Source organism: Lupinus angustifolius, chromosome LG05 (genome assembly GCF_001865875.1).
Source record: "Lupinus angustifolius cultivar Tanjil chromosome LG05, LupAngTanjil_v1.0, whole genome shotgun sequence".
Classification (NCBI taxonomy): Eukaryota; Viridiplantae; Streptophyta; class Magnoliopsida; order Fabales; family Fabaceae; genus Lupinus; species Lupinus angustifolius.
The window spans coordinates 11,313,940-11,386,028 of record NC_032013.1 but is presented as its reverse complement, the minus strand read 5'-3'; the positions used below and the strand labels follow the sequence as shown (position 1 = coordinate 11,386,028).

The 72,089-nt window shown below is 30.3% G+C and overlaps 5 protein-coding genes and 1 non-coding gene across 11 annotated transcripts; 3 read left to right on the top strand and 3 right to left on the bottom strand.

Moving 5' to 3' along the window:
- LOC109347798 (aspartic proteinase-like protein 2) lies at nucleotides 2,416-8,895 on the bottom strand. 3 transcript variants are annotated; one of them, XM_019587870.1, is made up of 10 exons: nucleotides 8,647-8,895; nucleotides 7,290-7,419; nucleotides 4,754-4,977; nucleotides 4,404-4,631; nucleotides 3,912-4,074; nucleotides 3,676-3,749; nucleotides 3,457-3,559; nucleotides 3,188-3,248; nucleotides 2,881-2,952; nucleotides 2,416-2,750 (listed from the first exon to the last, which is right to left on the bottom strand). In XM_019587870.1, the coding sequence occupies exons 1-10, from the start codon at nucleotides 8,862-8,864 to the stop codon at nucleotides 2,608-2,610; spliced, it is 1,416 nt and encodes a 471-aa protein (XP_019443415.1). In that variant the 5' UTR covers nucleotides 8,865-8,895; the 3' UTR covers nucleotides 2,416-2,607. The 3 variants fall into 3 exon arrangements, with proteins under 3 accessions (XP_019443415.1, XP_019443416.1, XP_019443417.1); XM_019587871.1 differs by having other exon boundaries at nucleotides 3,457-3,550; XM_019587872.1 differs by lacking the exon at nucleotides 2,881-2,952.
- On the top strand, nucleotides 20,463-22,027 carry LOC109347175 (transcription repressor OFP14-like). The gene is made up of 2 exons (XM_019586896.1): nucleotides 20,463-20,983; nucleotides 21,509-22,027. The coding sequence occupies exons 1-2, from the start codon at nucleotides 20,542-20,544 to the stop codon at nucleotides 21,901-21,903; spliced, it is 837 nt and encodes a 278-aa protein (XP_019442441.1). The 5' UTR covers nucleotides 20,463-20,541; the 3' UTR covers nucleotides 21,904-22,027.
- LOC109347797 (heat shock 70 kDa protein 15-like) lies at nucleotides 33,181-38,734 on the top strand. Of its 3 annotated transcripts, none has more exons than XM_019587867.1 (10): nucleotides 33,181-33,292; nucleotides 33,936-35,148; nucleotides 35,469-35,696; nucleotides 35,780-35,875; nucleotides 36,011-36,208; nucleotides 36,791-36,985; nucleotides 37,088-37,234; nucleotides 37,404-37,553; nucleotides 37,736-37,866; nucleotides 38,084-38,734. In XM_019587867.1, the coding sequence occupies exons 2-10, from the start codon at nucleotides 33,979-33,981 to the stop codon at nucleotides 38,298-38,300; spliced, it is 2,532 nt and encodes an 843-aa protein (XP_019443412.1). In that variant the 5' UTR covers nucleotides 33,181-33,292; nucleotides 33,936-33,978; the 3' UTR covers nucleotides 38,301-38,734. The 3 variants fall into 3 exon arrangements, with proteins under 3 accessions (XP_019443412.1, XP_019443413.1, XP_019443414.1); XM_019587868.1 differs by having other exon boundaries at nucleotides 33,219-33,300; XM_019587869.1 differs by lacking the exon at nucleotides 33,181-33,292 and adding an exon at nucleotides 33,331-33,349.
- On the bottom strand, nucleotides 40,375-40,448 carry TRNAR-UCG. Its single transcript has one exon. It is a non-coding gene; the product is annotated as a tRNA-Arg (tRNA).
- On the top strand, nucleotides 43,455-46,548 carry LOC109347796 (protein SYS1 homolog). Of its 2 annotated transcripts, none has more exons than XM_019587865.1 (4): nucleotides 43,455-43,640; nucleotides 43,781-44,218; nucleotides 45,736-45,962; nucleotides 46,281-46,548. In XM_019587865.1, the coding sequence occupies exons 2-4, from the start codon at nucleotides 43,995-43,997 to the stop codon at nucleotides 46,286-46,288; spliced, it is 459 nt and encodes a 152-aa protein (XP_019443410.1). In that variant the 5' UTR covers nucleotides 43,455-43,640; nucleotides 43,781-43,994; the 3' UTR covers nucleotides 46,289-46,548. The 2 variants fall into 2 exon arrangements, with proteins under 2 accessions (XP_019443410.1, XP_019443409.1); XM_019587864.1 differs by having other exon boundaries at nucleotides 43,761-44,218.
- Nucleotides 54,970-56,384, bottom strand: LOC109347795 (F-box/kelch-repeat protein At1g80440-like). The gene has a single exon (XM_019587863.1). The coding sequence runs from the start codon at nucleotides 56,135-56,137 to the stop codon at nucleotides 55,058-55,060; it is 1,080 nt and encodes a 359-aa protein (XP_019443408.1). The 5' UTR covers nucleotides 56,138-56,384; the 3' UTR covers nucleotides 54,970-55,057.

The following is a 72,089-nucleotide window of genomic DNA, read 5'->3' as shown; positions in this document are numbered from 1 at the left end:
ACTTCACTACCTCCTCCTAGATCACATGATCATTTTATACCTTTACTAGAAGGTTCTAATCTTGTTAAGGTTGAGTCTTACAAGTATCCCCATAGTCAAAAAGAAGAAATTGAACATTTGGTTGAAGGCATGTTAAAAGAGGGCATTATTCAACCAAGCAAGAGCCTTTTTTTCTTCTCCACTCATCTTAATCAAAAGAAGGATGGGTCATGGAGAGTGTTTACTGATTATAGAGCGCTTAATGCCATTATTGTTAAATATTCATTTCCAATTCCTATGGTGGATGAACTAATTGATGAATTGTTTGGGGCATGTTTTTTCTCCAAGCTTGATCTCATATTTGGTTACCACCAAATTTTAGTGGACCCTGCAGATAGCTACGAAACAACTTTTAGAAGTCACCATGGACATTATGAATGATTAGTTATGTCATTCAGGTTGACTAATGCACCAACAACATTTCAGAGTCTTATGAATGAAATTCCCAAAGGCCTTTTGAGGAAATATGTCCTTGTTTTCTTCGATGATATCTTAGTTTATAGTTCATCGTGGATAAATCATCTTGTGAAATTGGAATCTATTTTGGAAATCTTGCAGAGCCATAAGTTGTTTGCTAGATTATCTAAGTGTTCTTTTGGTGTGCAAATAATTGAATACTTGGGTCATACACTTTCAGGTGAGGGAGTTGTTATGGATAATAGTAAACTGGAAGCTATTCAACAATGGCCTCAACCCAACACATTGCAACAACTTCGAGGTTTCTTGGATTTAACTGTGTATTATAGAAGATTTGTCAAAAATTATGGTAAAATTGTTGCTACTTTTTCTGATTTACTCAAAAGAGATTGCTTCAAGTGGTCTCAAGCTACTACAACATCTTTCTGTCAGTTAAGAAAATCACTCATTACTGTTCCTTTTTTGGATGCTCCGAATTTTAAAATTTCTTTCATTTTGGAGATAGATGCTTCAGGTTCAGGAATTGGGGCTGTTCTTAGTCAAGAAAGTCATCCAATTGCTTTCTTTTCAAGGAAATTATCTCCTATAATGCAACAGCAATCTGCCTATGCAAGGGAATTGTTTTGTAATTACTGAAGCCCTGCTCAAATTCAGGCATTATCTTTTGGGCCATAAGGGATTCCTTCTCTGCTGAGATCTTTTTTTTTCTGCTATTACCTTCTTCTTTTCCTTACTATTGTCTTTTCCTTACTTGAAATGCACATTGTTGCATAGCTGAATTTTATGTACTTTTCCTTCTTCAAACTATATAATATCTCCTTCAAGTTGTTAGTCATTTCAAATTCAGACAAGAAACTTGCCTTTGGTTATGTGTAAAAAGTATAGGGCAAAGTTGTGAAATAGGGCTGCTCCACCAAAGATACGATATGCCACACTCGTAGGAGCAGTTCCAATTTTCTTCAAAAATGAATATTATAAATTTAAAAAAGGTTAATATACTCATGTGATATATTATTTATACAAGATCCACATACATAATATGTCTCCTATTTAATTGTTCATTGGAACATATTTTTTATCATATTTTTTATGTTCATAGCTAATTTTCTAATAAATGAAATAGTTAGTGAAAAAATAATTACTAAGGGGTGGAAGAGATAAAGAGTAGATATAAAAAATAAAATAAAAATTATACAAGCCACAGACAATATAATATTATATCCAAGTACATCAATTTATACAAGGTTGTTTTTCAAATTATAAAATTGTATTTCTCGTGTTATTGCTAGATACCTCAATATATTTTATAAGCAAATTGTAAAATTACATTCATTAGATTTGTTTAGTTACATAAAATAATCAATAATGTTATACATTTCTACTAATGACAATACTTATAATTCAGACCACTGATATTGTAGAGTTTTTTTATTTGCAACCAAATTTTAATTTAACATAATTGTTGGGATAAAAACTGTGACAAAGAAAACATGCATGCCACTTACAATATGATCATCAACATATTCATACAAGACTTCAATGATTTGATGTGAGAGGTGCATTGGGTTCCTTCCATGGAAGTCTACATAGAATAATTTGAAGCCAACTCTAAAAGGATTAAATTAGGTGCATCACATAATAGAATAAACCCAATTAGTATAAAAAGGATAACTAATTTCTAAGAGAAAAAGGAGTATGTTGAGATTAAGAAATTATCGGTATTATTATATGTTATATGCATATTTGGTATCTTAAGAAATCAGTGTCGTTATGTTATCTACACTTTGTTGCAAATAGGTAGATGGTATCTACTTTTATCATCAAGACTTGATGTCATTATAACCTATAGGTTTAAGTGTTAGATATGTTGTGAACTATACTTTGAACGATTTTACTTTACTTTATTGGTTGCTCCTACATTCTACAATACAACAAACAATTGACTAATAGTAACTACCCTTAAGAACAAATAACAAAGCTAATAAAATAGCATTTATTTCTTCATTCATAATCATACAAGAGTCAACATCACACAAATTACAATATTCTAGAAATACAATTATTGAAATACTATTATCTAATCTATAGTATTAACAATTATTTACTTTAATGATTATTGAAATACTTCCTCCAAATTAAAGACCCTGATAACTATATCAATATTAGTATCATGTGTGTTATGAAAGCCAAGATCACCATTGTCAACTTTTCAGGCCTATCACATAAAGAAGCTCCTCCCTTTTCATTTCTACCTTTTCCAGATGATGGAGCAGAGACATTAACCGGCAATGAACCTAAATCAATAATTTAAATTAATATATCAAAACTAAGTTATAGAGAATCAAAGATAGCCCAAATATTTGATTTAGTTATCCTTGATACTCTTAGCTCATATAAATTTATAGTAATGTAGGTGAAACTTACAATTATAATTAGTCCATCCAATCTGTTGACTAGCAAGATCATACACAATAATTTTGTCTTTTAATATAATGTCTGGCAGAAAAAGTGTATTGTCATCAGTGTCTTAATCTTGGAAAAGAGATAACATGACCTCACACAATAAACAAGAATAGTACTTTTAGATTAATTCTAAATAAGTTTTAAGAATTTAAAAAAAAATAGTTGAACTTCAATCATATGCAAAACTTACTTTACATATCCTTTCAATGTATCTCACCAAATAAAATGACATAAATATAGGAGCTAAAAGTTTAGAGTGTCAATATACCTCCTAGAATTGTTATATCTTGGGTTTTGTGAAAGCCAAGGCACCACAATCCTCCATAAAACTGTAATGCACAAGGCATCGTCATACTAGTTAGATAACATGAAAATAAATAGTACATACATAAATTATATATAGTACTTGATGTATATGAGGAGTAAAGACATGTAATTACTCAAAGCATTCAGTCTTGCCCACAATTAATCATGAAAGTCTTTGCAAATAATGAATACAAACTAATTCTATCATAAAGTTGAGGCTTAAATACTTACTGTTGGAGAGTGTATAAGGTAATCTTGTGACCTTAAAACCATAGATGCATGGTTAGCAAAGTTCAGACTTATTGGAGGAAAGATGTCAAAGATGCTTAACACACTAAAAATAAAAAAAATGTTTAGAAAGTGTCAGAAAATCCTCTATTTTTAACATGCAGTCAATTAAAAAATGGCAAGAAAGATTTCACAAAGATATATTTGAATATTCAACTTAACCTGGTGGGTACCAAGTAACAGTGAAATCCATTAGAAACAGTAGTGCCTATAGATCTTGGAATTCTACTATTAATCTACACAAAAAATATATTTGTCATTAATTATTGATAAATCTCGGGAGGGGAGGAGGGGGATGGCATCAAACTATTTTTTAAAAACACATAGACCGCATAAAAAATCAAAGCAATATTTATCGTTACCAATTTGATGATAAAAATAATCTATGCAAAACTCACTGCGTCAATAATAGAATTGTAGGCCTCTTCGATATAGAACACCAAAGTTGATCCAGAATCAATCATGACACCTTTGTTACTTGATGTTATAAAGACTGTCGGATCAATCTGCAATGTGTGTCCGTTGACAGAAATGCTCTCCAGATTTAAATTATAATGAGGTCTGGAATTTTTTCCAAGTTATTAGTGTAAATATTTTCCAAAAAATTTCATTCAAGTAATTTCAATATAAATAGTATTTCTATAGTGACATATTTAATCCAACTTTTGCATATTATTTGACATAATAATGCACACATGTCTTCGGTTAAAAATACCAAAAAAATAACAAGACAAAATGATAATCATAAAACAATTAACTCATAATTTGATATGGTGCATTTTACCAAAGAATAGAGATGACCAACATATATAACACTTAACAAACACCACATGAGATATCACATGTAGGAATTAAAAAATTTCATTTTATTCTAGACAAAACACACTTACTGTTTTGGAATAAGTGGAGTATAACTCATGTTTGGCTCTACAACCTCACCAAGAACAAGAATGCCCCCACCGCTAGTATCTCCTTTTAGACAATGAGAGAATACTCTAGAAGCTTTTCCTTGTGAATAAAGCTGAGAGATGAGAGACGTGTCATCTTTCCCAAATCCAAATATCCCATCAAGCGCACTCTCATACGATGTCAATCTCCCAGTCCGCATGTTACTACAACTATTCCATAATACAACATACAAAGTAATGTTTTCAAAGTTAAACCTTTCGTAGAAGAAAGAGAGAAGCAACTAAAAAAATAGGAATGTTATTTTAATTATTTGAGGTTTATGATAACTCACCCAAAAACTAATGGCACAGATGAATTTGGTGCCACTAGACCCTCTGAAATATCGGCAACATGCATTAAGTCTGAAATAATGTAGCCTGATGTCTCACCACCGTCTTCATACTGAACTTTAAAGCTACAATGGTTGTTGGTGGAACAAATTGCACACTTGTGGTGTGAACAAGGGATGACCGAAGATGTTGATGAACTCTCAGGGTCAAAATAATTGAGCTTAATCTATAACAAAAGTCACTAATGATGACATGATCCAAGTTATACAATTAAAAACTTGTAATTGGAGCTGTCAAAATGGGTCAGATTGGTCGAGCCAGTCCGTCAAAGCCTGAAAAATAATATAGTATGTGTACCTTTTTAGGTACATTTTCTTAAAACTGGACTTTTTCGCCCGAATCGGTCGAATCACTATAAAACTGAGTTCGGTCCGGGTTTATCCTGACAGGCTGGGGCTACCCGTATATTTATTTTTCCTTTTTAGTTTTACTATAAATGATGTTATCTTTTGCAACAAAATATCACTAGCTGCAAATATCACTAATGGTGGCAATTGGATGGATATGGATTTGGATCATAAGGGATTGATGGAAGTCATTCACCAATCCATATAAATCCATAAAATCACATTTCTAAACTATCCAATCCATTCATATGGATTCCAATCCATTCATTTCATCCATATCCATTTTAATGGATTGGATGGATGAATAACTAATCCAATTTTTTTAATTTGAACTAAAGCATTTTTTGAAGGAAAAAGCCTTTTAAAATTATTATTTAATAAAGCAGTCATGCAATCATGTATTTTTTCTTATGCTCAATCATGACACAAAAATGTTATACCAATCTTTATTGAAACATTTTGAAAAAATGTTTTGAATAAAATGATAATAATGTTGAAGGAATCCTTTTGTTAGAAAGAAAGTAGTTTATATCACTTGTATTAACACTGGTGAACCAATCTTAATACTGCTACGATACAACATTTATATTGGTCGTGCAATTATACCGGTAAAAACTGGTCATACCGGTTAGTTTTCAATTGAATTGTACTGGTCATACCAGATGGTTTCATGTAAAATTCTTTTGTAATGAAAATTATTTATTGATGCCAAAATATTAGTATGGATGATCAAACACACAACTACAACATTGTTATACATCTAAAACATGATCTATAATATACATTTTTTAACAAGTGGTATAAATAAAAATTGTTATTGTATTCTTTATTGATTTTTCAACATTAATATTAGTATAAAATATATGTATATCTAACTTCACTGGTATGCGGTTTAATTAGTGAACTACTAGTTGAACCACTATACCACTATATTACTACTCTGATCGGTTTGATGATCATTACAATATTAATAACATTGGTTTATACTTTTCATGTTGGATTGTATAGCAAAGTTGGATCTGCATGTTGCTTTATGGGAAAAAACATTTTTGTTTTTATTTTTTTGGATGGATTGGGTATCAATCCAAATGGATATACCCATGGATATCCATTGGATATAATGGATGGGTTTGAATCCATCCATTATCAACACTATCTATTGAATTATATTCATTCAAAGTCATTAGTTCTAACGGATGAATTTAATTTGGATGGATTATGGATTGTGAATAATTTTACACTCTACACTTCACAACTTAGTTTGACTCTAAATCGCATGCTCTTTTTTGCAACAAAATAATACAATAGCTGGAAATAATATGAGAAACACTACCACTTCTCTCCCTTAAGTGTGTGTCTCTTGTAATCTATTCGAAAGTAAGTAGTTAAACATGAACATATCTTCTATTTTAAGATATATACCACTTTATATATATCCTCTCATTCACATTGATTAGAAAATGTGAAGTTGATATATATTTCATTCATTGTTTCATTTTTCTGACCAATAAAAAACAAAAAGGAGATGAAATTTTCAAAATTTAGAATAGAAGATGTGGCTCGAATGTAAACAACCATTATCATTTTTTCATTCTTTGTTCCATTTTCTTTTAGGTAATTTGTGTTGTCTTCATTCACTCTCTATTATATGTCACACTATCTATCCATTCATTCTACATTTTGATTTTTATTTGTTTTATTGGAATATGAGATAGAGAATGAATGTGTATTTCATGTTCTCCTTTTTATTATCTAATAGGTTAGATAATGAACTCTAGCAAATCAAGGGAAAAAAAGTTTAATTTTTCAAAAATGTTCTCTGCATTCCTGCTCCGTGAGTTAGGGGTTTAAAATTAAAATAAATTTCTTTGATTAAAAATAGGCTTAAAAAACTTATAATCTAAAATAATTGTTTTTTTAAAGAACATTATGTGGGTTAGTTCACCACAGCCCACAACTCGTTTAGGACAGGTTTGGATAATAATCTCATTTACATAAATTCTAATTGAGCTTTTTAGCTCATCCTAATTTAGTTTGAGCTCGATATAGGCTAGCCTGAATCCATTATGATAACCCAATTTAAAAACTCTACATGGAATTGAATTTTCAAATTATAAAAAATTGAATTTACCCGGAGATTGCTTGTTTGAGGACACCCATTACAGGAGACACAATTAACCCACGACATATCACTACCGGTGTCAATTGTCACATGAAATTCCCTTGGAGGAGAACCCAAATGAACAGATGTGTAATAAAGTCTGCAATAAATCATGCATTTCAAATTTAATAAAAGGATTAATGAACATAATTGGTGAACATAAGAGATAAACTTAATCAACAATATAAAAGGAAACATAAATTATGAACACAAAATATCAATGAATGAGGCTAACTATTACTTAGAGTTATTAAATTGTATTCACATATGATCGGTTAATTGCTCATATAGTTAAATTAGCTTGAGGTTCAATTACATAAATGGTGTACATAAGAGAACTATTGACTCATTGATTAAATAAAGTTTAGAAAAAAATTGATTGATCCATGATGATATCAAATCTCTTTCTTTTGCCAACTTCTTATTTTACTCAAGAGAATTAGTGATTTTTCTTTCTTCAAAAAAGGATAGAATACCAAAATATTGTTAGTACAAGATCCTTTATTGATTATGCTCAACAAGGCATGAACTTTATTATGTTGCTCAATGAACATTTTTATAATGTTGGTATTTAGATTCTACTCATGGATTATCTTTCCCTAATTCTTTAAAAAAATGTTTTTTTTAGAAATAGAACCCCAATTTTGACGGAGTAATTTCCTTACCAAATTTTGTTTAAAAAGGAAGCAATTTATTCATCTCTAAATATATTTGGTTATCTTGCTTATATATGAACATTGCCTTCCAAGATAAATAAGTTTTCTCTTAGAGCCACTACCACTATCTTTGTTTACTATCCTATTGGTTACAAAGGATATAGACTATGATTTAACCTCAAAAAGTTTTTGCTTTCAAAAATTTTATTTTATCCTTGTATTAATATATGATTAACTCGGGACAGTGAATGAAATGAGGACACGTGGTCCCCTTCCCTCTTTCTGCCCTCCTATTATACCACACATTGTTATGCTAGTTAGGGTGTGTCGTGGCTTAACCACCATGCATCCATCACTAAGTTATGGTTATGTTAACACAGTAACTCTCAGGATGCTATAATAGCATTGGATGCGTTGAATTTTACTCCAGTGAATAACAAACTTATTAGGGTCATGTATTGTCATAGCTAGGGATCCTAGTAGTATTCACAAGAGTGGTACTGCGAATATTTTTATGAAGAATTTTTCTCAAATGATGAGACCTGTTGCAATTACTCCTTATGTTGCAATTAATGATGATGCAGAAGATGAAACATCTAGATCTGCTTCTAAAAGATGAAGAAAAAAATAAATTTAAAGTAAACTAAAACAACATAAACAGAATTCATTACCCAGCTGCAATAGGATCTGCGGTTCCATAAACGGGGAAGTTGACAACACTGGCTTGTAGGATTCTACCATGCCTTTTCATGTCCATTGCCCTAAGTTGACTCAAGTTCATTCCATGATTAGGGAACGCTCTTTTCAGCGTTAGAGACGTCGGAGCCGCCGAAACCAGCACGACGAACACTAGTGAGGAGAGAACAATAGCCAGCATTGATGGAGACATGAGAAGACTAAATCCTTAAAATCCTTGTGAGTTCTTAGAATAAATGTGTAGTGTGTGGAACATGAAATGTCCACTTATATAACAACATGGGCAACGGAGGGAAAAGCAAAAGTTGAATCGCGAATGCAAAAACAGTACAAAGGTTGGTGTTCATGAACTTGGTGATGTTTTTGTTTCCATGCACTGTCTTAGTAATTCTGATAGAGAGAGATAAAGAGGTGTAACATCCATGCATGGCATTCCCTAAACATAACACAATTATAATATATTTAATGGATGGATGTCTCCAATAGTATCTTATTCTATGTCCTGGATTAATCATATATTGCTACATGAATAAAAGAAAAAAATTTTAAATAAAATGTTACATTTTTATTGGCTCGGAATAAGAGATGAGACACAATTAGGAACATATAATCTCTATCTAGATATAATATGGTGTGCATTTCAGAACCCAAAAAATTGAGATGAATGTAAGTGAGATAACAAGTTTTAATGTGCTGAAAATATAGTTTTAGGAAATATTACTTTCCACCACAACACCATTACTAAAACACTAGACTAAATGATAGGAATCTGTCCTTCATTCATGTAATATAATATAGACCAAAGTGGTTTCTTCTTCTTTTAATAATTTTACTTTACTTTACTGGCTTCCCCTAAATTCTACAATTCAACTAATAATTGGCACATAAGAGACGCATGAAAATATAGTTGCTAAAAATTCCTAACTGCACTTTTTTATTAAAGAAAAATCTGTTAAAAGAGAATGGAAATGTATGGCTGGAAGGCACAAGAGAAAGATAAAGAATTGTAACATGCATGCATGTCTTTTCTCTCCTCTCTAAACCCAATTAATTGTGATCCATGTTAGTTAAAAAGAGAAAATGGTATATACACATAGGCAATATAAGAGTTTTATACATTGTCAATTTATCATTTATGATTCCATTTTAATATTTTTCAAACATAATACAAATAAACGGTGGAAAACATATTATCTATGTATAAATCGTTGCACTATAGTGCATATACTCAAAAAATTAGAAATTATTGCTTTGCTAATTTATTTACAAACTTTTAATACTGATTTTTTTTTATTAACATAAAAAAATATAATTGGTTGGAACTGGGATAGGATAACATTTTGGTACAGTTAATTTCTGTTAATTATAATATAGAGCTAATGATGGATACAGTACATTGTGCATTTCACAACTCATAACATTGACTTGCAAAATCTAAATTCTCATTTTAAATATTAATATTTCTTATATCAACATTTTGACTATTCTTATCAAAATTAAATAGTTTAGTGAATATAGTTTGTTTCACTAAATATATTAATTTGATTATTTATGTATTGTTAGTGTAAACATTTATACATATTCAATACATCATTCATTATTTATTTATATTACTTTTATTTAAGAATCAATGAGGATTGAAAATAAGTAGTGAATAATGGAATAACAGTGTATAAAATTCTTACATTGTCTCGTTTCATATATTTTTTTCTCATCAAATATTAAATATATTTTATAAAATGACATTCATTATTACTATTCCTATATTTACTTTTTCCTAATTAATGTAATTAGAAAGAGAAAATACTCTATATATTTTCTTTTTACACTATAAAGATATCATATAATGTGTTGTGTTAATGTGCCTCTTAAATAAAAAATAATAATATACATGAATGACGAATGATAGATATATTGATTGTGTTAAACAATGTACAATAATATTACATAGATATTAAGCACAATTAAAAAAATTGGAAAGAAATTGTATAAAAAATGTCTAAAATCAATTTTAAAAAAAGTACATATTTAAAAAGCTAGCTAGAGCTAATATTATTTAACCAAAATAAAGGGTTAATCTTAAGTGTTAATTGATTTGACAATACAAAATTGCTTTTAACTTTAGCATTAGATAATGCTTGACAATACGCTATTGTTTATAGCTTATTAGACATATTGTAATTTTTTTGTTGTGGTCCACAAGTTAGTAAAATTAAAGATTATAACTTTTTAAAGTTAAATTAAAAATTAGTTATCCAAAATCCATATAAGGAAATTCAGTAATTATATTTCATCATTACCTTTTAATGTTTTACTAAACAACAATATATATTCATAAAAAACCTTACCTTTTATTTAATTGTTGTATAATTAATTACGTAGTAAGTAAGGAAACAAAAAATAACAATAAATAAACATAATATTAGATGTCATTTTGTTATTTAACAAATTTCATGTAGTTTTGTTAAATTGTTGTATTCAAATAAGCTACTTATGCATATATAATATTTTAGCTACAATCCGAAAGTCTTCAACTAGTTTCTCACCCATAAAGGCATAAATTATCACATATATAAGCTACTTTCGATCTACATATAGTATGGTGTGCATTTCATAACCCAAAAGTTGAGATGTATATGAGTGAGATAACAAGTTTTAATGTATTGAAGATATAAAGTTTTAGGAAATATTACTTTCCACCACAACACCATTACAATAACATTAGACTAGATGATAGGAATATGTCCTTCATTCATGTAACATAGACCATAGTGGATTCTTCTTTTTTTTAACGATTTTACTTTACTTAGTGGCTTCTTCTATATTCTACAATTCAACAAATAATTGGCACATAAGAGACACATGAAAATATAGGTTGCTAAAATTTACTAACTGCACTTTTTTATTAAAGAAAAATCTGTTAAAAGAAAATGGAAATGTATGGCTGGAGAGAGCAAGAGAGATAAAGAATTGTAACATGCATGCATGTCTTTTCTCTCCTCTCTAAACCAATTAATTGTGATCCATGTTAGTAAAAAAAACAAAAAACGATGTATACACAAATAGTGTAAGAGTTTTATATACTATCAATTTATTATTTATGATTTATTTTTAATACTCTTCAAATATAATACAAATGAATGGTGGATAACATACTATCTATGTATAAATTTTTGCACTACAGTGCATACACTCAAAAAATTAAAAATCATTGCTTTGGTAAGTTATTTTATAAACTTTTAATACTGGTTTTTTTTTTAATAACTTGAAAAAATATAATTGGTTGAAACTGAGATAGGATAACATTTTGGTACAGTTAATTTCTATTCATTATCATATAGAGCTAATGGATGGATATAGTACTTTGTGCATTTCACAACTCATAACATTGACTTTTGCAAAATCTTAATTCTCATTTTAAATATTAGTTCTTTCTTATATCAACATTTTGACTATTCTTATCAAGTAGTTTAGTTAATATAGTTTGTTTCATTAAATATATAAAAAATAAGTATAATATTTATGTATTATTAATGTAAATATTTATATATAGTCAATATATCATTTACCATTTATTTGTATTATTTTTTAAGAGTCAATAAGGATTAAAAACAAATGGCGAATGATAGAATGACACTATATAAAACTCTTATATTGTCAGTTCATTATTATTATTCATATTCCGGATATAGAATGAGAAAAAGAAAATATATAGAATGACAATAAATGACGAATGATAAAATGACACTATATTTTTATATATTTACTGGCCTTCATTATTACTATTCATATATTTACTTTTTCCTGATTTAATATAATTAGAAAGAGAAAATACTCTATATATTTTCTTTTTACATTGTAAAGATATCATATCATGTGTTGTGTTAATGTTCCTCTTAAATAAAAGTAGTAATATACATGAATGATGAATGATAAAGATATTGATTGTGTAAAACAATATACACTAATATTATATAGATATTAAGTACAATTAGAAAATTTTGGAAGAAATTTATAAAAAATATCTAAAATCAATTTTAAAAAATACATATTTTAAAAGCTAGAGCTAATATTTTTTAACCAAAATAAAGGGTTAATCTTCAGTGTTAATTGATTTAACAGTACAAAGTTGATTTTAACATTAGTATTATGTTAAAGCATTGTTGAGATTCATTTAATATGATAAATAAAATTTCTATTCTTTCTCTTTATTTTTTTTACTTCAAGTTTTCAATTTCTCATTCATGCATTCTTTCATACTTCTTGATCCATCAAAAAGTCTTTTTCATAGCTCATATCAAAAGTTTAATATGGTACCAGAGCATAATTATTCTTTTTTATAACTTCCGCTTATATTCTTCTTTTCCGCCATGTGATGTGCTACAAAATTCATGCTTTTGGTGGTTATGTTCTTTGTAAGAAGATGTGGTATTATTTGTATTAATTCCAAAGAAGATGTTTTTGGCTTCAATTCATTTTGGTACTCTCACCACCTCTTCTTCATTGTGTGTGTGTTTTTTTATCATTCATGGACAAGTCTTATACCTCGGCAAGAAGTATGCAAGATTGATAAACAACTCAACATCTTCAACATTATCTTCTTCATCAACATCATTATAGTGCATCATTGTCTTCTATGGTGACTGAGAAATCCAAGAGGGACTTGGTCACAAGATCACAAGCCTAGGCTTCTTCAACAATATTAATATCTAAGGTGTATTATTGCCTTAGGTGTAAGGCTCTTACTTTTGGAATTCTAATGTGATATATTATGGGTCCATACTTGTGTTCCAGACTTCGAAATGATAGGGTGAGTCATGCCTAACCATTCACTCACATCTTCCTCACAATGTGTTGCCACTTTAAGCTCTTGCAAAACCTTATCTATCAAAGGTTCACTTTCTAAAATGACATGCATGTTTGCTGCTTCTATAGCTTGGAGTTCTTTTTCAATCTTTCAGAAAATATCATCAAGAATAGCATTATGTTCATCAAGGAGCTTCTAAATCGCAACATTTTATTATTCCTTATCATTTCCCAAAATTATCGTTTTTTTCTTTACTATTCTATTTTCTTTACCTCTCTCATTAAATACACAACATTATTAAAGTATGTAATTCTTCTTCTTTGAAGCAACATATTCAGATCAAGATTAAGGTTCATTTTCTTTTCTCTCTTTCATCAATTATGGTTGGTTAAGCTTCTGTCAAGATAGATGATTAAGCTTTGGAGGAAATTGCTTCTGCCTATGGTGGTTAAGTGTTGTTGTTGATTCACATTTTGATTTTAAGACTGAGAGATGAAGATTCACTCACCAACAAGAGGAGATATTAGAGTATATCATTGTGTTCAACACAATCATTTTCAAGTTTGGAAGACATGTTACATTCTAGCTTGCGGGGATGTTAAAGCATTGTTGAGATTCATTTAATATGAGAAATAAAATTTCTATTCTTTTTCTTTCTTCAAGTTTTTAGTTTCTCATTCATACATTCTTCCGTACTTCTTAATCCATCAAGAAGTCTTTTTGATGTCTCATACCAAAAGTTTAACACATTAGATAATGCTTGACAATATGCTATTGTTTATAGCTTATTAGACATATTGTAATTTGTTGTTGTAGTCCACAAGTTAGTAAAATTAAAGATTATAACTTTTGAAAGTTAAATTCGGAAGCAATAGTTATCCAAAATCCATATAAGGAAATTCAATAATTATATTTCATCATGACCTTTTATGTTTTACTAAATAACAATATATATCCATAAAAAAAACCTTACCTTTTATTTAATTGTTGTATAATTAATTAGGTAGTAAGTAAGTAAACAAAAAATAATAATAAATAAACACAATATTAGATGTCATTTTGTTATTTAACAAATTTCATGTAGTTTTGTTAAATTGTTGTATTCAAATAAGCTACTTATGCATATATAATATTTTAGCTACAATCCTAAAGTCTTCAACTAGTTTCTCACCCATAAAGGCATAAACTATCACATATATAAGCTACTTTTACTCAACAATCACGTCATCATTTTTCATTTTTCAGCAAACTTCTCAATTTTCAGCTAGTTTTCCAACTAATTGTTACAAATAGAGCTTTCATGAACTAGCATAAAACAGGAATGAATACAAGGCGATGACATCTTATCTTCGAAATGATTAGATACTTCATGTGTCACTACTTATAATTGGTCAGAAAAATAATTAATTATATTTCTAATTTAAATACATTTTCAACCAATTACAAACAATATAAATACGGTATATATTTTATAAAATAACCTTCATTAGTACTATTAATATATTTACTTTTTGCATTTTGTATATATTTTATAAGGTGTTGTCTCATGATGACAGAAATTGTATCAATGTGGATTTCAACAAGGTGTAGAAATGCAATGTCCCAACAAAAATCAAATGTTTAATGTAAAAAATTTCATGGATGGAGTACCAACAAAGTTGTGCCTTGTTCAAAGGGGTGTCTTAGGCGCACAAGTAGTACTGTGTTGTGCTCTTTGTGGGGAGGAGGAGGAAGCAATAAACCACCTCTTTTCACATTTTCCAAGTCCTATCATGTTTGGCAAAATATCTACTATTGGTTTGGTCTTTCCTCAATTTTGTCTAATGATGCTATGGTAAACTTCTCTATTCATTTGAACATGTCTTGGTTGGAGAAAAAGAGAAAACAAATGTGGTTGTCCCTTCAGATTATCATTTGGCATGAGAGGAACAATATTGTTTTGGAGAGCTTGAGGTTCAATCTTGATGAGGTGTTAGAACTTATTTTCTTACACTCTTGGAATATTTTCGGGTGCTCGTTGTAAAAACTTTCAACTATACTTATTTGGAATGGGTTGGCACCCCTTGTTTCTAATACATTTGCTTATCAAAAAAAACTCTTATTTGAAATGAGTGTTGAATCTATCTATTTGCCTTTCCGCTTGTTAGTTTTGGTATTTGTGGATAGGAATATATCACTTGTTCTCCTAGTTTATTATTTTATTTATTAATAAATTTAGTTGCTGGTCAAAAAGAGTGTAAGCTAAATCCAAATTGTCAATACTAAAAGTGCTCTACTTGAATTAGTCTTTTGTTCTATTTACGTACAAAATTAAAGATATATACAAAAATAAAATAAAAGTCTATTGTTAAATGCTACTAATTTAAGACAATAATGTTTGGAAACCTTTGTTTTCACTTGAATAGAATTTTTTCTTCAATAAACCTATTTTTGAAACATATTTGAAATGTCTAATAACAATTATTTCATTTTCCCAATGAAAAAACAACTTAGTAATAAGAACTTTTTTTCCAGCATTTCGTTTCTTGAAGACTGCAATTTATCTGGTTTTTAGAAAAAGAAATTTTTTTTGGAGTTTGTATACTTCGGAGGAAGATAGAATTTTTTAGATCTTTATGATTGATTATCTTTAAATAATGTTTTAGGCTTGAATCTTGTGCATTGAAAAAAAAATCTACTAAAAAAGTAACATTATAGCTTGAATATAATTGACTTTTGTAAAGTATACATATGGTATATATCAAAATTAAAAAATTCTTTATGGTCGTAGATGTTGTAAATAAGAGGTTTCTTTTTTCAGGTGAAAAATAAATGTTCAACCAAATACTAAATTTAGTATAATGTTAGGCATATATATGATTTGATCATAAGTAATATTCTTTTGTTAGAAATAATATAATTTCAGAATTAATAACAGAAAATGAGGAGATTTCTACACGTAGAAGTTTAGTAGTAGTTTAAGAATAATAGAAAATGAGGAAATTTTAACCAGTAGAAGTTTGGGTTATTCCAGTCTACTAGTTTGTATATTTTCCTAGCATAGAAAGTTACTTGGAATTTGGAAGCTATAAATAGCACTTAACATTTTAAAGATGTAATGGTTGTTGCAATTGATACTTAATACATTTTCAATACAACTTAATTCATTCTTCTTCATTATTCTTGATAATACACATTTCTCTCAAACATATTTTTCTTTCATTTTTCCTCTGTTTTTTCTGCTACTGCACTTAGTGTGTATATTGTTTCTCTTTTGTTGACTACTTGGTGCATTGTGCATGAAAGAAGAGTAGTCTTGGTTTAATAGTGGTGTCAGAGCAAAGGTTGAAGCAAGATTCTTGGTGGATCTTGGGCTGTGATTCGAAGTGGAAAGAAAAGAATATATAGTGGGACAACAAGGAAAGAAGATTGCAAGATCTTGGAGCTATCATGGCAAATGGTAATGGGTTTACAATGACACTACCAATTCTTGAATCCAAGAATTATGATAGATGGAGAATCTAAATGAAGACAATCTTTGGATTTCAAGAAGTGTCTGAGATTGTTCAGAGTAAATACTAAGAAGTTGGGGAGAATGCAAATGAGGCTTAAAGGATAAGTTACAGAGAGTCCAAGAAGAATGGTTGCAAAGCTTTGTTCTTAATCCATCAATGTGTTGATGGAGCCAACTTTGAGAGAATTGTTGGTGCCAAGACAGCAAAGGAAGCTTTGATAGCTTGGAGAAAAGCTATGAAGGGGTTGCAAAAATGAAGAAAGTGAAACTTCAAACAATAAGGAGAAAGTATGTACTCCTTCAAATGGAGGAGAATGAGACAATAGTAGATTACTTCACCAAGATTCTCACACTCATCAACCAAATGAAATCGTGTAGAGAAGATGTGAAAGGGCAATCTGTTATTGAGAAGATACTTAGGACTCTAACTCCAAAGTATGACCATATTGTTGTTGCAATATAGGAGTCGAAGAATCTTGAAGATTACAATATTGAAGAGTTGCTTAAAGAGAGAGGCCTAGAGAATAATGATGATCATGTAATCCAAGCACAATCTTTCAAGAAGTCTTCTCGATAGTGGAATAAGAATAATAAGAAGGAGAAGTTGAACAAATTTGAGCAAGGTTCATCATCTTAAAGACCAAACAACACAAACAACATTGAGCATGAACAAAGAAGAGACTCAATAAATAGAACGAGGTTTGATAAGAAGAGGGTTCAGTGCTATAATTGCCGAGAATATGAACATTATGCAGCAAAATGAAAGTCAAAAAAGTTGTTGGGTAGCAAAGATGAAGAAGCAAGATTGGCACAAAATGAAGGATCAGATGATGATGATGATGATCAATACTTGCTTAAGGCTATTGGGAGTGATGAAAATGATGACTTCTGGTACCTTGACACTAGATGTTCAAATCATATGACAGGCAAGAAGGATTGGTTCACAACACTTGATAAATCAACAAAGAGCAAGATTAAGATTGTTGACCATAACATAGTCACTACAGAAGGAATTGGCAAGGTGATGATCCAAAGAAGAGATGGGAAGAAAGCCTACATCTCAAATATCTTATATGTACCTAAGATGAAGAGCAATATGTTCAGTCTTGGACAGCTGCTGGAAAAGGGATATACCATGGAGATGAAGGATGGTATAATGAAGGTGTTAGACAAAAACGAACACAAAATCTTGAAGGCTCCACTTTCAGCCAACAGAACCTTCAAGATTAGCATACATATCAGTGAACAAAACTACCTTCAAACAACAATTGTGAAGGACAGTTGGAACCTTAAAAGTTCTAATAAAGGTCAAGAGACTCTATTGCAATTTGAAGAAGTTGATGAAAGTGATATTGGTGAGACTATAGCATCTAATCTAGTTGTTTTGCCTAGTACAATGGTGAATCCTCCAACAACTCAGAGACTCAGACAACCACCTTCAAGACTAAGTGATTATGAGGTGTTCTCTGACTCAACAATCAATGTAGATGGTGATTTTATGCATATGGCATTGCTTCCTGAGATGGAACTAGTAGATGTGGAAGATACTTTGAATCAAACACATTGGGTTGAGGCAATGGAGGAAGAACTGAGGTCTATAAAAAGAAACAATATTTGGAGTCTAACTGAATTGCCAAGAGGAAAGAAAGCTATATTTGTTAAGTGGTATTCAAGACCAAGTTGAATCCTAATGGTGAGGTTTCCAAGCACAAAGTCAGGCTAGTGGTAAAGGGATTCCTACAAAAGCAAGATCTTGATTATGATGAGGTATTTGCTCTAGTGGCTAGACTTGAGACAGTGAGATTGGTGATTGTTATAGCTAGTTTAAAGTGTTGGGAGATCCATCAAATTGATATGAAATCTGCATTTTTGAATGGACCTCTAGACAAAGAGGTGTTTGTGACACAACCACCAAAATTTGAGACTAAGGTAAAGAGGAATTGGTTGATATTTTCATAAAACCTTTGAAAGGTTTGAGAAAGAAGACACGTGTAAGAAATGGGTTATGAATGTTGAATTAAGGAGGATTATTAGAAATAATGTAATTTCAGCATTAATAATAGAAAATGAGGAGACTTCAACCATTAGAAGTTTAGTAGTAGTTTGGGAATAACAGAAAATAAGGAAACTTCCACTAGTAGAAGTTTGGGTTATTTCAGTCTATTAGTTTGTATATTTTCCTAGCATATAAAGTTAGTTAGAGTTAGTTGGAATTTGGAAGTTATAAATAGCATTTAGCATTTCAAAGATGTAATAATTGTTGTAATTGATACTCAATACATTTTCAATACAACTTGATTCATTCTTCTTCATTATTCTTGATAATACACATTTCTCTCAAACATATCTTCATTTCATTTTTCCTCTGTTTTTCTGCTATTGGACTTAGTATGCATATTGTTTCTATTTTGATGGCTGCTTGGTGTATTATGTACGCAGAGGAGAGTGGGGTTGGTTTAACACCTTTATCACTATGGAATATGGGCTTTCAATTAGAGTATCTCCAGAAATATTCACAATAAATATATATTGCATAAAGAAGTAAAAAATTATAGAAGCACGCATATATATAATGGAAAATAAAAAAAATGACTAGTTAAACTGATTTCTTTCTAAATTTACAAATAAAATTTTTGAAAAGGTGAATTTCATTTTATTACAAAATTAATATATCGAATAAATTCAAGATGTATGAGTTGTATTGTTCCAAAATCACTTCAAACTTGTACCTGTTATGTGATAGTAAAAGTCTACCACAAAATCACATAAAATACCACTACAAAATATAGTTAATATATAACGTAAAACAATATTACATCAACTATAAATAAACATTTGTTAGTGCAACAACAGTTGACACATCAAATCCAACTTGTTGCTCAGATCAAATTTTGATAGATGATATTTAAATAACGTAAAATATTCCATTAATTTTAAGTTTTTTTCCTATTGATATATATAAATTCCACAATAAATGTTGAGATTGTAAAGAAGCGTGCTTTCCTCTAATAATATATAAACTTTTAAATAATCCATTAAAGTTACCTTGTAAGTTTTTTTAGTTAACTTGTAAGTTTATTCTCCTTTTTGCGGGTGTTTAATTTTTACGCATCAGTTCCTAAGTAAACACAATTAAATGCATATAAATTTTCTTGCCATTTATCGAAATAAAAATTCCTCTATCTCATTAGTAATGACATAAAGTGAGATATTTGAGACATATTTACTCTCAAATCTCACCAATAGGGAAAACAAAATTTCATATTTACTCTCCAAATATGTCACAACTAGTAAAAATCATGGTGTTAGTAAAAGTCTAGAATATCGTATCCTTTGAATCAAATTCTTAATTTAAAATTGGGATTTTGTAAGCGACGTGATTCTTAACCAAAGTAGTGCATTCTTTATACCAAATTATATCCTTACCCTAAATGCACTTTGAAGGCATAAATTAGGTGCTTATTTTCCTTATTTATGTTTATTTATACACCACACTCCACACCTTATATTTATATATAAGTTTTATCTCAAACTACCATTAGAATAACAAGTAGGGCAAAACATCAAAATATGCCTAAGAAGATTCGAAAGTCCCTTCAAAACTACCTCTCCAAGATAAAAATTCCTAGATCAAAAGTCCACATACCCTCTAAGCAAAGGTTTCTCTCGGTTAGAAAGCATAGAAGGACCTCTTCTTTTGTCAATGATGACATTAGTCCTAAGGCTTCTTCTTTCTCCATGGATGATAAGAAAAATAATGATAAAGATGTTGAAACCACACTAACGGATATTGATCATTTTCTCTTGGAGAATTTCAAGTCTTTGTACATCAAAGATGATGAAGAAAAGGTTCATGATGATGAAGAAGAAGAAGAAGAAGAAAGGCATGAAAATGGTAAATTTCCAAAGCTAGGACCCTTCCTTTTTAAGGCACCACCAAGGGATCGTTATGGCTCTAATAGGTTCAACATGAAACGTGACTTCTCAGGCTCACTTGAGGATGCCACCATAGGTATAGGTTACCTTTTTAATATATATTTTAAAATTTATATATATATATATATAAATTATGTGTTTCTATAATAAAAATATTGCTCCAAATATTTGTTCTAAACTTATTCTAACAAACTTGAGTTTGATTCACTATAGATGAATTTTGAATGTCATTATAAAGTGTTCAAATAGAAATCCGGTTGCATATTATCAGTCAATTTGGTCTTTGTGTAAGTTGATTTAATATTTTTGTAAGAAAATGATATATCTTTTTACAAATAATTCTCCAATAAATCTTTCTACAAATTTTTGGACAAATCCTTCTACATCATATATAGCATATGTATAATTTTTTTATTAATAATTGATTTTTTTTAGTAATATATGGTGTTTTCTTTATTATGTAGAAGGATTTGTCATAAGGTTTTTGTATAAGAATATATAATATTATGTAATATCACCTACCAAATTAAGTGATGCTGTTAATCCCAAGATCAAATTTGACAATTTATTGTGCTTATGCATTTTGTGTACTCAAAAATAGGTGACCAAACACGATCAAGTACAACTTCGACCATGACCATAAATGATTCACCGTCTTCAAATTCCTCTTACGCAAAGGATCAAGATATGGAACAAATTCGACCCAATAATTGCATAGTGATTTTGGGGTGTTCACCAAATCCTTATGAGGACTTCCATCGATCCATGCAAAACATGGTTGAAGCAAGGCTCAAGAACAATGAAAGTGTGGATTGGGATTTCATGGAACAACTCTTGTTTTTTCACATGAACATGAATGAGAAAAAATATTACAAGTTCATACTTAGTGCTTTTGTGGATTTGGTCACTGTTATGCGGCCACCTTCAGAAACCACACCTGCAATGGTGAATCCAAGGAGTGTTAGAACTATTAGGAGTGGAAAGAAAGTGAAGTAGGAGAATAAAGAAGAAAAAAATAAGAATTTGAGTGTGTTGGTAAGGTTTCATGCAAAAGGAAATATCATTGTCCTTTGTAATCATAAAATTTAAAGTGTTACATCACTTGGATTTGATTTGGTATATATCTTTTGCTGTTTTCAACTTCTTCATTCTTTACTTTTTTTGGATTTTTTCTTTATATATTTTATTTAAACTTATTCATAGAATAGGTAATGTAGTGGCTAGGACAAATCTTTTATACACGTTATTCTATAGGATTATCTTTATTATTAATAAGAAATATTAATCTCATTAAAGATTTTGATAACTTTTTTTTAATTTATTTTTTTAATGAGGTGATTATTTTTTATTTATAGTAAAAAAATGGGTATAAAAGATTTGTATTCCTACTCAAATGGGTGTTACAATTATATGTTTATTGGATTGAACTTTTTGCTTCTAGTTTAATTTCATTTAGCCTTTGAATAAAGTTTTGCGTACCTTCAATTTTTTTAGAGAAATATGCAGATTAGATTATTGTTTGAATTTGGGTGTTCATCAAGAAGAAGGAAAATAAATAAATAACTTCTTTGATAGTTTTTTTTGGTAGCATAAAGTTTATTTGATATATCTCTTAGGCCACTAAGGTTAAGGCATGTCCTATGTTTTGTATGGATCATTTCTATTTGCTTCTCTCAATTTTATGTTTATTTTGTTGATCTAAAGATCGTGCATCATCTTTTTCACCAAAAATGTTTCATTATTTTATTAAATAGAGATTAATTATTGAATCTCAAATATCCTTCATTTGATTTAATTTGCTTAGGAAATAGAAAAGACTAATACTGCCTACTAATAAGATCATCACATAGAAAGTGAATTCAAACTCAGACCTTTATAGAGCATGACTTAAGTCAATTCTCCCCATTAAATCAATCTACCTTGATTAAAGATCGTATTTAGAAGTTCCCCTTCAATGAGCCATTAGGAAATTAAACTTATACTTTTAATCTTTTGACTATGAACGCTAATTAATTTGTTTTTAGTTGATCCAATATTTTAAAGAGTGTAAATTTTATATATTGTCAATATAAATATTTATAAAAGATATTATATCATTCACTATTTATTTGAATTATTTTTTCTATTGAAACATATTGCATAATCTATATTCTTATGTTGTTCCAGAAAATATAGCTTTGGATCAATTATTGCCATGTTGAGTCAGGATGCAGGATTAGCTGACCAAGGATCACTGACCGAGAATCATGCATCGGATGCACCAGATTTCCTGCATCAGACTTGTGCACCAGATTGTACATCAAGTGCATCAGAATTGTGCACCAGATTTCCTGCATCATTCCTTGGTTGTGACCAAACCTCATGCACCAGTTTGCGCATCAGTCTTTGGCAAATTATGAACCAGAATTATTTCATATGGGTCTTCATTAGGCCAATGTTTAATACTTGGCCAAGGGTAGTTTAGGGAATTAAATTATGCAGCAAAGTTATTTTTCACACATGTTTATCATTGTGCTTTATATTTTGACATGTGCCTTATTAACGGGTTTTGGGTGGTTAGGAGTTTGTTATATTAGTTGATCACTCTTCTTACTCTCTATATAAGGAGAAGTCTTGTATATTCATTCAATCAATTAATAAAAGATATTCATTCACACTTATTCATTCTTTCCATTAGCATGATTTGTTTTATGGTATTAGAGCTATCTATATGAGAGCTCTGCTACATAATTCACATCTCCTCTATCTTTGTAAGACACATTCATTCATTCACGATTTTCAACAAGTTCAATAAGAATGGAAGCTCAATCAAATACAACTCATCAAGAAGTTGCTGCAGCAGACCTTCTGCAAAATCCAGCCAACCCCTACTACCTTCATTCAGGTGAAAGTCCATGAATGACCTTGGTTACACCTCCTTTAGATGGAGGGAATTATCACTCATGGAGCATATCCATGAGTAAAGCACTTAAATCTGAGAACAAATTCAAATTTGTCAATGGATTCATAACCATGCCACAAGAATCAGACCCCAACTTTGATGCTTGGAAAATATGTAACACTATGGTATTTTCTTGGATCACAAGATCAGTTACACAACAAATTGCTCAAAGCACTACTTACATGGATTCAGCACAAGAACTGTGGGAAGATCTCAAGGAACGCTTCCCAAAAGGTGATCACTTCAGAACATCCGATATTTTGCAAGAAATACACTCCATGAAACAAGGAAATAGGAGTGTATCCAGTTTTCATACATATTTAAAGACTTTGTGGGATGAATTGGACTCACTAAGACCTATACCAAGTTGTGTTTGTACCGTTCAATGTTTATGTTCAAGTATTCTTCTCAAAACAATCAGAAGGCATAGGGATGCAGAATATGTAATATGTTTTCTTAAAGGATTGGGGGATCAATATAACTCAGTGAGAGCACAAATTTTACTCATGGACCTGTTACCCTCAATCAACAAGGCTTTCTCAATGATCCTGCAACAAGAAGGAAATATATGTGGAGATAATCCAAAATCTACTATGAACAATTTCAATTCTAACACATCTTGGAGGTCACAAGTCAATAAAACTAGTGGAAGATGATATAATAATAGAAATCCGCCTAGAAAGTTTGAAGGTTTCAGCATAACTAGAAAAGAATTCACACAAACTGGTAACAACTACAAGGTTTATACCTTCTACAGTAAGGAAGGACACACTATAGAGACATGTTATTTCAAGCATGGGTTCCCTCCTAACTTCAAATTCAGATCAAGGACACAAAACAGGGGTGGAACAATCAATAGCATAATGATCAATGAAGAAGATCCCACTAGAAAAGATAAAATAGATACAAAGGAACACAGGGAAGATTCTCTTCAACTCGGCATTAGTCATGAGCATACTATAAATCAAATGAGTCACGATTCAGATGCAGAAGAACCCATCCTATCAGGTATGAACCCATCTGATCATGTTACTAATTGTCTTGCTCACTTTACTTTTCACACTACAATTAGGCCTATTATTAAGTTTCCTAACAACATGAGTATCATTGCAAAACAAAAAGGAACCATTAAACTTACACAAGAATTGACTCTTTACAATGTCTTATACATTCCTGATTTTAAGTACAACATAATTTTCATACAAAAGCTTGTTGAATCCAATCAGTACAAGCTCATTTTTTATAAGTGTTCTTGTCTTATTCAGGATATGACTTCCTTGAGGATGATTGGTCATGCTAAAGTCCATAACAACCTCTACATCCTCACAAGAAGTAGTAAACGAGATTGTAAAGAATCATGTAATATCAACTGTTTAGAATCTTGTACCATTCATTTCTTTGATCTTTGGCATTTTAGGTTAAGCCATCCTTCATATGTTATTTTGATAAATGTTGCTAAATATTTTCCTAATGTGAATGTTGATTCAAATAAAGTGTGTGATTACTGCCACATTGGTAATCAAGCTAGATTGCCTTTTAATTTGAGTTCCTCTTTGATTAAGCATGCCTTCGATTTAGTGCATATGGATATTTGGGGGCCCCTTGGGACCCCTACCGTACATGGAAAAAGATACTTTCTAACCATAGTGGATGATTTCACAATTTCAAATGGGTATACCTTATGGCCAGTAAATCTGAAACTAGAACTCTTATTCAAAATTTCATAACCTTAGCTAATGTGCAATATGACAAGAAAATTAAAACCATTAGGATTGATAATGGCCAAGAATTCCTAATTCATAAGCCTTATCAGAACCTTGGTATCATCCATCAAACCTCTTGAGACACCACAATAGAATATTGTTGTTGAAAGAAAACATAGACATATCCTAAACATCACTAGGTGTCTTATGTTCCAGGCTCACCTTCCTAGAGAATTTTGGGGTTATGCTATTAAACATGAAGTTTTCTTGTAAATAGATTATCTACCCATGTTCTTAAACAGAAAACACCTTTCGAGATAATGATAGATGACAAACCTTGCCTTAGTGATCTTAGAGTTTTTGACAGCTTAGCCTTTGCCTCCACTCTTACAAGTCATAGAACCAAACTTGATCCCAGGGCTAGAAAATCTCTATTCTTAGGATACAAATCAGGGACAAAAAGGTCCATATTGTTTGATTTAAACACTAGAGAAGTTTTTATCTCTAGAAATGTTGTTTTCCATGAACATATATTCCATACCAGAAAAGCCCCACACCTTCCAACTCTGACCAAATACATACCACTGAGTCTTTTCCCTTCCTAGACCTAAATCCTGTCCACCTTGACTCACAAACCCAAGCTAAAACTAGCTAGACCACACATCAGCCCTAACCTACCCCTCCATCCCCAACCATCCAACCTGAGCAGCCTAGAAGATCACAAAGAATAACTCAACCACCCACCTACCTTAGAGATTTCCATTGTAATCTCATTAACTCAAATCCATCCTTCACTGAATCACACATCAAGCACCCTTTAAATAAATTCCTCACATACACATCCTTATCTACCTTTCACCTCAGACATTGCCTCTCCATCACCATCCAAGACGAGCCTAAAACTTACAAACAGGCTATCAAATCATATGCCTGGATTCAAGCAATGAACAATGAGCTCAAGGCTCTTGAACTCAAGCAATACTTGGGATCTTGTCCCCTTACCACCTCACAAAACTGCCATAGGCTCTAAATGGGTATACAAACTCAAATATAACAGTAATGGCACTATAGAAAGATACAAGGTCAGGCTTGTAGCTAAGGGCTATAACCAAACAGAGGGCCTTGACTATTATGAAACATTTGCCCGTATTGTAAGGCTTACCACTGTCAGATTACTATTAGCTCTTGCTTCTAGATTAGGATGGACTCTACAACAACTTGATGTGAATAATGTTTTCCTTCATGGTGACCTTGACGAGGAAGTATACATGTCTTTACCTCAAGGTGTATCCTCTGCCATTCCAAACATGGTTTGCAAGCGGAATAAATCCTTATATGGTTTAAAACAAGCTAGTAGGCAATGGTTTGCCAAAATATCGAATTCCCATAGTTTCTTAGGCTACAAGAAATTCTCACATGATCACTCTCTATTCACCAAGAGTAACCATTGCAAATTCACAGCTTTACTCATCTATGTAGATGACTTTATTTTAGCTGGAAATGATCAATCTGAGATTGATTCTATTAAACTACACCTTGACTCTATTTTTAAGATCAAAGACTTGGGAACATTAAAATATTTCCTTGGGGTTAAAGTGGCTAGATCTCACCAAGGAATTACTCTTTGTCAGAAAAAATATGCTCTTAATTTACTCTCTAGTACTGGTTTCCTACACTCTAAACTAGTTATCACACCTATGGTTAAAAATGCCCACTTACACCAAGATGATAGTACTCCCTACCATAATCATGTTCTGTATAGACAATTGGTTGGAAGATTATTATACTTAACCAATACAAGGCCTGACTTGAGTTTTGCAACTCAACAACTTAGCCAATTCATGGGTAATCCTACAACCAAACATCACCAAGCTCTAACTAGAGTTCTTAGGTACATCAAACATAGTCTTGGTCAGGGCTTATTTTATCCTATTGATTTCATCATTCAAATAAAGGGGTTTAGTGATTCTGATTGGGCTTCATGCCTTGATACTAAAAAGTCTATTTCACGTTATTGTATGCTTCTTGAAAACTCTCTTATTTCTTGGAAATCAAAGAAACAAAATACTATTTCTATATCTTCCTTTGAGGCAGAATATTGTGCCTTAGCTTCTGCCTCATGTGAGGTTCAATGGCTCACTTATCTCTTAAGAGATTTCAAAGTTCCTTACAAGGAACCAGCCATGTTATACTGTGATAATGATTCTGCCAGGTACATAGCAGCTAATGTAGTCTTCCATGAAAGAACAAAGCACATTGAGATAAGCTATATCATCTTCTTCTTGTACCTCAATAGATCAGACAGCATATATTCTTACAAAACTGCTTGAACCTACTCCTTTTTATCATCTCTTACCCAAGTTGGGGATCATTAATATTTACTCTCCATCTTGGGGGGTCTATACTCTTATGTTGTTCCAGGAAATATAGCTTTGGATCAACTATGGTTGTGACCAAGCCTCATGCACCAGTTTGCGCATCAGTCTTTGGCAAATTATGAACTAGAATTATTTCATATGGGTCTTCTTTAGGCCAATGTTTAATACTTGGCCAAGGGTAGTTTAGGGAATTATATTATGCAGCAGAGTTATTTTTCACACATGTTTATCATTGTGCTTTACATTTTGAAATGTGCCTTATTAATTGGTTTTGGATGATTAGGAGTTTGTTATGTTAGTTGATCACTCTCCTTACTCTCTATATAAGGAGAAATCTTGTATATTCAATCAATCAATTAATAAAAGATATTCACTCACACTTATCCATTCTTTCCATTAGTATGATTTGTTTTATTTTCTAAAAATTAGCGACGATTAAATATCAATATGGATGATGAAATGAAAGTATATATCTTTTTCTCTATTTTAAAAGGGAAATTTAAAAGAAATAAAGGTAAAAGTTCGAGTGAACTATTACAAACCATAACTTAAGGTGAAATACAAATTTCTATAAATCAATACATTCTTACAGTAAGATGACTATTAGATAATATAGGAATAGAGATTGCCAACTAACAATAGATATAACATCATATTTTTCTCCAAAATAGAAAATTAATTCAGTATAATATATATATATATATATATATTGTCAATATGTCATCCAAAATAGAATGTTGCACAATAGAGTAACAATGGTTTTTTCATCGTGAAAATTAATAGTTAAGAAGATAAGGATGACGTCATGCCTGAGGGGTTGAATAATTTTTATCACTATTTGGTGGTTTCAATGTGGAGTGTTGATTTTATTTCACAAGAAGAAAGGTAAGTAGCATGGTTTTAAATATATGTTTGTCATTGATTTAAATGTGTTTTGGGAATTATCGAAACTATACTACAACAGAAATTATAGTAATATTGACAAAAAATACTCGTAATTATTTGAAATGTTAAAGTTTTTGAAGTTTCTGAAATTTCTAGTGAAATAGTTACTTAAAACCTTGATAAATAGAACTTTGGTATGGATCTAGATCCAAGTGTCTAATTTGGCATTTTATGACAAGATTTTTCTCCTCAATATGGCTTCAGTTATTGGCAAATCAATTAGAGTGATTCCAATACTTTAAAGGGTGGAACGAGAATGGTTCGCTAGAATATGTGTGGTTGGATCTCACACTAGTAGTGGTTGGATCTCACACTAGTAGTGGTTGGTAAAGTTTGGATGCAAGGACACCAATACAAAGTGGAATATAATGATGTTATGGCTCTAGCGGTGGAGATTTCAGAAACTCTTCTCTAAGTATGATTTAAAGCATGTGGGGCATACACTCCCTTAGGCTACATCTTTGAGTCTAGTAGATCGAAAGCACATTTTGAGCCAATGAGTTGTGCGTTGAAGCATGAGGGTTGGAAATCAATCATGTCGAGCTTCACTCAACTCACTCACTAAGGGTTTGATTGGGAGTTAGATTTTGAAAGGGAAGACTTGGGAGTCATTTCACAAGTGTATTTCATGACTCTAAAGTCTTCTTTTTTCCTTCTTTCCTATCCTAAACTAACCCTAAGGGTTGGCTCAAGTCTAGTTTCGAGCCAATTTGAAAGCGAGCTTTTTTCAGCTCAAGGTTAACTCATTTAAAGTTTATGAACTTTCGAGTGGGTTAACGAGCTCAAGTTTATGATGCTCGTCAACTTGGATGGTGATCATTGATATACATACGTATATGTGTATATGTGCTTATATATTATGTGTGTTTATAAAGAGAAACCAGACATTTAAATTGATATTTATAGAACTTTAATTTTGTGAAGATAATAAACTTGGGTTACACAACTATATATGTATATATTTATATATAATTGTATATTTGTTATGTACAAATTTAAATATTCTCTATGAGTATATGCATATATATATATATCTCAAGTTTGACTCATTTATTTAATGAGCTCAAATTCAACTCGTTTAATTTATAAGCCAAATTTATCAATCCAAATAAAGAGTTAAGTTTAGAATGAATATCAATTTGATTTAAAAACTCTACTTGGGAAGTTTTCCACACTTATAGGCATGATAATTTTGATGTGGACCTAAGAGTTATTCTAGTTTTAGGGATATGGAGAATGAACTAGGGATGATTTTGGTGGGTTGCAGAGGAAATGAACTTAATAGAAAGAAAATGGGAAGAAAAAAAATGGTGGTCTTTTGTTTGCCTAAAATAATTAAAGAGAAATAGAGTTAGTAAATGTGTTACATAATTGGGCTTAGATCAGTCAATTTTAGACTCGGAAAATGACCATGACATACAAAAAAAAACTGTTTTTTATGCAAAATTATATTTTAAACCTAGTACTAAACTTACTTTATAATGTGATAACATCCAATTTGAGTCAGACCTATCAGATTGAATAAATAAAACTCAACTTCTATCTAGACCTAAACTTTATTATTAAAGACCTATTTCGGCTATTCGAGTAAGAATGAGAAGAGATATTCACTTGCAATGATTCTAAAACAAATATTTATTTCAACTCTTTACTTTCCACGCATTTTTTGTTTCTAAAAACAACACAATATTTTTTAACTCTTTACCCATTCAAACAAAGTGGGAAAAAACATCATTTTCTTTTGTTTCTCTAGTATAAAAAATTCACTCAATTTTTGTATCTCTTACTTTCTCCTTATTTTCCTTCTCACACTTGTATTTCTTCCCTCAAATTAAACTAAGTGTAAGAAACCAAATAACTCCACCTTTATTGGCACAATGCCCACTAAAACAAAGATGAATGTGGGCTTGCCCATATTAAAAAAAATATCAAATGGCATGCCATATCCATCCTAGCATAAAAAAAGAAAAAATATATATCTACTAACAGTATATGAGTTTTATACACTGATAATATATCATATATTATTCATATTTAAAAATTATTAACTTTTTAAAAAATATAATTCAAATGAATTGTGGATAATATAATGACTGTATATAAATCTTAACACTAAACATAAATATTACACTCTATAAAAAATATTAAATAACATGTCATATCTTCCCTAAATTGCAGGCAAGGCTTAGATGTTGCTTAGATATAACTAATAAAAATACAAAGGAAAAATTAAGGAGAGATTTAAAAAATTGAAAAACTATATAAAAAAAATACACATGTCAACTAATCAAGGCTTGCATGTTGAATAATTGAATCAATAGTCGTGGCCCACTTGAGAGTATTTTTTTTTGGTGGTGACCCACTTGGTAGTAATTATTTTATTTTATTTTATTATATACCAATATCACGTACAATCCATTAGTTAATTATAAAAAGAGAATAAAGTATTTTATCAAACTAAAAAAATAAGTTATATCCTTCAATTTTGTGTCATATTTAAGTCTTCTTCTACAAAAATATTTTTAAAAACTAAAAAAATTGAATATATATCATAATTTTAGTAATTAGAGAAGATAAATTAGGAAATATTTTATTCTATTTATTAAAATAAGTGAAAATTTATTTGATAGATTTAAAGGGATGCATTTATGTAGCTTTTCATTTAAAGGGGTATATTTATGTCAAACCTATTATTGAAAGTTTAAATCCAAACTCCCAAGTATGGATGGCAACGGGCGGGCACGGGTAGTAGTTATTCTCTACCCGTTTTAAAATAGGAGAACAATATACATACCCGCCCGTATCTGTGTGTGGGTATTTGTGGATATTTCTGGGTACCCGTGAGTTTCCTATATTATAAATGAATTTTTAATTTTTTTACTTCTATTATATTGCAAATGAGATGAAATTTAATTATTTTTGTATCTTTTGATTGAATATTTGGCAAAAATGCTAAATTTATTGGTGTTTTCTATTTGCTGATTTTTTATTCTCATTTCCTTAACAAAAAATATATATTTTCTTTGTAAAACATGTATGTTTCTATACATGTAATAATATTTGTAGGATGTTTCACACCAAACTCAATAAAATATGTAAACAAAGTAAAAGGAAAAAATATACATAGTGTAATGAATGTTAGAATAATGTACTTTTTATTTAATTAAATATAATATATTAACCATATAAATAACGAGTACCCGTCGTATGTACCACGAGTATTTTTAAAAACCCGTTTATAATACCTGGGATACCCGTTTGTGACCCGTATTGGTACGAGTTTTACTCGTAGGTACCTATGAGTACGAGTTTTTTTGTCATCCCTATCTCCCAAGTTAATAAATAAGACCTACAAGATTATTATTAAGCCCAAACCAACTAAAAAACAAACAAAACGAAATCAAAATGGAAAGTATTTCTACTTCTCTTTTCTTTTTAAAATAGAAAAAAATAAATAAAGCTGGCCATTAAGCAACCAAATGTTTCTAGAAGCACAATAGCGACATCTTTAGCATGTTGTGCCGGATTGCCAAAGGATCCAAATTCCAAATTTAACAAGTAGCAAAGTCATGTATGAAGTTAAATTTCAAAATTCCATTGGAGACCCATTCTCAAATGAGAAAAACGTATCACCAAAATATTGGTCTAATGGTATAAGACTCTACTAGATCCGAGATCGGGGTTCGATTTCTATGAGTAACACTTATTGAGAATGATAGTTATAAACTCTAAAAATGATTAGTTCCTTACCGAAAAATTTTAGGAAATATATTTGATACTACCCAAAGAATGAGAAAAAATGTATTGTGTCATACAAAATTTTACACCAAAATTAACTAGATATTACACTCTTCTAAAAAATGTATCAACAAAACATTGGAAGAGTAGTATATGAATCCATTAGATCCCAATATCGAAAGTTCAATTTTCATGAGTAACACTTGTTGAAATGAACAATTACAAACCTAAAAAAGATCGGTTTCTTACCGACAAAAATTATGATATATATTTCATACTACCAAAAGAATGAGAAAAAATATATGCTTTTACATATTTGTATCCAAACTTCACTAAATACTAGTTTCGGGTACTAAACCTCTTTTCTATACGTGTGTGTATATATATATATATATATATATAAATTTATTATATCATCTTTTATTTATTTAAATTATTTTTTTCAAAAAATTGATAATAATTAAAAATGAATCATAGATATAATATAATGAAAGAGTATAACAATATCGCTTCATTTTCTCTTCATTGATTACTTAATTTTCTTAATAAAAATAGAAAGTACGTGTTAGCAGCAACACTATAAGATAGTGTATTGAGATTGTTCTAGAATCTCACAACAAAATAGAAACCCTTTCTTCCATTTTCCGTTATTCTCTTCTGGATCGCTGTGGCAGCACAAAGTAGAACCTTATTGCTTCACTCCATTCATCATTAATCTTCCTTCAATTTCTAGATCTGTGATTTTTTTGTTCACTTGCTAATTCATTATGTAATTTTGATTTTCTTCATTAATGTGCAATTGTTGTTTGTTATCATTGCGATTTTTCATTCCTTATTCGTTGTGCTTGGTCTGATTCAACAACGGATTTGATTTTATATCCATTGCTATGCGTTATAAGACATTAATTTTATTTATTGATATTTGAAATGCATATATCTTAGTAATTAATATTATCTGTGTAGTTAAATTGTTGTTTTATTTGATTCTGCTTGTTAACTTTATGAAAAATTCTAGCGTGAATGCGATTTAAACAATTTTATTGCTATATGACGAAATAATATTGCTATATCCTATTGTAAGACATTTTTTGTAGACAATTTAGAGCTTATAGATTCAGTAACTTGTATAAAATTAATAGTTGAGATCTCTCCTAGGCCATGCATTTATTTCGAACGAGGAGAAACTTATATTTATATGCATATGAGCTATTGATTCAAGTTCTTCTATTTGGCATGATGACGTTTTTTGTTCAGTTGTAGTGAAACATTCCATGTTTTCTAGATGTAAATGTGGTGAATTTAGTTATTTCTTTTTTTTTCCAGATTTTTTTATTTGGCTTGCTGGTCAAAATTTTAATTCACAAAGATGAGTGTGGTCGGATTTGATTTCGGTAATGAAAGCTGCATTGTTGCGGTTGCGAGGCAAAGGGGTATTGATGTCGTGCTCAATGACGAGTCCAAGCGTGAAACGCCTGCTATTGTATGCTTTGGTGATAAGCAACGTTTCATTGGCACTGCTGGGGCTGCAACCACTATGATGAACCCCAAGAATTCCATCTCACAGATTAAGAGGCTAATTGGTAAACAGTTTTCTGATCCCGAATTGCAGCGGGATCTCAAGTCATTGCCCTTTCATGTCACTGAAGGCCCTGATGGATATCCATTGATTCATGCACGCTACTTGGGTGAAGCTAAAGCATTTACCCCAATCCAAGTCTTTGGAATGATGTTGTCGAATCTTAAAGAAATTGCCGAGAAAAATCTCAATGCGGCAGTTATTGATTGTTGCATTGGAATCCCAGTTTATTTTACTGATCTTGATAGGAGGGCAGTCTTGGATGCTGCCACAATTGCTGGTTTGCGCCCACTTCACCTCATTCATGAAACTACGGCGACTGCCTTGGCCTATGGTATTTACAAGACTGATCTTCATGAAACTGATCAGCTGAATGTTGCCTTTGTCGACATTGGACATGCAAGCATGCAAGTTTGCATTGCCGGCTTCAAAAAGGGGCAGCTTAAAATACTAGCTCATTCATATGATAGGTCTTTGGGAGGGAGGGATTTTGATGAGGTTTTGTTCAATTACTTTGCTGCAAAATTTAAGGAGGAGTACAAGATTGATGTTTTCCAGAATGCCAGGGCATGTCTAAGGCTCAGGGCTGCTTGTGAGAAGCTGAAGAAGATGCTAAGTGCAAACCCCGAGGCACCTCTGAACATTGAGTGCTTGATGGATGAGAAGGATGTCAGGAGCTTCATCAAGCGCGACGACTTTGAGCAACTAAGTCTTCCAATTTTGGAACGGGTAAAGGGACCTTTGGAGAAGGCACTTGCTGAAGCTGGCCTTACGGTTGAAGATGTACACATGGTTGAGGTGGTTGGTTCAGGTTCTCGTGTACCAGCTATAAATAAAATATTGACGGAGTTTTTCAGAAAGGAGCCTAGGCGGACAATGAATGCTAGTGAATGTGTTGCTCGGGGTTGCGCTTTGCAATGTGCAATTCTTAGTCCAACATTTAGAGTACGAGAATTTCAGGTAAAGTTTCTTCTTCCATTGAACTGTCTGCTACTGCAGCTCAGAGCGCCTCATATATTACAGTTGGTTGTGTAAGCATGTTTGGTTATGATCTCCTGTACTTATTCAGTTCTAAACTGCTGAAGTCTTTAGTAGCATTTGTTATATACTATTTTACTTTTAATTACTTACCTCTGATATCTGCCTCCGAATAGGCCTTCAGGAAATTTGCTTTTCTGTTTATTTTGTGTTTTTTTAAGTGTTATGTCCCAAATGTTAATTGTCCGTATACTATGATTTGTACATGGTATGATGTTGCTATTTTATTTCATAATGTGAAGGTCAACGAAAGCCTACCTTTCTCTATCTCCCTTTCATGGAAGGGTTCTGGTCCGGATGCACAAGATAGTGGACCAGATAATCAGCTAAGTACAGTTGTTTTCCCCAAAGGCAATCCCATACCAAGTATCAAGGCACTGACATTCTACAGATCAGGAACATTTTCTGTTGATGTACAATATGGTGATGTGAGTGGGCTACAAGCACCTGCTAAGATTAGCACATATACTGTGAGTTGGTTTCCAAGTTTCCTCTTTCTTTATTACATTTTTTCCTCTTGGTAGTCCTTTTGCTGATTCTCAAATGTATGCAGATTGGTCCTTTCCAAACTACAAAAAGTGAAAGGGCAAAGGTTAAGGTTAAAGTTCGATTGAATCTGCATGGAATTGTATCCGTGGACTTGGCAACTGTAAGTATAGTTAGATTTGGTGAATACTTATTTTTCTTTCCTGGTATACCTTCTCTCGTAAGCTTATGGTTGTAAATCAGAGAGCATTTGTTCCTGTGATCCAAGTATCTAATAGCTTTTGCTTGATTTGTTTAGCTGTTGGAAGAGGAAGAAGTTGAGGTGCCAGTTTCCAAAGAACCAGTGGCAGAAAATACCAAGATGGAAACTGATGAAGCTCCTATCAATGCTGCTGTGCCTCCAACCTCCAATGACAGTGATGTTAACATGCAAGATGCTAAGGCTGATGATGGTACCACTGGTGTGGACAATGGTACCTCTGACAATGATACCAAGGTTGGCACTGTTGGGAGGAATATTTCCGCATATGCATGAAATTATTGTTTTTAATTCTTTATATATTGTTGAATTTTCTGTCTGCCCTCTGCATTGGTGCTTCTGCCAATGCAAAGCAAGCTGCTTATTTACATGGGTGTTCACATCTAGAAGGTTCTAGATGACAGTTTCGAATTTATTTTTTTGGGGTAGGGATTGAGGCTATGATCTTGAAAGTATTGTGACTACATAGTTTTTGCAAAAGAAGATGATAATACCACAGTTTAAGTTGGGTTCAAACAAACCGAAAAACATTTTTTGGAAGAACTTTGCAAATATGACCTCATTGTTAAGTTTTATTATTTTGGTATTTCTCTGTTTGTGTCAAACTGTGATGAATTAAACCTAAATGATATCCTGCTTCACTTTATAAATAAATTTTAGACATTCTGTGGGGTGTGTATATACTGTAATACACAATCTGATACCCATGTATGCATATTATGTACTCTGCTTCTTGGATTTTGTGCCTCAATTAGTTATGTTGTCCAGCATGGTTAACTGATTTTTGTAATTTGGCTGACTTGACTTCTGATGTTGTAGGTTCAGGCTCCCAAGAAAAAGGTTAAGAAAACGAACATTCCAGTAGCAGAATTAGTTTATGGAGCAATGGCACCTGTGGATGTCCAGAAAGCTGTAGAGAAGGAGTTTGAAATGGCTTTGCAAGATCGTGTGATGGAAGAAACAAAAGACAAGAAAAATGCTGTTGAGGCTTATGTGTATGACATGAGAAACAAGGTGGGTTTTATCTTTTTCTTCTCTTACCCATGGCCAAACCATCAAATGCAAATGCTTGTCATTTGATGATTGCTGAAACTAATTTTTCTGTTATAATTTCAGCTTAATGACAAATATGAAGAGTTTGTGACTGCTCCAGAGAAGGAAGGTTTTGTTGCCAAACTTCAGGATGTGGAAGACTGGCTATATGAGGATGGTGAAGATGAAACCAAAGGTGTATATGTTGCCAAACTTGAAGAACTGAAAAAGGTAAGAAGTTTCGGGGGTAAAAGAATCCCTGATGTCACCTTCTCGAACTTCAAAATTGTACAAAGAGAAAGGGATGGGAGAATCTCTGATGCTATTACCCTTTCTGTTTTTGCTGCACAAACATGCTAGTTTATGCTTTTAATTTTGGTGGATATTTATTTGGTTGCAGCAAGGTGATCCAATTGAAGAGCGTTATAAAGAATATACGGAGAGGGGTACAGTGATTGATCAGTTCATCTATTGCATTAATAGTTACAGAGAAGCCGCAGTGTCAAATGATCCCAAATTTGATCATATTGACATCAATGAGAAACAGAAGGTACTGCTCATCTTTTCTTGCCTTTGTTTCTTTAATAGTTGTCGGGTGAGTGTTCGGATTAGCATGTTTCGTATTCATAATTGAGAGGTTTTTATTTTATTCTCTTAACAGAATGTTACTCTTTTCCAAAAAATAAGTGTTACTAACATGCTCTAATCTGAATTTTTTCCTCATGTTCATAGGTCTTAACTGAATGTGTTGAAGCTGAGAACTGGCTGAGGCAGAAGAAGCAGCAGCAGGATTCACTTCCAAAATATGCTAACCCTGTACTCTTGTCGGCTGAAATAAGAAAGAAAGCTGAGTCTGTTGATAGGTATTTGTTTTAATTCTTGCTGCATGTAAGCGATTTTCAGGTTATTGATAGTCCTTTGCTGTGGCCTACTTGTGTTTATATAAACCACTCGAGTTCAGGAATGAGTAGCTGTCACTCATTAACTTTTTGAGAAACATGTTGGATTCTTACAGCGATTTGTCTTTCTCTTTCAATTTACCACCATGTTTTATGTTTGACATGTATGTGTTCTCCACAGGTTCTGTAAGCCGATTATGACAAAACCAAAGCCAGCCAAGCCAGCTACTCCACCAACACCAGCAACCCCACCATCACAGGGTGGTGAGCATCAGCAACCTCAAGGGAATGCTAATGCCAACACTGATGAGAATGCGGGTGCTACCGGTAGTAAGGTCCCACCGGAATCTACTGAACCAATGGAGACTGGTAAGTCAGAAAATGCAGGCTCGGTGTAATTTTTGTTGTTGGTTTGCTCTCAAGTTCATGCCAAGACCTTAAATCAATACCTAAATTCTTGTATAATCTTATGAATTCGACATAGAAGAAGAGGCTTGGCTGGGTTGACATGAGTGACTCCTCAGAATCTGGGATGTTTGGTATAGAGCCATCTATGGGTTGTGTTAAGTTTTACTTAATATATATCATCGCAGTTACATAAAAATTTAACGTTGTGGTGGTCCTCGGAATCTGAATTTTTTTCTTCACGAAGGGTTTTGAAGAGAGAATGATTTTGTTGCATGCTTTCAAACCCAGTTGGAATAGGCCAAGTTTAAGTTCACTAGATTTTATAGATTATTTGTGTACGTTTTCTGCAACTTGAATTATAGTGTTTATTTCCCATTGAATATTTCATTTCACTTTAAGTGGCTAATTATCATGATTTTCCTCTTTTTTTGTCTCGTCTTGTGTTTTCATCTGTTGGGTCACTTTGTTTATCAACTAGAATTTAGTAATTTACCCTTTAAGGCTTAATATAGCTTGTGCTTTGTGTTTTTTTATTAGAGTTAAATTATAGTGTTTTTTTAATTGAGTTTTGTTATCCTCGACCGTTGTTTAAAAGATCAAAGAGTATGTTTTAATTAAACTCAACCTTTTTGACAAGAACCATTTATTCCATCATTTTTTTTAGAAATCATTTGATGAATTTTATTTAATATATATATATTTGGGTACTTTCTTGACCCAAAGGGAGTCATCGCCATTGGGTCCAATCTAAGACTATGACTGGATTGATGGAAGTTAATGGAATAAAATATGTTTTTTAGTTTAATGAGAGGCTATTTTATTTGAGGGGTTTTTTTTCCATATATATAAGACTCAAATTCGGTTTCTTTCATTTCTAAGGCTACAATTTGGTTTCTTTGTTAAGAGAAAGTACAATTCAATATATTATGTCATGAAGTGTTCTATATTTTTGGTACTATTAATTAATGGTATTCTTTCAACTTTTTTAAATAAGAAATTAAGCATGTTCATACAACAATATGAAAATTTTAGTTCATTTTGTTCAAGATAATCCATTAATAAATGTCCAAACATAGCTTGGGAGAGTGATTTGGTGTCTAGTCATAAATTGAAGAAGAAAAAAGTAAAACGTTAAATTGGTAATATAATGTAATCTACTTAAGTTTCGGAAAGTTGAAATGTTATATTCTGTGTGCAGCATGCCATCATGTTAGAAATTTAATATACAATATAGATAAATAAATCAAGTAAAAAAGGAACATAGATAAGCTATTTATAGCTGGAGACGGAAATCATAAAGATTTATTCTGTCAAAAAATATATTGAAGTTCTTCCACAATAATAACTTTAATTATTCTAATTGGTTTTCTATAATCTTTATGTAAATAGAGATTAAATTGATGCACATAAAAGAATATTGTCTAAACATACTACATAAATGTCAATTTGCTGGGATTTCTCTTTGATTAAAAAAAAGAAAAAAGATATATACATTGATACTATAAGAATTTTTTACACTGTCATTACATTGTTTATCATTCATTTTCAATCACCGTTGACTTTAAAAAAAGTATATAAATCTTTATGCAATTATTAAGTAAATATTAAACTTTAAAAAAAACTATTGTCTGGTGAAATAAATGTAATACAACTTAAAGAGAAATGGGAAGTCACTTGTAAATATTTTGTTGTTTTATCTTATTTCTGCACTAAAAGCGATCTTGAATGACTTAAGAAAGAAAGTATAACTTAACTAAGGTTTTGAACTTTTTGTTTATACATTTATGAGCAACATTCATTTTAATCCGTAAATGAAATAAGAAAAAAAAAAGAAATAAGGAAATAAGAAAAAAAAAAGAAATAAGGAAATAAGAAAAAAAAAAGAAATAAGGAAATAAGAAAAAAAAAAGAAATAAGGAAATAAGAAAAAAAAAAGAAATAAGGAAATAAAAAAAATAAGGAAATAAGAAAATAAAAGAAATAAGGAAATAAAAAAAATAAGGAAATAAGAAAATAAAAGAAATAAGGAAATAAAAAAAATAAGGAAATAAGAAAATAAAAAAGCGACCACAGTGGGAGTCGAACCCACGACCTTTTGATCCGAAGTCAAACGCGCTAATCCACTGCGCTATGCGGTCTTATCTGTTATTATGTTACAGCTTCGAAGTATAACAAAAGGGAACAGGCAAAATTAGGTATTCCCAAATCCACCTACTTTTCCAATCTTCCTCTTTTTATGTATTTACACTTTAAGAGTTTTATACAATGTTATTGTATTACTCATCATTCATATTTAACTATAAAAAGATTTTATATATATACTAATAGTGTAAGTGTTTTTTATAATGTCAACAAATCATTTACCATTGATTTATTAATCATTATTGATTCTCAAACAAAAGTAATACAAATCAACGGTAGATGATGTGATGACAGTATAAAAAACTTTACACTATCAACACATATTTTAAACTCTAATCACTATTGATATCACACTAAGTATTATATACAAAGCTCATCTCCATTTTAATCCATGAATGTTAAAATATCTGCAATATTAACCTTCAATGTGTTTCTTTCTTTTTTGCATATGGCTTTTCATCAACTCTAGTGACAAAAATCAATTTGAAGTTTTAGGGATGCAAGTACAAGTGATGTACATGTTTTTTTTATCATATTCCAAATGAAACATGTTTGGCTCTTGGCTTAAATTATAAAAATAAGTTTACTTTTACATCTAACATAGGAATTATGGGATGGTTTAAAGATGATTTATTTTTTACTCAAAAAATATGTGATCCATAAATTATCCCGGATTTATTGTTTTCATAAATTTTATATGAGAACTGTTCTTACTTGAACAGTTCCCTATATATACATCATTATTCATCATTTAAGTATCAAATATTTTATGATATTAGAAAAATAATTAATTCTACAAATTTATTAATATTAGTTCTTATCTATTTATCAAGTTCTGTATAAATAAATCAACGATTGAAATAATTAATTATCAATCCATTGAATATTTAATCAATCAATCGCAATACAATTAATTGTTTAATAATTAGTTCAATTAATCTTATTCTTTAAATTAATATATTACTAGATGATTTTCTCAAGATTGAGTTCAACCATGAAATTCTCCTTAAGCATTAAACTTTGAATCATAATTTGGGTGATCAAACTAAGCTAACATTAGATAGAGACTAGATATGAAAAACAATAGTATAGTATTTAAATTAAGTCAAATAATCATATTGGATATATTGTGTTTACAAAGTTACATCTAAACCCAAAAATAAAGGATTTAGCTTTTCATTTCTATGAAAACTAATGTCTTCGACGTGTAGATCATTCTTCTCTCTTCTTAATAATTGTAGAAGGTTGCTTATCCTTCGCAATCCCGATTTCTTTTGATATATATCTTATGTTTTTATATTTATCCTAATTTCAACTCGTATATCTCTAATTATTCTTTTTTAAACTTACATTGACCCTAGTTGTTACATTGATTGAATTATGCTCCTTGTGCAAAGTGCATGATTTGTCAATCATTCTATTTCCCCTTTTTGTATATGGAATGACATAAATGTGATGAAATAGGGATTGTTCAACCATTTAGCTAAATGCACAATATAAATGATATTTATGGGAACTTTTAGAGTAAAAAATTGTTAAATTAATCCTATGATTGACAGTAAATTTCAAACTTACACCCATTTTTTTATGTGCATGTAAACTTATCATTTAAAAATTTATTAGATTTAATATTTTAATCATATTTATGAATTTTGAAGTGTATGTTCATTTTCAATCCTTTATAAATATTGATACAACACATATGAAACCACTTATATTATTTGGATCATTTGTAAGAATGTAATCTAACATAAACTAGAAACTGTGTTAATGACATCTTCAAATGACTTTTTGCCTAAAAATCAACTCAAAAATCAACTCAAACTATCAACGAATATCGGTAGTCATTATTAATATTTGATTATTTACTTGTTTGATTTGTACTTCATGAGGAATGATTTATCGTTTTAAGACGAATTACGAATGATTTAAGTACCTTAGTCGTAGTGACTCAATATAATAATGATTATTTGTTCATGAAGTCATGAGTTTGAGTTACAGAAGATTCCCCTTTATGAAGAATAAAATATCACATATGTATTTAAGCTTGTAAGTGATATACTCAGAATATTTAAACCCAGGGTTACATGTTAGGACCGGAGTATTACACATAATAAGAATTATTTCTAATCCTTTTAATGATATAAAGAAGTAGTTTTTGTGTGTGTTATGTTCTGATTTTAGGGTAATCAGATTTTAGCTTTTATTTATTTTAGGAGAAAATTCATAAAATCTATTGAATTTTAAATCTTTTATAATCAGTCACTATGAATTTTTTTCTTTCAAATTATTACTCTTTAAAATTAATGTTAAATGATTACTCTTTAAAATTAATGTTAAATGATTACTCTTTAAAAGTATTACTCTTTTATAAATTTGGTTGCGGTATAAAAATAATGTTAAATTAATAATAATAAAATATTACCATTCATGCATTTTTTTATTATTATTTAATTTAAATTTTCATATATCAATATTATTGTATTGTTTTTAGTTAAATTTATTTATTTTCTTCTTCTCGATCATTTTGTACCTTGTGTTATTTCGACCATTGACATTGACTTCCGTTCACCATTATCTCTATAATAACAAATTTATTTAAGTATCAAATGAAAGTCACCAAGAATAAATAGTTTACTTAATTTAGTGCATTATTATTTTAATTAATTTTAGAGGATTTGTGAATTTAGTAAAGGGCTACACATAATCAATAATAAGTTAGCTTAGTAAGGTAAGATACGTTAGATTCCATAAAAACTAAAATATCACCAAGAGGAATTTATTTATTTTAAGATTATGTTTTTAAACTTACTTACTCACTATTCAGACTATTAATTTTGGAAAAATTTAATGGTTTAAATTAGTAAATAAATATCCATAAAATTAATAAGTAACTAGATCCTACTTAAACATCAATCTTTATAAAACAATTCATTTCGGAGGAACAATCATACACTCTTGAATTGGTTTTCATTCATACGGGCGAAAAAGGAATGCACATAACAAAAATGAGTAATTAAAAAGAACAAAACGACACAGTTCCCTCTGAACTTCGTTCACGCTTGTTGCACTGATATTGTTCTTCATCCATTTTTTTCATCTCTCTTACCATCGCTATACGAAAACATCGATCTCCATTTTCAACAATTCCATTTCCCTCCGAATTTTGAAACCCTAGATCCTTCCATGTTAGTTTTTCTCTGCTGTTTCATATCATAATCTCCGTTTATTTTTTTCAATTTCATATTAGATTCATCGATTATGAATCACATTGAATTTTAATTTCTGATCTTGGTTTTCAATTTCAGTCAATTTTCTCTTTCAACAGTTGTCGCTTCTTCAATTCAGATCTGAGAGGGTTGAACTTGATTTGTGTTTTAAGCTGATTCCGTGAATCTGGGGTCTCTAAATTTGAAAACTTTTCTCCAATGACGAGTGATGCTGGTTCAATTGTTGAATTTTGAGTAATTGGGTCGATTCTATAGTGAAGAAATTTAGAGAATTTTGGTTTTGATTAGGTTAAAGAAGTTTTTGAAGGAGTCATGTTCTATGGTGCAGTGGTTTGGGACCCTTGGCTTATTGTTGGTCAAATTGTTTGTCTTCAATGCTTATACTATATCACTCTTGGAATGTTCTTATCCTTACTTGTTGGAACTCGAGTTTCGCGAATGAGCCTTGTGTATTTCTTTGATTATGTTACTATCACTACCTCTACCATTACTGGTTGGTGTGTTATTGCTTCATTTCTGTTCAGCTCACTTGCAGGGTAATTTTTCTATTCCACTTTACTTATGTTGGTTTCATTAATAATAATATAATGTGTTTTATATTTAATTTTCTTATAGTTCATTAATGAGTGTGACTAAAAAGAAACACAAATGTTATGCTTTAAATTTTTTATTGATAAATAACTTAAGATCATATCCGTCTTTGTGCTATGTGTCGCAATCTTCATCCAGTACCGGAGAGGATCTGAATTCTTTTTATTGAAGAACAACACCACACAAAAAATGGAGAACTTTATTTAAGTTGTGTAATTAGATAGCCTTTAATTTGTCATTGATTATATTCAGTAACAATAGTTAGAGGTGGAGTTAGAAGGGTTTTGTTGGAGGGTCGATGATGTTTAGGTGCTTGTGTTGCTGCTCACTACAACAACCAAGCCTGCCCCAATAGGTGGGGTCGGCTACATAGATCGAACGGTGTCATAATGTTCTATCATAACTTATGTTCATTGACAACTATGTAACATGTGTATTTTTTCACACAGCTTATTAATTAGGGAAGTAAAAAATAGGACCCATATTTTTATTGGAGAACAACACGACAAGGGCTTAAAGAACTTTGCCAAGTTTTGTACTTTTATAAATAGCTATTATTTCTGTTCTTACTGATTATATTCAGTAACAATAGTTAGATGCGGTTCTAGAAGGTTTTTTGGAGTGCCAAAGCTGATAGTAGTTTAGCATATAATTGATAAAACAAAAACAGGTTATGGTATTGTTGAACTGTTGAAGGAAAATATAGTAACGGGTCAAAATATTGTCACTGTAATGTAATGTGTTACTGTTATATTGCACTGGTTGCAGATTTGCAGTGTTTTGTAATATAGGGAGGCATTCTCAATCCCTTAAATCTTCCTGCTATTCTATGATTCGATGTAGACACCTAATGCTTTCTCAGTTTACATGAGGGAATGGGAAAGATTATGAAAGCCGGTGAGTATGCATTTATGCAATGAGAAGTGCAAGACCAGTTATAAAAAAAAGAGAAATACAAGTAAGACCATTACTGGTTAACATACTATTACCGTGTGGGTAATTTAACATGTAGCTCATTTCCTTAACAAGACTATCATACCAAGAACAGAACTGTTTCTTTCTTTCTTTTAGAAGCATTATGCCTACAAGCTTATAAATAGCCTTACTATGTATTTACGATAATTCCGTTTATACTCTTTGTTGTTGCAGCAGCATGTTGAAAACCTTACAAATTGGTGTTCATTCTTAAATCTGTTTGTTTTCATTGCATTGGTTCTGCTTTTTTCAAGCATTTGTAAAGAAACAAAAGATTAACCTTTGACCCTGTGAAGTTTGAAGTTTGAATAGATGTGCCTTTAATTAGGAGGGCTCCATGTGTCTCTTTCTTTGTGTTCTGTGATTTTGTGTAGGAGGAAGGTACTGAGAAAGATATTCGTAGCTGTATGGCTTTTATGTATTATTGGCTTGTTAACTCAAATTATGATGCTCTACGTTGTACTGATGTCACTATTGGTTTTATCAGGGCTGTATATATGCTTTATTTGATTGAACGAGCAAAGAAGTGCTTGGATTTTTCTGCGACTCTCTACATCATTCATCTTTTTATATGCATTGTGTTTGGGGGTTGGCCCTCTTCTATAACATGGTGGATTGTAAATGGTACTGGAATTGCAGTGATGGCTTTGCTAGGTGAGTATCTGTGCATCAAGCGTGAACTCCGGGAGATACCAATTACACGATATCGTTCAAGTAAGAACTTTCTCCTTTATTGATGTTTAGCTGGCTGACTGTCTCATTCGACACATGTTTGAAAAATTGGCATGCGAGATTTTGTGTACTGCATCTTTTGTCCTCGTGTTTTACTAATTTCGGAAGCCTGAATAATATGTTCAGGCTGTCAAACTCAATATTTATTAGGCCTGTTTTTTAATTTCTATATGATGTGCCTACTATGCTTGACTGAATTTATGCATTATGTTTTATATGATGTTTCCGATAGCACTATTGCAGTCGATTTAGGTATACCACCGGCTATTCTTTGATTTAATACAGTTGAGTTCCTTGCAGATGTTTGATTGGCACAAGTAACTTGAGTTTTGAATTCGAGAAAGGAGTTTTGTTGCGGGATGATGATAACTTTTGTTTCTGTACATCGGATGATCTCCAAGATAAAACCGACCATGTGCATAGGTCTATTATGCCATTGAAGGAATTTCATTTCGATTCTCTAGTTGCAATAGAGAGTTGAAGCATAGATAATGAGAGGAGACTAGATATATAATTTTTCAGGAAACTTTGGAAGTCTTCATGTATGTTATTCTTATTGTTTCTCTTTCCCCCTATTAGTTTTGGTTAAGGTAATGCGTTTAATTGGTAGAGGTTCAATTCTTTTACCTTATGTTTGTTTTTTGATTTGTTTACATAAACAGTTTGTATAAATTTTCAAGATACACCTTACCCTTTTCCTAATAGTAAAACCATATTAAGCTGGAAATAGCCTGTGTTGGTGGCTTATCCCAAATCCTGGAGCGATCCCTATCAGTTTCGCTGTGTTTAGGTAACCAGTCATCAGACTTGTTACCTTCCGAACTGCATTAGAACCTTGATCTGATGAAGGTAGGACCTATATGACTGAAACGGAGGCGCTGTCCCACCAACCTGCCTAAGAAGCTCGGCGGAATCTGTTTGGCATTCAATCTTGTCCAGATTTCTTTCTCCTGCAAGTCTCAAACCATGCAGAAGGGCTACAGTCTCCTTTTGCAAGGTAGATGTTACCCCCATGGGAAACCCCGTCAACAAATATAAGTAGCCTACGGAAACCCGCATGGCTAGGATTTCCCGTGTATCAGCCATCCTTGTTTAAGAACGAATCGCGACCAAAAATGGCGACTTCATCGGCTGCTTGTACCTTAGATGTTCACTCTAGATACAGAGTAACTTTAGATAAAATTTCATATAATTTAAAAAGATGTTTCACATGAGAAGCATAAGGTATGTTGGAAAACGAAGATGCAAGTTTTATTTGTTAAATTGTACTAAAAATCTGTGCACACTAGTTATATTTGTAAAATTGTATCGAAAATCACCCATGAACAAATCACCTCTATTTATACACAGTCAGATTATCATTCACAATTCATTTGTATTATTTTTATGTAAGTGTTAATGATGATTAAATATGAATGATAGATGATACAATGGCAATATAAAAATCTCATTTTCTTCTCTTCTTAAAGATGATTCTATTATTTGAAAAGGCTCACTTGATTAAAAGAAGAATTAATTCTTACAAAATCTATAGTGTAAACAATGTGATAGGGTGGTAGGCCCAAAAGAAATAAGAATGGTTATGTCATGAGATGCATTAGGAAATGAGAACAAATGATAAATAACTAAGTTTTTAGAATATTCTTAGTGACATGATAATGTCACTTGTAGGACAAGCTTAAGTGGTTACTTTATGGGTTTATTGCTTATTTAAACATCTTATGGAAAATTTACACCATAGTACTTTGACCATTTTTTTACATATTTGGTTTAATTTTTAGGTTATTACCAATATAGTCCATTTTTATATAAATTATGTTTCATATGCACGACTTTTAGACAAAGTCATCAGCATGTATGGAGACTAATTTTACTTTTTTAAAACATGTTATCACAGTCCACGATTATATTTTTTTATATTTTTTTTTAAAAGTAGTGTTTCGTAAACACGATTTTCATTATTGTTTTATTACAAGAATTCTAATACAATATGATTAGATTTCATTATATTTATTACTAATTTTTATACATTTCTATTTTAGGTTGTATATTCACTAGGCTGGTGGTTATTATTTTACATGGTGTACATCAAAATCTCAGTCACACAACAACGAGTGAGTGTTGAACCATATACCTAGTATTGTGATAACCGGACCGATCAGTCCGACCGTTTTGACCACTAACCGAATTTGAAAACGACTCTGGTTTGTAGTCTTAACCGAGTGTGGGGTTGGACCGCTTTGAACTAGAGAAATTTCGGTTCAACCATGTTAAACCTGGTTGCACCGCAATAACCCGAGAAGTGAACCAGACGGTTCACTTAAAATTTAAAAAAAAAATAGAACATTACTTTAATGTTTTGTTTTACTCTGATCCAAAAAAAGCGGAAAAATGTGATTTCAATATAATTATATATAATTATTAATTATATAAAATTTTGTATTTACATATAACTATATATTTATAAATACAAATAATAAATTATATATGAAATCATCTGGTCCGACAGAAAAGTTTAACCGTTTAAACCGGTTAAACCTAATACAGGACCTCTTCCAGTTTGATGTCTGGCTCGGGTTTCACAAGATTGCATATACCTCTACTTTACCATGTAAAGTAATAACCAATAGACCAATGGGTAAATTTGTTATTATTTTACAATGAAAACATGTTTAAGGAACACAACTTTAAAAAATAAATATAAAAAAGTAAAATCGTGGACAATCACCATGAGTTTTAAAAAATAATATCTATCCCAAACTCGTGATGAAATACGATTTATATAAAAGTACATTATATTATTAATAAATCCAAAAGTTACATCAAAGATGTAATAAAGTAGTGAAACTATTGCTTTCATGTTAATTTTTCTCTTACTTATACTTGAATGGGTGAAGAACTTATAATTTGTTTTTTTATTATCTTAGTTTATGATTTTTGTTAGGAGTAAGTGTAATTTTGTTAATTTCTTGTAAGATCATCTTTAATCAAATTACAGTAACATTCTGCCACATAATTTAAAAAAGTTGAATCTTAAAATGAGTATCTTAAAATTTACACATATGTGGTATGATAATGGGCAGTATAAAAAGTTTACATTTATAATAAATAATGTGTCAAAGAATTAGTGTAATAATGAAATTCATATCCAATGATTTTCTGATCAATTAAAACTTGAAACTTCTTCCGAACATCTTTACATTTGAATTAATTAACTCTTCTTTTTATTTATAATTACAGCATATGATAGGAACGCTATTGATTGTGTTGGGTTATATATTGTCTTGTGGGGCAAAGTCAAAGAATTGAAAAGCATTAACAAAGGATCCAATTGAAAGTGGCCAGATTGAAATCATTCATGTCTAATTGTGTCTTGTTTCTTATCCCGAACTAAATAAAATACTCCTTTTTATTATGTTTTGTTTTTAAAAAAATCATTTATTTATATAATAATATGTGGTTAGTTCGAAATAGAAAATGACACATCGTTGGAGACACATGATTTTTATCAACTAATAGAGGTAATAACCACAAATTATGAGAGTAAAATTAATAGCAATGACGTGAAGTCTTATATTAAAACCCCTTTTAGCTTGATGATGGTAAACATCATAAATCAAAAAGAAGAAAAGCAACGAATTGGGGTTAAAGATATTTCAAGAAAAGGCAAAGAAGAAAATGAAGGAAATGAAATTCCACTAAACATCATGGTCTCAAAACCTAGCTACTAGTGAGTATTGATTTTTCTTATTTTTATATCTATCATCATCAAAAGAGTCAATTTTTTTTCATAATCAATGATCTGTTATCATTCTATAAATAAGGAACTAATATTTTGTAAGATGTGTGATTGTGTCTCCCAACAAGTGTCAATCTTAAGAATCGAATATTTGATACTTTGGGTAGTGACAATGTATTTCCTTTAACTTTATAATATACATAATCTTTTTTATACAATATGATTTGTAGTTGAGTGAAATAATTGATTCACATAAATAGTATTAGCTCATCAGGCATGTTAATTAATAAGCTTAAATGTATCTTCCAAAAAAGAAAACATTATATTTGTTTGAATATTTTTGCAAATCTCAAACTAGATAAATATTTTATAGGAGCCATGATTCAACAAAATTAACTAAAATAGAAATTTTCCAAAAAAAAATTAAAATTAAGAAAGAAACGTATATTAAGTGGAACTCACCCACTGAGAAGGAATAATGCTATCTAAAGAAAATTCTCTCAAAATCGTGTAATAATTTCATTGCCACTCAATTGAATTATCAATACATGCAACTACACTTATATAATTGTGCACTAATGAATGGTCCAACTAACTCAATAAAATGTAAATGCATATGATAGTGAGTTTGAGTTACATTTGGAACTATGATTTATATGAATCTAACACCCCCTTCAAGTTGGACCATGAATATCAAGCATGCCTAATTTGGTAAGAAAAAATCTTGCTCATGTTTACATTGAAAAAAAAACAAGTTTTATATATTGTTATTGTATTGTATTATGCATTATTCATATGTTTAATTATCATTGATTTTTGAACAACAAAAAGTAATATAAGTAAATAATAGATAATGCAGTGACTATGTATAAATTTTTAAATTGTCAGTACATAGATGTACACGATGTACTATATTAAATAAGAGTATAATATTTATGTGTTGTCAGTATAAAGATATATATATACATAACCAGTGTATTATCTAGTCATTGATTTGTATTACTTTTATTTAAGAATTGATAACGATTAAATATAAATGATACAGAGATATGGTAAAAAAAACTCTTATATTATAATTGTGGGTATGCACTTTTTTTTTTTTCTTTAATTAATCTATGACGATTATGTGGGGCAAAAAAACACATGTCCTAAATTTTCAATTTTCTCCAACTATAACTCCACACATAATAGAGTTAAAGAGATTTTATTCAGGCTAAAAGTGATTCGTCACATTGAAAATAACCCCTTAATAAATTCTATATGTGGTTAAGAGTGATCATTTAATTTAATTTTTTGAAGTGAAAAAATGTATGCACTAATATTGTAATAGTTTTATACACTTAGTTTATCATTTACCATTTATTTTTAATTATCATTGACTTTTCAAAAAATTAATATAAATGAATGATGATAATATAGTGATTAGGTATAAATCATTATATTGATAGTATATACAATATTTTTTTATATAGACTTATTTAACAAAACTATTTGGGGTGTGACCAAAGCATTTCAAGATCCCTCAAGATTTCACTCAGCTTGTCCATGAATTTTAATTTAAAAAAATGAGGGAAAAAATGTATGCACTTATAGTAAGAAGTTTTATATATTATTAGTCTATCATCTAGATTCATTTTCAATAACCATTGATTCTTTAGAAAAATTAATACAAATGAATGGTGAATAATGTATTGGTTATATATAAATTTTTACACTAACGGTATATATATATTACACTTTTAAAAAAAATGTTTTTAGCTTCCTTATATACAATTGATAAGTTGAATGTGGCTCTTGGAAATTACTTCAATTTATATCATTAAATATGATAAATAAAATTAAGATTATTATTCATAGCATGGTTTTTAAAATTATCATAGCAAGGGGTGGAGTGGTGCTTAAGTTAAGCATAGTAGCTACAAGCTAGTGAAGAAAATTAGGGTGTAAAAATAGAAGAGTGTGTGCTAAGTTACAAACCAAACAATAATTTATAGATGTACTAAAAAAGTAATTAAAATACTTAACTTCAAGGGAAATGTGAAAATTAAAACATTACCCATTTAAGAATAAAATTAAAGATGTGATATTTTCAATATGATTCTTGAATTTTTACTCGAATTCAATTCAAATTCATACCTAAATACAATTAGTACATTTTAAGAACCCTACCCTATTAATTTTAGTGCATATTTCTTTCTTGGACAACCTTGTTACTCACTACATTCTTTCTTTTTATGGATGAATTATGTAATTTCTTTTCCACTTGCTTTTGATTGTAAGATTTTCATACTATGATAGTATGATTCCTTAGTGACCATGACTATAATGGTGTTAATTTAAGAAATTATTTTTTAGAGAAAAAATGTATACATTAACGGTGTATGAGTTTTATATATTATCATTGTATCATTCATAATTCATATAATCATCATTCATTCTTCAAAAAAATAATTCAAATAAACAACAAATGATATATTAAATATATATAAATATTCTACTGTATAGATATTACATTCTTATTTTTAATGTTAGCTGATATTTTATGATTATTTTATATACCATAAAGTTAGCATTAGTTAAAAAACTATTTAATAATCAAAATTTTAATTTAAATATATTTTTTTCAATCAAACATATATAAATTGGGTGAAAGTAAATATGTTTCATTCAAAATAATTGTTTATTTTGAATTCTTGAATGAATATGATAAAGATGAAAAGAGTAAAGGAGGGAAGTTGACAAGGATAGATTAAAGATAAGTGCGCTTTTCAATGAAAACAGGTAAATTTTAATGAAATTTAACATTGGTATAGTGAAATGGTGAAATTGACAACCATCCAAAAAATAAAGAACTGAATTGATACTTTATTTTATGGAAGGACTAAATTTAAAAGACTCAACTTCTATACTAGAATCATATATTTTTAGTAATATTATCTTATTTTTTGGGAAAAAAATTAATTTTTTTTAAGATATGTGGTTGTCCATCTCAATAAGTATCACTCTCAGAAAATAAATTATTAATTTTTTTGTCATAATATATATATCTACTAAAACTTTACATTACAAGACCAAAATTTTCTCCATATATAAATATAGGTTAGATAAAGCATCTCAAGTACAAGATGCTCTCAATAACGTTACTCAAAAATCTTGATATAAAAGATGCTCTAAGTAAAGCTACTAGAATATCTCCCAATAAAAGATGTTCCTAATAAAGCTACTAAAATATCATGTGATACAAGATGCTCTCAAAGTAGTTACTAAAATTTGATCTGATCCAGAAATATTCCAATATTGATAAAATATTGATAAAGAGCATAAGGTCATCAAGTGTGTCCTTCAACTTGAAGAACCATCTGATAGAGGATACAATTTTTTAGGAAGGCATAAGATTTTTAAGTTGCATTTAATAAAGTGTGGGCCTTTTGTCCCCATGTAGAATAGGAGTTATTTTCTTTCCTTGTTTTTAAGAATAATTTAAGACTTTCCTATTGGGTGTAATTTGGTTTAATGTGACCAACATTTTACTTTATTTTGGACTCTATTATTCATATAATCAGGTACAACTTTCTTCTTGGAAATAGGCATATGGAAGCATATGAATGTCTACCTTATTCAGCTTGGATGAGTGATCTCAAATGAAGAACAAATTCAAGACCTTACCTTCTTGGGAGTAAGAGACTTTAAAAGATGTATGCCAATTGATTCATCTTTTATTTGAGTAAGGTGTAAAGAACCAAAGATGATTGAGGCGTGTGAATACTTACCTTAATGAGAAAGCTAATTGATTCATTCCTTATTTAGGAAATCAAAAGGCTTTAAGAGAATGAATGTCAATTGACTCATTCCTTATTTGGAGAGGGGTATGTACTTTCAAAAACCTTCCTATTTGGGAGAACACGTGTGGTTCCTATATGGCAACATTCAATGGCTCATTAAACAATGAAGATTGTTTCCTAAACAAGGAGGGGCGTGAATCACAAGGTTTGCTGATTTATTTCTTTTCATACTTGTCCCAAATCATTCATCATTCAAATCTGATTTGGGACATGTAATTCAAATAATAAAGATATTCTCCACTTCAAAACTTGCCTAAATGGAAGCAACATGCATGGAAATACATTAAGACAAATAAATATTTCCTTATTGGTGCCAAGAGAACTGAATCTTCCCACCAAAGAGACTTGGTACACGACTTCAATGTGTGGAAGGACAAAGAGAAAGTTTCCATACAAGAACAACTCAATATGACAATAAATCATGAGCATTATTCCTCATTAAAGTGTTTAACACGTTTTTGTTTTATGATTTGAATTCTTAGAAAAGTCTTTGAATGTCAATCAGTGTATTTTACTCCATTGGATCCAGGCTTGGTCGAATTTCTCACTATATATAACCAATTTACATATTTGAATAAGACACTTTAGATTTTGTTTGGATTAATTTCTTTTTAGTTGAGATTTGCTCCTAACTTAAAACTTATCAATGGACCTACCTTGTGGTGTTCATAGGCTTATCACTATTGACTTTGTGGCGCCTTCATCTTTTCAATCTTTACCATCTTCTCTTATCCTAATCAAAATACAAATTCATTTACTCAAACACAACTAATTCTACACATTCCATCTCAAGACAAAATACACTCATCATCTAATAAAGTTAATACAAATTTCAATCATCAACAATTTACAAATACAAATAGACCTTCAATCGAGAACGGTCGACAAACAAACACACCCCTTCAAGGAGGTTCGTATCAAAATATGAAAATAATAAAGATTGAAGCATGAATATCTGTAGTAAAAAATTTAATAACAAGGTATTTTCCTCGTGAATTAAAGAAAGTAGTATATAGATTGATATACTTTTTGAAACATAAGATGTATTATGATTGAAGTATAGTTCAAAAATGTGAGTGAGCCAAAAAATTATCTTCAAACAAGAAAGAAAACATGAAACTTGTTTTGGCAAAGTCTCAAACTAGATTAACACAAAATTACCGAAATTAAAAATATATTAAGAAACGTTCCATCATGGGCTCTTACCCAAATAGAGAATGAAAATCAACTGTAGAAAAGTTGAGAGGCTCTTGAACCAGAAAAAAAAAAGACTAGAGATAATAACAATGAAGAATAAAAAAGACTTAACAAAATGGTTAACAAAATTCTTATTAACATTTTATATCAACAAAGTAACTATTTCTTATTATACATTTATATCCTTCTTAATTCCTCTATAATTATGAGATAAGGAAGGGATGAATAATATAAAGTATATAATTTATAATAGTATTAATTATATCATTATCATGTGTACAAATCAAAAACATATTATCCTAAATCTTCAAAATCCAACCTGTTTGAACATGTCCCCTAAACCCTTTTGGGCTGTCCAATTTTCTCCAACTATTATTCTTTACATCAAAGACTAAACTTTCATACTCTTCACCATATCCACTAGATCCAATGACTAACACTACCCCATCAAGCACTCCAACATGTGCCACATGTCGAGTCTCGCTCGGAATCGAAGCTAGTTTCTGCCACGTTGCATTCTCCATTACCATCAACTCACCATCACAACATATATAAACATCGTCACCATCATCATCATTGCTATCCACTAATGTCCTCGGACACGTGGCATAATCCAAAAACTCGTCCACTAGGCTCCACTGCCACGTGGCAAAATCAAACACATCCGTGCTCTTCCCAAACTGCCCCTGCGCCTCCGTAGAATAACCGCCAACAACATACAACCTTCCGTGGTGGAACACGGCCTTGCACTCGTCTCGCTCCGTTGTCATATCTGGCAGTGGGACCCACAAGTCAGATGCCACGTCATATGCCAAAACTGAACGTAGTGCGTTCTTCTCGTTATCATGACCACCCGCCACGTACACTCTTCCATGAGAATCTGACACACAAGCGAAAAAATTACGTGGCTGACCTGGCATGTGGGTCCCACGTCTCCACTTAGCGGTTAAGAAGTTATAAATAAAAACCGAATTAGAAGCCTTCCACGTCATCGGGTCTAGACCGCCAATTATAACAAGATCCGGTCCAACTCCGGTTAATTGACAGAACATTGGTAAACCAGATTCGAAACCCGGTAACGGTGGCAACTCGGTCCAGGTTCCGGTTTCCGGTTCAAATGCGCTGAGAAAATAAACCGGGTTTTTTATGCGTTTTGTTGAACCGGTTTCAGAATTCTCCGGTTCAGGCCTTGCTTGAACCATTATAAGGATATTCTGGGCGTGCCCTGTGCTCCGCCGTTGACGGCGAAACTCCGGTGACGCAATCTCCGTCTTCCATACTTTGCACACCGACGCCACCGCCGGGAACTGCTGGTACGAAACCCGAATCAGACACTCTCTGGCTATGTCTTCAGGTAAACCCGAAATCAGATCCATCATAGTAGAAAGAAATCGTGAGAATAAAAAATCAAGAGAGTATTTCACAAAACTAGTGAACACCCAAGAATTTAAATTGCAGAAAGAGAAGATCTTGAAGTTCAAGTTTGGAACTTGATCGAAGATATTAATAGCGTGGTTGAGAAGTAGATGGGTTTTTTTCTTCTTGTTCGTTCTATTTTGAGTGAAAAATGATGATAGAAAGAGAATATAAAGAGAATATAAAGAGAAATTATTGAGGTTGTGGAAATGAATGTATATGTGGGGTTGAGGTTCTGGGGTTTATAAAAGGGTGGTAGTGGCACATGGAAATGGGTTTATGGGTTTCAGATTCTCGGAAAGAAAATGATATATCATCTTACTAAATTATAATACTTATACAAAAAAACTAATATATGTTACAAAATCATGTTTTATTTATTAATGATTGATTTATAATTTATAAGTGATATATGTTTGTTTCTTGTGGGTATGAAAACTTAGGGAAATAATTTAATATGATTGTTTTAGATAAGTTTAGAGGGAAAAGGACAATGGATGTTCTAGAAGGTTTTTAATGTTTGGATTGAATTATTAGAAAAAAGTCTGTGAATCGAATTTACTAAGGTCGTGGTGTAGGGTTTTAGACTTTTAGGATTTATTTAGGGTACCACATGGGACCAGCTGTAAGTGTTTTTTAAGTTAAAAATTAAACAATTGGTATTCTAGAAGGTTTTGTAGGGTATCCACAAGATATATAGCTCAGGTATATTTGTAGGAATTCTTTTATACGATAACAAAATTAAAAACAGCAACTAAGATAAGAAACAAGTTCTTATCCTCATCAGCTCACAAAACATTACTCAGCTCATGTCTAACCGAGGTAAAAAGATCTAAAGTTAGACAAACTTTTAGGTATCATATATGGAAAATAATCTATTACTTTTTTTCCCCTTTAGAGTATGATAGATACAAGCAATATTGTCAATATAATCACAATAGCCGCATTATTTATGAGTACCTGTATGGAAATAGATATATGTAATTACCTAATAAGTTTTTAATTATAATTATATATTTTGTAAAAATTAATATATAAAAAATTGTTGCATGGATAATAAGATATTTATATGATAAATCTATGATTATAGTCAAAAGTAGATAATTTATAATCTTAAAATAATAATAAAAGTTATATTATATAAAAATTTAATTAAAAAATAAATTTATAAATATACAAGTATTCAAGAGACAGATATCATAAAATCTCTTTCTTACCGATAAGATATTATTGAAGTTACTATTGCTGGTTTTTTCTATACGTACTCACATCTTGTTTTTTTTATCCCTAGTTGTGAGGATTGGACTAGACTAAGCAATCCAATTGTTACGCATGTTGACTGAACATGAAAACATTTTTGGCTTGCAGTATTAGTCGAATGAGGGGGTTGAACTTGAAAGAAGGGTTATAGTCTGATTGTATTAAATCAGGTTAAAGCAGAATAACAATGAAAGTAAACATAATGATTCACTTAAAATTAATAAAAAATGAAATACTACTTGTAAACTTCTATTTCTGTCCCGTCAAAAAAAAGTCTAAAACTAATTGTTTGTCCATATAAACAATTTCTATAAAAAAATATTATTATTATTTCGAAAATAAAAAATATAAGTTATAGAAACCTAGAGAATCTTATCCTAAAAAGAATAAAAAAATAATTAATAATACTTTGAATATTCTCTGGACACTATCATTTCTATTTTCAGAAAATATAAAATAAAAAAATTAAAACAGATTTGATAAGAAGGTTAAAATCCATAAAAATGGTGAACAAGTTTTATCTAAATAAAATATGTGTGAGTTGTTTTCTATATATAGACTATTTAGAAAACCCTAGCCTCCATTTCAAAAATTCCAAAAAAAGCAAATCTGAAAAGCAAGTCTCGGGAACAATGTAGAAGGCACATAATGTAATCAAGTATGGACAAGCACAACAAAAGCCATGTACTTCTGTTCGTCTCACCATTGGATCTGTCTCCGATGCAGGAAAAACCGTTGATCACGAGTGAGACCAATCACGTCGTGACTTGCCCGCCCCATCCACCTGCACCTTGCCCCAGCAGATCCTCATCTCCATGACAGATTGGGATCCCATGCGGGTGAGTTCATTGTTAAACTGCACTTCCCTTTCTTTTGACTAATCTAACTTCGACACGTCAGCACATCTATGCAAACCTCAATGCTACTGTCCACACTGAATCATTTCCCTTGCAAATTTTAGTATTTTTCTTTGTTTTTCCTTTTTTCTTTATTATTTTTTTTTAATAATAAACGTTAATTATTTAATAAACAATGTATAAACTTTGCAAACAATAATTTTTAATAATATTTTACATAATTTCAATAAAAATAATAACAAATAATGATACTAATATTTTAGAAATAAAATAATAAAAGTGAAGATAACATTTTTCTTAGCAACTCATTAGCAAACCCTTTTTATGCTAATAATTAAAGATAATCAGAATTTATTACTAAAATAAAAAATGACAAGCAATATAGTTAGTTGTTTTGAAACACATCGTAACATCACTTATTATAATGAAATAAATTTTAGAGATTAATCAAAAATAGGGACGATCGTCAGTAATGGCTTATTTTCCTCAAATCATCTTACAACAATTGCGTTATGACACTTATTTTCAATCAATTAATCATTGAAGTCAACAATAATACCATTTTAAATCATAGTTAACCACAATTAGTAATACATAACACATTTTCGCAAATAAATTAATGTTAAGATTAATAATTTCAACAAAAAAATAACATTTGCTAATCATATCAAATGTTATCTTTCCCTCAGCCCATCTTTTGGACGGTCGCGTTATGTTGTTTCTTTATCTAATTAAAACATTCAACCAACCATCACTACATAGCTTTGATTCTCAAATAGGAATACACCTTGTTAGACACAACAATAAAAAAATGACCTTTTAATAATTAATTAAATAATTAAATAAGTCTAAAGTATAATATAAGCTATACAATTTAACGAGGGGTACCGTTTAAAATGGATGGATAAGATCTAATACATTCTCTACTCCGTAACTGACTCCTGAATCTCAATATCAAGAATCCAAAGCCCATTTTAATAGGGCTAAATGATTTTTTTATGTTTTCTATAGTGGTGACTTTAAGAAAATAGTGCGGCAAAAAATTGGGACATGACATTACTCTAATGTTTTGTTTTGATTTACTCTGGTCCAAAAAATATGGATATGTGTTATTTCAACGTAGTTATACATGTTCATTTATTATATAAAATTTTTCATTTATATATAGTTATATATTAATTATTAATTATATATGATATCGATTAGTCTGATCTGATGGTTTAATCATTTAAATTGATTAAACCTAATACAAGACATCATCTGATTTGATGTTTGGCTCGTGTTTGACAATATGAATATGAGTAATCGCTACCCGCTACCCGTTTTAAAATTATAAACGTTAATGTACTCGGACGGATTTTTTTTGCTCGTTTTTTGGATATCTATTAGTTTCCTACATGATATTGGAAGCACATATTTATAAAATTGCTGAAAATTTCGAAAATTAATATCATTCCTCTCTTGCCCCATGAAAAACAAATTATGTTTCTCCACACCCACCAAAGAGTAGGCAAGAACATGTTGGTATCCTTATCATAATTGTGTTTCACCCACTCTCCTACATCTAAATCTTGAAAGAATTAGTTTTTTTGTTGAAATCCACTTCAAGCAAAAAAAAAGTTGAAGTCACTATAGTCCCTAAGACAATACATAATTGTTTCATGTGTGAGGTTACATCTAATACAAGTTGAAGGAACATTGACACCACATGTGAACCTAATGATGTTGGTGGGAATGGAATTACTAATATGCCATAAAATGTTATTAGGAACTTTAAGATGACATATCTAGAGTGAGATAGTCAGGTTTGTTAAGGTGATTTATTTTCCATAAGGCAAGTCTTCTTTGATTCTTTTTCAATGATAAAATTAAAATCCTCATTACGAATTTGTATAGTATGAAAATTATCTTAGATAATAAGGATAATTGAACACTTTTAACCTCTAAAGTTTATATAAATGTTATTTATACTATACATTCGGTTAAATAGTGATCAAATCATATGACATCATTTTTATGTCATTTCATATATACCAGATAAAAAGAAGATAGATATAGAAGCAGACGATAAATCTGAACAGAATCATTAGATAAATATATGTTGAAGACGACACATAACTCTCTATAGCATTGCTTATAAGAAGAGAATAATGTCTCTAGCACACAAGGCTTTGATTTCCATGGATTGAAGAACTACATATTTTTATGGGATCAGATGTAACTAGTTAAACTTAATGTATCCAATATGACTTTGTGTTTTTATACTATTTCATTGTTTTCATGTCTACTCTTGTTTCTAATGTTTGTATGGTATGACAACTCAATGCATGATTTAAGGTTTGAATATGTGTAATGAGAATTTCATGTTTAAAATAGACATAAAGCAATCATCTAGTAACATGTTAATTCTAGGAATGGAGTAAACTGAATTAGTCATTATAACATCCAATTTATTATGATTTTTTTACTACCAAAAATATTTCTTCACTTTTTGTGTAAGGAATTAATTTATTTCAAACTTTATGACTGTCCCTCCTAATACATGTTGCTCCCAAGAATCGAACACTCAATCTTAAGGATCTTGTGGGCATTATACCATTGTACTAACGTCTTGTTGGTTATCCAATTTATTAATTAAAACATTGATTTATTTATGCAACATATGGGTAACTAGATAAGAAGTGATGGTGAGAAATTTAAATGAATTGGCATCTTTATTATGTCGTAATATATTGAATACTAAATGTTGAATAATGAAACTAATGATTACATTAGTTGTAGTTGTGGGATTGAGTTTCATAATTAAGTTCCATGATTGAGTTTTTAAGCTAACCAATTCAATGATGGGGTTTATGAAGATTCTCAATTATTACTCATCCTCATGGTGCCAAGTTTTGTAGTTTTCTTCCTTTCACCTTCTTTTTGATAAAATAAATACCTAAAATATACTGTAAAATGGAAAATTATTTAGAAAAAATAAATTACTTTTTCATGTGTATATCTTCATAAATATTCTTACCATCTATCCCATTACACACGTAACTAAACACAACCCCAATAAAACCTTTTGTATTTAGCATCTTTAGCAGGTCCCACTAATAAAAATCCCTTCATAATTATTCAAATATTTGTGGCCATATTGTGTTAAGAGAGAAAGGCTTTTGGGCATTGTAAAGGGTATGTGGGGGAAGATGATCTCTGATACTTGATAGTCCAGTACATAAATATAAGGCTCAGATTCATTTTCTGATTTAAAAACAAAATTTAGTTATAGATAATTTAAAATTGGAACGATCAAATTTTTTTAAACGTCACATGTTATCATCTCATCCGATACCGGATCTTCTAGGAGAGAATCAAGATTCATGTGGCACATGGTTTTGGGATAAGTTTTGAAGTAAAGAATGAAAGAGGGTGTTAATGTTCTAGAAGGTTTAGAGAATCTAGACATGTTGGAAAGAGACAACATTTTTGGCGGTGACTATTGAAAAAAGCAAATGTCTTATCCAATGCAATTGCTATTGGCACCTTACAGATAGCTATTGCTTTTTTATTATTTCAATCATCATTAATTCATTATAATATCTTTCCCTTTCATTATGTAATTGTTTTTTTATGTCCATACATTACAATAATTGATCACTTTTTATTGTTTTCTTTTATTTAATTGAATATAGTGAATAAAAACATAGCTAGATATTTTAATTGTAACCGACTTCTCAACCATTTTTTTAAAAATTGTGGTTTTTTTGTAAAGTTATATTGTTCTTTGGTGGTTTTAATAAATAAGTATAACTATAATGATTTAACGTTTTCCATATATAATTTTAAAGATCTTGGGAAATATATAATAAGATTTTATTGATAAGTTTTTTTTGGGTCATTTTGAAAATTGACCCTAGTCGAATTGATAACAAGCTTTTGTTTCAAATATACTGAAACACTTATTTATACTTTTTGACGTATGAATTTCACATGTAAGATAAAATTTTAAAAATTTCAATCAAATCCCAAATTATGAAAAAATGGTTAATTAATTTAATTTCACAAATGATGATTAATCTGAGGAGGGTGCATGTTACATTAAAGTTGGCAGCGATGTCAATTTTCTGTTCTATTGTTCATTTGATAGTTGCATAAGTGAATGTAATGACAGCAATTTGTTATAAATCAAACTCAAGAATTGATTTGAATGCAACATCATAGAAGAAAATACTGAAAATGGAGTTAATTTAAATATTAAAAATTGCTACATTACTAAAACTACAATTATTTATTAAAATTATATACAATATTTTTTTTTTAAAAAAGCAAGAAATTGGGTTGTACAAATTTATTGGCCAACATTATAAAAAAATTAAAAAAAATTGTTAATTTAATTCTGTTCTATACTTAGATAACTGTAGGAATATATAATATTATAATCGATTCTGTTATTCTCTTTCCCAAGTCGACATTGCAATAATTTATTATCTCCTGTCAAAGTTTGCATACTGAGCTTGACGTTTCTTTTGCTTCTAGACATCAAGCTCACTATTTATAATTTTATTTGAAGACTCTCACTTTCCTTCTATAGTGACCACAACCCACATCAAGATAATACTAAATCTTTATTTAGTAACGTAAGATCACATTAAATTATCAGAATTACTAAAAGGTTAACAATTCAATTTTTGTTTTTTGGTTTCTCACAACTATTTTGGTATTGGAAACAATCTTGTCCGAACCAGGAACATCCATATATACGTAAGACTAACTCTACTAGTAGACATTTTTATCCATAAGACTCGAATCCGATACCTTACTTAAGGGGAATCAAACATGTACCACTTGATGTACTTATGGATGTTTGCGATTACGAGAAAGAAAAAAAATTGTAACTTGTAATAATCCATATTGGTTAAAATCTAAGTGGGGGAATGTTCTTGTAAAATGAACTTTTTGATGGTAAGAAATTGATTGGCATTAAATAATTGTGTCAGTCCTAGTCAGTCCCAGATTCATGTTTATCCATACTTACAACGTGATTTTATATTTTTAATTCTCAAATCTTATCCTAAGTACGTTAGATATATGGATAAATTTAACTTGATTAATAACATTTAAAAAAGCTCTCTACAAATTTTTTAATATCAGTACATTTTACTCATAACTTAGGATCCTTCTTACAACTTTACAAGTTACAACTCACACATGGTACCGACATATTCTTTATTTTTTACAGATTAATTTTAAGATTTTTGAACTACCGACATATTCTTTATTTTTTAGTAAAGAACTATTTCGTTTTAAGATATGTGATTATCTCTTTTAATAAATATTAATCATATTCAATCCTATGCTTAATTGCATAGATGTTCAATGTAAAACCCAAGGAGTTGAATACAAAATTGATTATTGCCTCCGTCCAAATTTTTTAAAGAATAGCAAATAAATTGTCCCACGTTAAAGTCATATCAATAAATAGTAGTGTTGAAATTTGTAAACTATAATATACGATTCAATAATCAATCAAAGATGTATTAAATATTTCGATGATGATCCATTGTTTTGAGAAACAAAACATTATCGGATTAGATTCGGTATTAAAAAGTTCAGTATTAGACCTAGATTTTAACATGTAACATTAAAAAAATTAAATATCCTAATTTAATATTATTTTTAAATTAAATAAATAAAAATATTAAAAAATTGTTTATTTCCACACATTTGAGTACTAGAGACAAAATCATTTCTTCCTTTATTCTTCTCAACTTTTCAAATTTCTATCGTGCTTTTCAAAATAAAGTTATTATCCTCCTCAAATCACATGCTACAATGAAGGAAGACAACATGGTAGAAAAAACATTTAATTGATATATTATTTATCTTTCATTTAAATTATTATTTTTAAAATAATCAATGATATATAAAAAAATCATTGGTTCAAACTCTTTATAACAAATGTAGTTAAACTAGAACAACATATTGAGAGTATCTCCAATAACAATTAAAAAATTCATTTTTATTTAAGCCTCAATATTATTTTATAATTTATTATAATTCCTCATCAAATAAGAATAACACATATTTTTTTCTCATAATAGTAAATATTATTTTTATTCTTATTTAGATCTCACATCATCTATCTTTTTTCACAACATCTACCTCTCTCATCACTTTGTATTGGTTAAAAACAACTAAAAATTGTTCTTATTTAAGAACAAAAGTCAAAAAATAAGAATGACACGGTGAATAATAAAGTGATAAGAGCATCTCCAATGGCAAATTTTCACTCTTATTTGGGTCTCACACATTATTTTGTAATTTATCACAACCTCATCAAATAAGAACAACATCAACTTTTTTCTCACAATGACAAACATTATTCTTATTTAGGTCCCACAATATTTACATTTTTTCACAACATCTATCTCTCTCCTCACTTTTCTTTGGTTAAGAATAGGGCTGGAAACGAGCCGAAGCGAGTCGAACCAAAGTTCAGCTCGATAAGGATTGGTTCAGCTCGAAACTCGACTCGATTTCGATAGAGTTATTTTTTAGCTCGAGTTTGGCTCGGTTAAAGTTCACGAACTGTTCAGTTCAGTTCGAATGGTTCATTTAGACAACTTAAATAACTAATTAAATTTTAAAAAATACTACAAAGGTTTTATATATATAATCATAATCTTGTTTATACATATAATAACAATAAATATAAAAAATAATGTTTAGGTCATAATAAACATAAAAATTAATTTATATATAAAAATTTATATATATATATACATTCAAATTTATTGATTTAAATAACGAATCGAGTTTCGAATGAGTACCGAGTTGGTTCGTTTCATTGCCAGCCCTAGTTAAGAACAATCAAGAGTTGTTCTTACTTAAGAACAAAAGTCAGGAAATAAGAACAACACAGTGGAGATAGAGCAAGAATATTCTTATTTCGTTTAAAACAACTTTAAAAACAATCATTCTAATTGCTCTAATGTTCTTATCCCGTTAAGAATAACTATGGTGGTTGCTCTCAATTATGTGCTTATTAATTAAAGTTTTGTAATTTAGATAAAATATTGCAATCATTTATGAATGATTAAGTAATTGTTTTGAAGATTGTAAGACACATATTTAAGAAGTAATTACTAAATTACTATGTCCAATAAATAGTATTAAATGTGTATATCATTTTCTTAATTGGTTTATTATTTGTTAGTTTTTGAATAAGAAAAATGAGTCTTAACTTTAGTATTTTCAAAAGAAAATAGGGTTTATATCCGCATCAAGATTTTAAGACTAACATTGTTTTAAAAAGAATTTGATATGAAGAATCTACGTAAAACTTGTTGTACATGCTCTAAAAAATTTAAAGCTCAAATAACTAAATTTAAAGGGGAAAATGAGTTTAATGAGATGAAAAATACATTATACTCATTGTTATATTATAAATTTGTAAGGAAGGGCCAAGTAGAGTGATTGAAATTTGGCCATCTTTAAAGTGGAAAAATACCACTACCCTCTATGTTTTAGGCGAGAAATGTAAATGTTGTTTATAAAATTACTTATAATATACTTACATAAAATTAATAATACCTATTATTGGTTTTATTTTTCTCTCTCATTTATATTTTTTTTACTCTTGAAAAGTATTTAACCTTTCAAAAGTTTGTCAAATAATTTCTCAACAAAAAAGTAAGGAGAAATTTTGTTGTCTCACACTTTATCTTACTACTCCATGAATTTACAAGTCATATTTGGCTAAAATGTTATAATATATTTTTTAATTAAATTTACTTTGTTTTGATTAATCATTATATCTTGCCAAATGAAATTAGCACAAAATATTTTAGTTTAGCACTTTACAACATAAGCATTTTAGTTATTTACAAAACAATTAATATTCATTTTTTATTTATCTAAAATCATTATTCATCTTCTTGATCATCATTGAAAAAGAAACCATCTAACTAAAGTTTATCAAGTAAACAACATCAAAATCAAATTATCCACATTTTTAAATTTTTTATACATTTTTCTTAAATTGATACCATTACTCAACAGGTATCCAAGTTCACTTAAATATTGGCCAAGTGTCATAGATATATTATCCGATAAAAAATAATTTTAAATTGAAGATATGAGATAACTGATGTTAGAGTTGGATGATTGCTATATATGCTAGGAAGAGGTGGTGATGCTTTATAAAATGAGTGTAATATATATTGATAGTGTAAAAATTTATATACAATAAATATATTATTTATCATTATGTGTATTACTTTTAAGACTTAACAATGATTAAAAATAGACAGTAAATAATACAATGATAATATAAAATTTTTTTACACTATAAAGATTAATCGTATAAGAAAATACGTGTTAATCTTATCATATAAAAAAGTATTTTGACTTTATCACATGTCAAGTTACTTTCCCACCGTTAAGAAGGTCAGAAGAATGTGTGAGTGCCATTAGAATTTGAACAAATCAGAATTAAAAGTCAATAACGTCAAGAAAATTCTACAACCAAAATCTTTGAAATAACATAACCTATATTTTAATTTATTATATAAACATTTAAAATCGGATAAAAAATACAATGGCGTGTTAATTTCTTCCCTGAGTTCATTGAAATTTTTTCATGGAAAAACTGTATAGAAAAATCTTAAACTTTACATCTTTTATAAATAACACAATGAGTTATTTTTTCTTCTTAAGTACTATTGATCAACATTATTTAAAAACTGTTATTCTGTTCAGAAATGAATATTCCAAATGTTCCTGAAAATTCTTGCTCACATTAATCTATTTCCATTAGGATCTCAATTTATAAATCTCTCTGTTCCAGAAATTAAAATAAGAGGGTTGAACCATTTCTTATGACTCTTTCTCAAATTTAATAAATGTTTGTAAATTAATAAAATAGTTTATACTTAAAGATAATTACATAGTTATTTATAATGTTTTTATAGTTTTTATTAAATATATGCATGGGTCTTTCTAGAAAATTATAAGTTGACTTTAGTTTATTAAACTAGTTGAGACAGAAAAATTGCGTTGTTTGTGCAATTTGGACAAAAGTCTTTGGAGTAATCTAGTCCTCCGTAAATTTGTCACGTTAAATATTATATATGATCAAGACTTTATCATCCTAAATAACCTTTTGATTAAGCTTAGTCATGATTCAATCCTGGTGTTTTAGACTTGAAATTCTTTATATAGATGGCACCATACATGACTTTGGATAAATTATCGGTTTATTCAAAAGTGTAATATCTATATATTGTCAGTGTAAAAATTTATTTACAGTTGATACATCACATATCATTCATTTATATACTTTTACTTTGAAGTCAATAATAATTAAATGTAAATAGTGGACGATGTAATAAATGTATAAAAACTTTAACATTTTTATTGCATACATTTTTTATTCTCGTATTAAAATGTCAAGGACAAATGAAAATTCATACGAAACAAAATAAGAAGAGTTGAAAAGTTTGTAAATATTAAAATTCCTAATGTTACTTTAAAATTTTAGTTCAAAATAAGATGACTCGCTTATATTGAATATTAATTTTAAAGGAAGAAACTAACTCTACCATTGTCCATTGATTCTAGCTTGAGTCCTAACAAAAACATGCATTGACTTTGATAAATGTAGAATAGTACTTAATGGGTTAGAAATTCAAGCTTTTTGAAAATGGAGAACTTTTCAATCAAAATTTTAATTATTGATTACTATATACGTAAAACCATATGCTTAATGTAAAGAATTAAGCATATGTAGATTGATAATACAAAATTTCAAATGATTTATTCATAGGTTGAGGTTGAATTGTGAATATTTATTAATTGTAATTAAATCAAAATTAAATTATGACTTTTCTCATGTTGAACAAGTGTTAAATACTTACCGATGCAACATGCTTATAAAATTGGTCAATACAATTTATTTATCTTTCCTTGAATTTTATAAGGCCATATGTTAATCCCTTACATAGAAAAAAATATATTGGAAAATGTAATATACAATATATTAAAAAGTGGTACATGCAGCCAACAAAAGTGATTAATTAGATTATAAATGATTTAACTCATATTTTATAAATATATGAGTTCAAATTTTGTTGTTGTTGTGAGAATTTTCTTGATGCCAAACTTATTATTCTAATAAAATATCAAGACTCTCTGTTCATCTATGTGAAGAAGATCTTTGTTCTTGACCTTGACAAAATTTGGATGAAGACACAAACTTTACCAAAAAGAAGATTACTTATGAAGATCAAGAAGATTAAAGCTTCAAGACAATTAGTCTAAGTCTAAATAGGTATTTATATCTTATACTCTTTAGTATACTAAAGTAGTAATAATGCTCAAAATATTTTAAAAAGAATTGAAACACTTCAAGTTTTTAAATGAAAACATTTTTCAAAATACTATGTAACAAGTTACTAAAATTTAAGTAACATGTTACATGAGTGAGAATCAGTTATCCAACAATATTTGTAACGCCCCGAAAAATACTCTTTATCGCGGAAAAATGAGTAATTTTTTTTTTGAAATTGGTGATATAAAATTGTTTCCTTTTAAAAACCTTTCTTTTCCGGGACATCAATTTGAGTAACATAAAACGCGAAAATCAAAACCGGTTACCTAACGGTAACTGAAATGATTCAACATTTCCTGAATATATATCTTCATAGATATAAAAGATCATAAGTACTTAATATACATATCGAACCATAAAAGGCAAAAATATTAATCATCGCCAAAAGACACTAAACAAAGACATGAACAAACTGAAGCTGTCAGTGTTTCAAAAGTCACAAAATGATAAGCAACTCCTTGAGGCTAACTCCAAAGTTAGGGTACATCCTCTCCTCAATTCCTCATGCCCCCTCCGGGAACATCACGGACGGGTAGCTCCAAATCCGAGCAAAGCTGTCTATCTAACGAGCACACTTCCGAAAAACAAGCAATAGAAAAGAAGAGAAATAGAGAGAGTAAGACATCTAATGAATATAATTCATTGACGACGTTGACTTACTCAGAATATTACACTCAGATATGAAAAAAAGTTTATATATATATAATATATCACATTATAACTTATCAGTTGTTCTCGTAAACAATTATCCAATCCAAATGAGTAATATAACCAAACTCATCAATTGTTCTCATAAACAATTATCTAATCAACCTATGTAATGTAAACAACACTCATTCCCAAACAATATCATAATTCGCCATTTATCAGTATATAATTCATCGGCAAGATATCATGACTATAATTAAATAACACATAAGTGGAGATCATAACCCCAAATAATAAAATACACATATATTATCTATAACCGACATCATAACCCACCGTTTATCAACATAAACAATAATGTATCAACATACATTTCATAAACAAATATCATAACCATAAGTAATAATATGTGCATAATGTTAATGATGCATGATGTTTGTAACTCAAATGTGGGAATCCACTTCCACAAGTGCAATATATGCATGCTATGTCATGATCATCCACCTTACACCAATATCCTCCCAATAACCTAATCGGAAATAAATCAAGAGTACATGTCACGTACCAAGCCGCTTTGTACACACCAAAAAGCATTTCATAAGCCAATTGATCAATAAGTTCCATAGGAACAGTCCATAACAGGACGTAGCAAACGCTTTCTGGGCATCCCTCTCATTGATCCAGATTGCAAAGAGGGGTTGTCACAGATCACCTAGTTTGGCCTGTGAGAACTGTCCGGTCCAACAGGATATCCTCTCCCAGGAATACAAGGGACTCACCTCACCTAGACTCTCCCTCAAGGCATTGTTGATGAATCACCGTCCAACAACGCTGTCCCTCTCAACAACGCCGTCCCTCTCAACATCACGGTGCTCTAAGTCATCCGTCAATTACCTCTCCACTACTCCATTATTAACCATATGCATATGAACACTAACCGCAGTATTATCTACCATGCTCGGCCCACCTTAAGTCATCTCCCTCAGGAATGCTACTTGTGGGTCCCGATCTTACGTTAACACGTAATATGAAGTAAATACATCCCACCACTATGACGATCGCTGAATACCCTGGACGGTCCCAGACCAAGCCTCTTACGGTCAGCCGATCTCGCTCCGTGGTATCTTGGGTTCCTTTCTGGAAGTGCCCTAATTCACATCATAACTCAAAGGGTAACATCCCTACCACTAAATACCCTGAACGGTCCCAGACCAAGCCACTTACGGTCAGACGATCTCGCTCTGTGGTATCACGTATCCTTTTCTGGGCATCGCCCTAAATCATACATCCTTCTCGGAATACTTTCTTTAAAATTAATTTCTGAGTTTGACTATTTAATTCCAACACCTTGAATACTTTACTTTTTAATTCAATTACGGTGTTATACCAAAGTAGATTATATCACATACTCATACTAGGGTTATTACTTACTCAACCCATCAATCCAAATAGTCAAACACAATTACTTCTCTCGCCCAAGCAAGGACCCTTCGCTCAAGCGAAAATTCAATCAACAATACCATTTTAAACTGGGCATCTCTCGCCCAAGCGAGGCCCTCTCGCCCAAGCAAGAATTGTTTCTCGCCCAAGCGATAATTCCCCAAAAACAATCTCTAAAACCTAGGCTCTCTCGCCCAGTCCTCGCCCAAGCGACGGACTTCTCTCGCCCATGCGAGACCTGCTCGCCCAAGCGAGAAGGACCTCGACAGAATTCCAATTTTGCCCTTTTCGGCTAATCAAACGTATTTTCACATGGTTTTTCAAACACCTGCACACAAAAAAGTTCCCAGCAACATTCATATACCATATTCAAAACATTTCATCAATAATCATATCTATATTCAAAAGCATTCAAACATAAAAATCTTGGGTTTCTTAAAACCCAAGCTAACCCCAAAACCTTTGAGATAGTTTAGGAGATCCGAGTGTCATATTCGGACATCACTATGTCACGATGTGTTCTCTCTCACCTGAGTGTGTCGGGTCGCAAGGTTCTCTGTTTGCAGGTGAGCTTACTTGATCCGATCTCCTCTCGAACTCTTCATTACGCCAAAATCACGTTAATTAGTTAACTGACGATAATTATTATACTTATGAAATAACTTTTTACGCGAAGATAAAACTTTCGATTTAAAATGAATTTAATTGTTTTCATCCATCCGATTCAAGGTTGAATATCCTTGAATCATCATTTGTCATTGAAAGTCTTAAAATCAAATAACACTCTTTAAAGTAAGATTTTCAATAAAACTTATAACGGAATTATGTCGTAATCTGTGGATATACACCAGGCTAGTTCCCAGGAAAGAGAGGTGGGTCGTAAAGACACCCTTAAATACCAAGTCTTTCCTTAGACAGAACCTTTCTAGACATGTATTCCCACTTCATTACATTTTTCCGATAGTTCATAAATCTTATTTTTTGTAAATAAAACATTTTTACTAAAACTAACCTTTTAAAATAAGATCATTAAGCTAGACTTATCATTTTTAAATTAAGTCAATTTAAAGTAAGTTCACTTAACTAAGATTCAACATTTTTAAATCATTTTACCATCTAAGACTTCATAACACTTTAAGTTTATAAAGTCAAGACTTTTAGGTAAATCTCATTATTTCAAGTATAATACTAAAACAAATTATCATAACATCTTAACACCTCCTAATTTTTTAGGAAAAAACCTCAAGGGTTAGTAAGTGTTAATTTCATAGTCATGAAAAAGAATGACTCTTAATTTAATATTTTACACTAAACATCTTTTAGTTATTCTTACAA

Excerpts from the sequence above, each read along its gene's own strand:
- LOC109347796 (XM_019587865.1), top strand. The coding sequence starts at position 43,995 with ATGTTCTATGGTGCAGTGGTTTGGGACCCTTGGCTTATTGTTGGTCAA. Across the intron at positions 44,219-45,735 it reads CTGTTCAGCTCACTTGCAGG|GGCTGTATATATGCTTTATT; the intron begins GTAATTTTTCTA and ends TGGTTTTATCAG.
- LOC109347798 (XM_019587870.1), bottom strand. The coding sequence starts at position 8,864 with ATGTCTCCATCAATGCTGGCTATTGTTCTCTCCTCACTAGTGTTCGTC. Across the intron at positions 4,978-7,289 it reads CTCAAACAAGCAATCTCCGG|ATTAAGCTCAATTATTTTGA; the intron begins GTAAATTCAATT and ends CTTTTGTTATAG. Across the intron at positions 2,751-2,880 it reads TGGATGGACTAATTATAATT|GTTCATTGCCGGTTAATGTC; the intron begins GTAAGTTTCACC and ends TTATTGATTTAG.
- LOC109347175 (XM_019586896.1), top strand. The coding sequence starts at position 20,542 with ATGCCTAAGAAGATTCGAAAGTCCCTTCAAAACTACCTCTCCAAGATA. Across the intron at positions 20,984-21,508 it reads ACTTGAGGATGCCACCATAG|GTGACCAAACACGATCAAGT; the intron begins GTATAGGTTACC and ends ACTCAAAAATAG.
- LOC109347795 (XM_019587863.1), bottom strand. The coding sequence starts at position 56,137 with ATGATGGATCTGATTTCGGGTTTACCTGAAGACATAGCCAGAGAGTGT.
- LOC109347797 (XM_019587867.1), top strand. The coding sequence starts at position 33,979 with ATGAGTGTGGTCGGATTTGATTTCGGTAATGAAAGCTGCATTGTTGCG. Across the intron at positions 35,149-35,468 it reads TTAGAGTACGAGAATTTCAG|GTCAACGAAAGCCTACCTTT; the intron begins GTAAAGTTTCTT and ends CATAATGTGAAG. Across the intron at positions 37,235-37,403 it reads AACTTGAAGAACTGAAAAAG|CAAGGTGATCCAATTGAAGA; the intron begins GTAAGAAGTTTC and ends ATTTGGTTGCAG.